This window comes from Prionailurus viverrinus, chromosome C1, assembly GCF_022837055.1.
Source record: "Prionailurus viverrinus isolate Anna chromosome C1, UM_Priviv_1.0, whole genome shotgun sequence".
NCBI classification, from domain to species: domain Eukaryota; kingdom Metazoa; phylum Chordata; class Mammalia; order Carnivora; family Felidae; genus Prionailurus; species Prionailurus viverrinus.
The window spans coordinates 158549001-158621089 of NC_062568.1; positions in this window are offsets into that span (position 1 = coordinate 158549001).

Below are 72089 nucleotides of genomic sequence, written 5' to 3' on the forward strand. Positions count from 1 at the left end.
TGATATTTAGGAAAAGAAACTGGCAGTTGTTAAACCAAGAGACTGGCTTAGGCCTATTAGTGAGAGACAGACTTTTCATCCAGATGCTGCTCCTTAGTTATGATTCATCTTCAAGCTCTCCCTCCCTCCAAGTAACAGAGCCCTGACGCTGGCTCAGACAGTGCCTGTCTGCACTTTGGCTCAGTGTTTCTGGTCTCTTCCACGCCTGTTACAACAAGCTACGGCCAGGGTGGCAGACAGCACCTCCACAGCGTCAGAGGTCAGGGCGAGTTGCTCAATCTAAGATAAAATTTCAGAGACAACTGACATTCTCACAGCCAGGCCTCTGGAATTAGCTCTGGGCCTTTATTCCCCCCTTTCGGGGACAGAGAACTTCAGCTTGTAGAAACTCTGGTAGGCCCTACTTCAGATCCCCAGCCCAGGGGCTACTGCCCTTGGCCAGCCCCGGGCATTGCAGACAGGCGGTTTGTCCACACACATACCAAGCATCGTCTGTGGGCTGAAGAAACATGTTTCTCACATGCATACACAACATTTTCTATGCTGATAGACAAATAAAATTCATTTTGCTTGTGTTGCCACCTTCACAGAAACTTGGTGTCCATATCTGAATCCATAGATCCTAAAGACGCAAATGCTATCCCTCAGGGTCACCATACTTAGAGGCTGGATATAATAAGCAGAGCTTATTATAAATTTCTGAGCTGGAAGAAAGTCCAGAGAGCACCAGGATCAGTGACTTTCAAATTCTGGGAGGCAACATCTTCTTTTTCTAACTAAAATGCAATTTTAAAAAGAGAGACAGTGATAAAACCCCAGAGGTCTCCTTACACAAGCATGCACACAGCGGCTGGCTCACCCCAAGCCTACCCTGGCAGGTCTGAGCTGATCTGCTTCTCAGTCACTTGTGTTCCACACACAGCTCCAAGCCCTGGACCTCTTCAGCCTGGGCCTCACCACCCCTCCCTCTGGAGGAGTCGTCTATTCATTCTGTTATCCAACAAACATTTACACTCACCTACTGTGTGCCAGGCCCTGAGAAGACATTGGTACGTGAGCCTGCAAGGTTGGTCACACAAGTGCACGGTGGTAGTGTGGCGGGGAAGGCCACACAACCAGAAGTGGAGCCTGTGCCCCTCAAGGGGGCTGGGGAAAGCTTTCTGCAGGAAATGATGTCTTGGGTGACCCCAGAAGGTAAGCGGGTAGAGAAAAGGGTGGGACCAGGGTCAGAAAAATGGTGAATTCCTGGCTAGGGAATCTCGCACAGAGGGAAAAATTACAACTAGCCCACGTGACAAAGATCTAAGTGCTTCTGCAGGTATACAGTTGTCTAAGGTAGGTGCTATCATTTGCCCTATCGTGCAGGTGAGAAAACTGAGGCACGGAGCAGTTAAATAACTTGCTCAAGGCCACAGATCTAGAAAGTGGTATAGCCAGGATTTGGGCCCAGATTGTCTACAACCAGAGTCTTTGTGCGTAACCACAGTGCTGTGCTGCCTGAGATATCAGAAAAGCAGAAAAACCCAACTTGACCAGGTTCCTTTTGATGTGGCTGGCTCAGAGGTATGGCTGGGGAGGTAGGAGATCTCCTTACACATGCCAACTTTGTTCATGGCGCTGAGGAGTCTGGGCTTGTTGAAGGGTTTTACACAGAGATGTAAAATGAACAGATTTCACTAAATTTTCTGCTACCAAGCCAGATTCTTATGAGATCACCCACACTACTCTCATAATTTCCCACCTCCTTGTTCACCTCAGTCACCTCCAGAAGGTCAAGGCCCACTCTTAAGTCACCCACTGTCACCCCAACCCTTAGCTCCATGGTGCTCTGCACATCTATTAACCTGACCAAGCGTCACCCTGCCCACATTTGCAGCAGCCTCCCAGCCCATATCTTTACCCCTTCTTAGAATGTTCCCCTGAACTCTTGCCCTGACTAGTGCCTGAATTTGTCCTAGAAGTTTTGCTTCCATTGCTGCTACTTGAAAGCAGGTTGGCGTTTTCCCCTTCACACCCTGCCCATGCCACACAACCAGGAGACGGGATGGGTGTGTACCTTGCTTCCCATGGCCACTTCCAAACGATTTTACTTCCTTTCCCTTCCACTCTCTTCCTTGGAAGTTCATTTCATCAGACCTCCCCCTCGCTTCTGGGTCGCTGCCCTCTCCTGTCCACCCTGTCTCACCCCTTCCACTGATGACCTATAGCATATTCTCATTCCCTTGCATCACCATCATGCTTGGTCACTTCATAACACAGAGGGCCATCCATCCGATACCCAGGCTGCTCAACCGTCACCCCTCTCACGCTAAAGGCACCTTCCTCCATCCTACCTAGCTCTCCTCCTCCTTGGTCATGTCAAGTTGTAAACTGCACTAAATGCACCGCCTCTGAAACTTCAACTTCAAATGTCCTAGCCTCTATGTTCCCAGCTCACTTTCTCTGGTCCAGTAAGTTTTCAACCTGTGGAGACCTCCAGTGATTCTTAATCCTACCACTTTGTCGTCAGGCCTCACAATCCCCACTCACCTTGGATTCACATGGACTCACAGTTCTTTCCTATAGTCTAGACTCCCTCCACCAAGCTCACCTGCCAAGCTCCAACTTTCCATCACTCGCCTGCACCTGAGCCTCTACCTGTTCTCACTGAAGCCGCTGATGATGAGGATGGGATTCCTTTTATATCTATGGTGCAAATCTCCAGTGGGCAATCTCCACCAACTGGCAAACACTTCTCTAGTATCTTCACTTCCCACCCTCTCCGGAACTATTGTTCACATCTCCTTTCTCCTCAAAATTCCTACACCACTCCTTCCCTCTCTCAGTGGATGGCCTTGACTTGTAGTTCACTGAGACGAAAGAGAAACGATCACATAGAGACTGCCACGTCTTCTCTCTGACAAAACTTCCAACTTAACCCAGCCTGTGCCCGCATTCCTCCTCTTTCTGTAGAGGGCATGTCCTGCTCAGGTCAGCCCCAGCCCCAGCCCCTCTTCATGCCCAGATGGAATCCCCTCTTGCCTTGTCTTGGACAGTGCTTCTCTAGGTGTCTGTCTTTCCTGCATCAATTTCTTCCTTTCCACTGGATCATTCCATTTGTCCTCCTTCCCCTTCCACAGAGGGTCAAAAATCAAGGCTCTCAAAAATGAAACCAAAACAAACTTCTTAGCCCCACGTTCCCCTCCAGCTATTGGTCTACAGGTCTACTCTCCGCCACTACAAAACATCTTAGAAGTGGTTATCTACTGCAGCTGTCTGCCCTTCCCTCTTCTCTTCCCCACCCACACCTTCTGAGCTTCTGCCTCCCCATTTTGTTAAGACGGCTCTTGGCAAAGTGGCTACTGACCTTCAGATGACGAACCCAATGGTCTCTTTGCTGTGCTTACTAGAACTGTGCAATAGCATTGCACGCAGCTAACCAGACTCTCCTTTCCGAAAGACTTTTTTTTTTCTTTCTTTCTTTTGGTTTCTGTGACACCAAACTCCCCTGGTTTTACCACTACCTCACTGGCAGCTCCTTCTTCATTTCCTTTGCTGGAGTCCTCCTCTTTGACTTCAAATATTAGAGGTCTTTTCTATATTCTTTCTCCCCCTTGGTGATCTAATTCAATCCCACAGCTCATGGACAAATTTAAGGCTATGTTTCTTGAATCTAAATCTCCAGCTGTGCACTTCTCGGCAGATTTAGAGACTTAACATCTCCAACCACTTCCTGACACCTTCATGAGGGGAACAAATAGACCTTTCGAATGTAATGTGGTCATAGCCCTGCTTTTCCTTTCCCTGTCACCCTGAACTTCATCGGGCTTCCCAAACCTGGTCAATGACACCGCCACCCACTTAGTTGTTCAAACAAAAAAAAAAACCCTAGGATTATCTTGATTTCCTCCTCTCCTTTGTCCCCATCAGCTATTGCTCTTTGCTTTCTCTTCCAAAATACTCCCGGTATTCATCCGCTTCTCGCCTCCTCTGCTATTGCCACCCCCAAGTCCCAGCATCTTTCAGCTTGACTCCTGCCAAAAAGCTCCTACTCAGACTCTCTGATTCCTCTCCTGCCCCTTCCCGATGATCCATTCTTCACACCCCTGCCAGAATGACCTTTTTGAAAAGTAAAGCATAATATGTCACTTAAATCGTCCAAAATGATCTCAGCTGACTTGGAATAAAATCCACACTTCTTGTCCCAGCTCACAGAGTCCTTCAGGACCTGTTCTCTGCCTACTCTCCCTCTTGTTAGCTCTGCACCACTCAGCGACCTTTTTGGTGCTTCGGATTCAAAAGGTTGTTCCAGACTTGGGACCCTAGCTCTGTCTCCACTCTGCCTAGAATGCTCTTTCTCTAGATGTTTGCATGCATGGATCCTTCTCAAGCATCAGCTGAAGCACAGCATCCTCAGAGAGGCCTTTCCTCATCATCCAACCTAAGGAATCACTCCACTACCATCACCACCACATACACATGTGATCACACTCTCTTGTTATATTTTCTTCAAAATTGGTGAAGAAAAAATACCACCTGGCATTTTCATATTTATTTGTTTGCTTATTTAGTGTCTGTCTACCTCCCTCCCCTATACCTTTGCAACCCACACACATACACTCTAGACTGTAATCTATGCTTTTTCCTGTTCGCCAGCCTAGAAGAGTAACTGATACTCAAAAACATACTGGATGAATTAGAAACTATGGATTCTACATTCCAAAGTCTAGAATCTGTCCCTATAGCTAGATGTATTGTGAGAGCAAGCATGAGCAATCAAGAGAAAGATTTTCAGATGAAATATAAAAAGGCCTTTCAAATAATTAGAACTATAAATGGATTGAGCTCTTCTAAATTTTTTAATGTTTATTTATTTTTGAGAGAGAGAGACAGAGTGTGAGCAGGGGAGGGGCAGAGAAAGAGGGAGCCACAGAATAAAAAAAAATTTTTTTTAATGTTTGGATTGAGCTCTTCTAGAAAGAGGGAAAGGCTCAAGGAACTATTATGCAGTACCTTTATTATTTAGTACCTATTTAGTCTCATTCTCACAACAACCCTGCAAGGAAGGTATGTATCATTATGTACCCCATTTACTTATGGAGAAACAGGTTCAAAGGTGTTAAGTAACTGGCCCAGGGTCACACAGTAGGAAGCAGGATCTGAACTAGGGATGTTTATTCCAGATCCCATGCTTTTAACCGCCACACTAACCTGGCCCCCCTACTTTGCTCCTCAAGCCTCAGGGTCCTCAACTGCAAAATGATGGCAAGGACATGCTTCAGAGGCTGTCACGAGAATTGCAGGAGATAATGCACTTAGGAGAGCTTAGCCAGTGCCTTGCACACAAAGTGTACTTATTACCTGTCCATTACTAGTAGTATCAGTATTGCCCAGTATCACAGTTAGTGAATGGGAGAGCTAAGACATGAAAACAGGCCTGGCCAACTCCAGAGCCTATGATTTTCCCATGAAGTTGGGTGGGAACTAGGCAGATGTGCTATAGAAGGAAAGGTACTCAAGGACAGATGATCCTCACAGTCCCTCCTGACTGAGAGGGTATAGTCCCTGCCTTTATCTTTATGGGCCAACAGTAATTAGAGTTAGGCTGGATAGGGAAGGTGGTCCTTCATCCCGCTCTATTTCTGAGTGGCCACGGCATGATGGAAGCCCAGGCAAGGTCACTTAGCATGATGCTCATTAGTCAAACCAAGATGAGTGTGCATACCTCCCCATACTGCCTAGGGTGAACAGGCAAGTCCCTTCATATCCTGAGGCTGTGGTTCCTTCATCTACAAAATGGAGATAATAATGGGACTTACCCTCAAACATGGTACGGATTAAAAGTGTTAATACACATATACTACCTATTACTGTGTCTACAGAGCCTTGCAAAGGCTAAGAGGGCCTTCTCTAAGTAGCGGTTATGGTAATTATTCTTACCTGGGAATCCAGGGTGAGCAGTGCATTGTTTAAAGACCCAGGGAAGCCATGTTTGTGTAGAATTCACTTCCTATTGTTGGACCTGTTGGATTTGTAATCAGCAGATTAGAATGTGCTCACCTCGTATGAGGGCCAGGATGTGAGAGGGGACTGATCCCTGTGCAGAACACATAATGAGGCAAACAAGTTATACTGTTCCTGTTTTTGAGCTGCAGGGAAAGACCAAGGGCTATTTTTAGTCATGGAAGGTTTGGGTTCTGGGGAGGGCACCAGGCCGTGTTTGTTACATTACGTTTTAACATAACACAGAGTAAGCTGGCTGAAGGGAACTGTTTCAGGTTGTTTTTATTAATCAAAGAGTGTTGTTTTTATTCCAAGTTGAGATGTTCAGACTTAACAGGCAGCAAGCAAACACTACCCGATACACACAGATTTATCCTAATAAAAATAAATCCTTTGTTCTGTCAAGTTTCCATGAGCTATCCTAAAAACAGGAAAGAAATGTCATAAATATAGCATTGCCTTCACTTGAGTAAGTTGCTCTTTCAGAGCAAAAATATTTTGTGATTATATTATTGTATATCTCACACAAGTGAACTGTGGAAGAACGTTTTCTGATTCAAAAACAAAATGCAAGCAAAACCTACACAGAGCATTTTTTTTTTTTTAGCTCTTTCAGGTGCAGACAAGACACTTAAATTTCTCCTGAGATGGCAGCAAGCACAAAATGTCAACGATGGGGAATAACAGCAGGTACAGATCATCTGGGTTTAGGAAATTAGAAGCAAAATGCGTATTGCTGGGATGTAATAAATACTGTCCTCCAAAATCAGACCCAACGAAATCACTTAAGACATAATAGCTGAGTGCCTAGGATGGCCCTGACACTGGAGATGCAAAAGGGAACAAGATAGACTCCCTTGCCCCAAGGGGGCTTGCAGATCAGAAGGGAAAACAGATAAGAAAACAGTGTGACAGGTGCTCTGACAGAGCAAATACCCTACTAGACCAACTCAACAAGACCCAAGTTGCTTAATATACCTGAACTTCAATTGCTTCATCTCAGAAATGAGGCTAAGAATTTCTATTAAAGATGGCACATGAAACATGAGCACATACGGTCATAACCAAAATCTCCCATGGTCTCTTTCTCACACTCCAAGCTAAAAGAATAATCTAAAAAAGAGGAAGGCATGGCGCCCACAAATGAAGAGTTCCAACCTCAGAGAGAGGCACAAGGCAGGCCCAGGCCGATGGCGAAGGGATCTTGGGACAACAGTGCTAGCCCAGGCATGGAGGCCGCCTGTCCAGATCAGAGCAAGGCAGAAAGCCCCCAGGGAGATTGCTTCAAAAAGATGAAATTGATAGAACATCAAGTGTTTTTGAAAACGTTTAGAAAAGCTTTATGCAACTGTGGACAGTTTTGAGGCTGAATTGGAGGTAAGTACACAGAAAATGAAGCAAGCTTAAAATACAAGAAAATGATTACCAGGGAAATAAAAAATTGTGGAGGAAAAGTGAGAAATCAAGTGTGCTAGATGACACAGCTATGAAAATGCTGACCTGGCTAAAAGGAAGGCGGGAGAACAGGGAGAAAGTATGTGTGTACGTTGTACGTGGGACAGGGGTAGATGTCAGAGCCAAATCCTCATCTTCTAGTGGTAGGGAATCAAGAGATTGTGCCTAAACCCGAGAAATCAGAGTAGCAATATAGGTACGTTGGTGAGAGAGGTGGAGTAAAGAGAGTAAATAAAGTGCTGAAATGGTTGTTGCTGGACCATGGGAGGCTGCACTATGGACATTTGGGGAAACAATGGGAAACAGGAAGATAGTTACCGTCTTTCATATCAAAGCATCTTCTGATTGTTTAACTACATGCACATATAACTTTGATAAACATAGACCTAACTTGAAATAATAGCTACACAAGAACAGAAAGTGCTGGAATTTCTCGCTGTGTTTGTTAACAAATATAAAAGTCATGGGCACATCACATGAAACCTTTTCTGAGAAGGAGCTGCCATCACATGCTGTGCCAGGCTGGCTGGCTCTTCATATTATTTCTCAGACTTTCAAAGTTGGCTTGTTGATAAAACATCCTTTGCTTAAAAATGAGAGGGAGGATAATAACAGCATTTACCCCCATAACGCGGTTGAGACAGTCAAATGAGAAAAGGCATTTACTTAGCATGGTGCTCTGTAAACACTGGCAAGTTGTGTTGTCTGTTCTCTTCCTCTGTTGTAATCATGCAATTACCCCCAGGTGACCCCCTTAGGATGCCAGAGAGAAGGGGCCCGCTCTCTTCTTCTAGCACTGTCTTAGCTGTGGCTGCTGTAAGAGAATACCATGGACTGCATGGCTTAAGCAACAAATCTCTATTTCTCACAATTCTGGAGGCTAGAAGTAAGAGATCAAGGTGCCAGCATGCCTGGGCTCTCAGTGAAGGCTGTCTTTTGGGTTTACAGACTGCTGGCCATTGTATCCTTACATGCTGTGGTGAGAGAGGGAAGGAGGGAGTCAGGGAGGGGTGGTGCTCCTGTGTTTCTTCTTATGAGGGCACTAATCCCATCATGAGGGGTCTTACTCTCATGATCTAATTACCTCCCCCAAGCCCCATCTCCAGATACCATCACACTGGGGATTAGGATTTCAACATATGAATTGTGGGGGGCACAAACATTCAGCCCATGGCAACCACCATACTGGCTGGATAGCTGGGATATCAAATACGGTGCTGAGCCATCTGGAGCCATGCCAGCAAGGGCCGTCCTTCAGGTTAGTGGAACAATAAGATCGAAGGACACATGACCTGCTGCCTCACCCCCTGATCTCGTCTCTTAGAGGAGAAAGGAATATACTTTGATCTTGTCTGCGCCGCAGGCAGTGTCTTATATTCTAACCAATACTCCTCTTAGTTTCATTAATACTACTACTACTAGTGGTAGTTGTAGTAGCAGCAGCAATTAGTAACAGCAGTCATTTATGGTGTGTTGAAGAGCAGCACCTATCTCAGACCTGGGGACCTGAAGTCCTGACACACACACAGGATTGAAGGAGTGATTAGGCATTCAGCCAAGGTAAAGGGCAAGAATATTCTGGGCAGAGAAAACAGCACAGACACCAGCACTGAAGGGAATACACACGCAGAGTTTGGGGAACAGAAAGAGTCGGGGATAGAGGAGGGAAGGAAGTTGCAAGAAGTGAGGCTGGTGACGTAAGCAATGTCAAGGCCTTAGAGGTCATGTTAAGGGGTTTTGACTTTCATTCAGGGGCAATGGAGAACCAGTGAAGGGAAGATGCTGTGACTTGATTTTTAACTGAGAGTGTTTGTGGGATGGTGAATGGACTGGAGATGGGAGAATGGAACCAAAGAGGCCGATAAGGAAGCTGTCTCAGTAATCAAAGCAAGATATCAAAGAGGCCTGCACTATGGTAGGGGTTGTGGGGATGGACACAAGAAGACAGATTTGGACAGATTCAAATAACCGGGGGTAGAATCAATTGATTCAACATGAAGGTAGAGGGAGAAGTGGGCGTTGCGGAGTAGGCCCAGATTTCTGGCTATTACCCTGGAAGGATGACTGAGCCATTCTTGGAGGCAGAGAACAGAGGAGGAGGAGTGGGTTTGAGGAGGAACATGGAAGATGCTGATCTCAGTTCAGACACACTCAGTTGGTGGAACCTGCAAAAAACATCCAAATGTTCAAGTTCAGGGGTCAACTAGATATTATTCATGCGAGTGTCTGGGAATACGTATGGATTTGTACTCAACCCAGAATGAGTCTTTTCAAAGCATTTCGAAAAAGTGAATTAGGCACACTTCTGAATAGCCACATTAGGTTAGTGATAAGGGAATAGCCACTTATAGCAGAGGAAATGGAGCCCAGAAAGATCCAAAACCTACAATCAGGGAAGTTAGAGGGTTAGTCTCTTAGGTGTGCTAAAAATTAAATTCAATTAATAGCTAGACCATACAGCTAAACACAACATAAAACCCTGGATCTTTGCAAAACCGCTAACCTATACAGTTAATCCTCTAAGTCAATCATTTTCTCACCAAACCATAACCGAGAACCGAGAGGTGCTTTGTGTAGTCCCGGGAGTTGCAAACATATGAGGCTAACAAGGCAAATTCTCACCTGAATGATTTCTTATATTGAAGAGGTTATTTTAATTGGGCAAGACAGAAAGTCAACAAATAACAACAACCTAGAAAATGTCAGGTAGTGAAGGATAAATACTATGGCCAGGTGGGAAGGACTGAGAGTGACAGGGGAGATACTTTAAATTGGATAATCAAGAAAGACCTCTCTGAGGATGTGTTGTGAATATCAAGAAGATCCAGCCATGCAAAAAGGAAAGAAAAAAAAAATCTGGGAGAAGATCATTCCAGGAGGGACCTGTCAGAGCAGACATCCTAAGGTAAGACTGAGTTTCACGTGGAAATGCAGTGGGAGGCCTGTGTGGTCAGGTGGGGTGAGCCAGGAGGAAGAGCCACAGAAGATGGGGTCTGAGAGGTGGGTGAGGGCCCAGAGCAGGCGGTCTTACAGGTCAGAGCTGGGATTTTATTCCAAGTGTGATGGGGACCCATTGGAGGCTTTTAGTAGGAGAGTAGCCTTTGGGCATATTCACACGCCCAATCCCTCTGGCTGTGGCCTGGAGGGTGGACTGGGCCCCGGGGAGCAGGGATGAGGACCCACATCCCCCTCCTGCTCAGGCTCACTTCTGTGCTCCCATCACCTCATCACAGCCTCTTCCTCAAAACAGCCAGGAGAGGTGGGGGTTATCACGCCCAGTGTTCACGGAGGATCCTATTATCATTTTCTACAAAGACAAGCGCAGTTGGGGGCATGTCGCTGTCCCTTTAATAATGTTTGATGTTTGATTAATAAGTTAAACAACCCATTGATTCCATGTATTCAAAGACTCAGACAAACCAATTAAAAGGCCTAAAAACAAAGCCCAGACATAGCAGCTGTTTGCCAGCCCGGGTCAGTTGCTTGACCGAGAAAGCTTGTCAAGCTCAATCAACAGGGTGAAGCTAAGACTTCACAATGACACAAGAGTTCCCCAAGTCTGCCATTGTTCTCTCTTACTAACGTTAATCTGCATCTCTGCACCTCCAGGAATCTGGAAGAAAACAAAACATTTTTTGTCAAACCTGGTGTTTTCAAGTCTTTAGTCATTCATCATCATCCAGCCTCACTAGGAGCACCCCCAGGCTTGGGTGTGGATCAGCAGGGCGCACTGGGCAGAGGCTGCTCCTTCTTTATCTGCTTCCTCCCAGCTTCAAGACTTAATGCAGGACCTTTGGGCTTTCCTCACAAACAGGGACTGAATCACTACAGAAGCCCGGGAAAGGCCTCGTCATACTTCCTCTCCCAGCTATCCAGTTCCTGGGCCTGGCTGAGGCATCGAAGCCAAACACTGGATCACTGTCATCTTCAGACAAAGTCACGGGGTACCCACCCAGCCCCTCCTGGGGGAATCCCCACCCAGCCCTTGTGGAGAGAGTGTAAGATTCCATGACCCATGGTTCAGCAGTGAACCCTGACCCAAAAAGGTTTTCTACAGAGTGACCTTTACCTTGCAGCATGGCATGAAAAGATAAGTGATCAAATTACTCTCCCAGGATTTGGAACCCAAAAGCAGAGGCATGGTAGTCAGTTGTAAGTGGGCCCTGGGCTGGGAGGTGAAACAGTAAAGGTAGATCCAATGGCTGGGGCTGACCACGTGGGGGGAGGAGTGGGATTCAGAGGAAGCTGGGTGGGGTGCACATGTGTGCATGAGAGAGAGAAGCAAAGTTTAGAACTATGCTGTCCAGTTTGGTAGCTGCATGGGGCTATTTAATTCTATTCAAATAATAATTTTATTTGATTGGTTTAGTTTGTTTAAAGTTAAATTAATTTATTTAAATAACATTAGAAATTTAAAATTTAGTTCCTCAGTTGCACTGCATAGATCTAGAACATTTCCATCATTACAGATAGTTCTATTGGATGGCACTGGTCTAAGAGACGCACTAGGATAGAGAATACGAAGTCTTAGTTCTTGGTTTGCATTCCTAATTCCAATTCACCTATTGGAATCCTCTTGCCCATGTTCCATAAGATTACTTGTATCCTTATAATTTTCACCTGCCACTCTACCTCTCCCACACTATCTTTTTCTTGACATAGATTTCAGTCCTCGTTTTACTTTTTATATTCAAAAGAATCTTAACTAATTACATTGACTGGTATTAATAATAAAAAAGAACTATTACAATGTATTGAGGGCTTATGTGCATGAACACTATGCCTTAGCATTTTGTATTCACGCTTTTATTTAATCTTCATAGGAACCTTACAATATAGATCTTTTATCTCCATTTGACAGCTGAAGGAACCAAGGCATAAAGAGGTTAAGCGAGTTGTCCAAGGTCACAGAGCTGGGAGGTTGATAAAGTAGGAATGGAATTAATCTTCCATTTCCAGTGATTGATGCACAGGAAGCTGGCCTGACTTCTAACCATGGAAGCAGACTGTGAAAAGTGGCAGATATTCTACCCTGGGACATGGTGAGTAGGAACTACAAGTATGAAACTTCTTTAGATATCTCTGGATTCTTGGACACCTTCTTAGGGCCACTGGTCTGGTTCCAATCATTTCTCTGCCTAGCTTTTTTTTTTTTCCACTAAAGAACAGGAAGTTTGAGAAGTGACAGGGAATGGGCACAGGCTGACTGTGCTGGGAAGAAATAGCCCATCAGGAGCAAACCGTATGTCCTGTGAACCCAGGGATCTGCCAGCAAAATTCCCTGATGCTAGAACTCTGGTTAGAGAACGTAAGTCGTGTGCTGATTGCTGTCGGAAGCCAAGTTTGGTGAGGGGGAGGGGAGTCAGCACATACTTCTCTGCTGAACTCCATTTCCCATTTGGTTTGGCAGCTTGTTTTTCATGAAATGAGGCCAATCCAAGAATTCCATGTCAACATCGCTCCTTTTACTGGAACCACAAATGCAGCCCCTTGGGACCTGGCTGTATCTCTGGGCAGACTTCAAAAACAACTCCTTTTTACTTTGAAATCATAACAGTCTTCTAAGAGCTACCCACTTCCTTACCTTTTTGTTTCCTCTCCGAGGAAGAAAGTAAGGGCCAGGGTTTGTGGGCTGCAGCACCCCAGGATTTACTGTTGGCATAGAAGGCCTCTGGGCTGGCCAGACCAAGGGGGTTCTCCTGGACTCTGCTGTCGTTTTTCCTTTCTTGTGCTTCCAAGGCCTCGTGGTTCCTTCCTGCCTGTTTGTCTCTCTTCCAGGACCAGCTTGATGAGTAGGCATGGCCTTCCCCAACCCCCTCTTCATCCTCATCATGAGCTGCCCTCATCCTGTGACTGCAGGGGGCTTGCAAAAGATGCTGTCACATCTGAAATCCTCTTGCCATCAGTGACTAAAGCCCTTCCCCAAAGGAAAGGAGTCCCTTTTTAGCTGCTCCAACACTTGACAGCCCAGCTGGGGGTAGGGATGGGCAGAAGGGTAGGAGGAAAGCAGGCATGTTTAGTGAAGGGGAGTAATAGGGGTTAGTGATTAGTGAACAGTAAAAAATGGACTTATTGGTGAGTGCTACATACTGATAGGTCAACAATGAGGCTTGCTGCACACAAGGTTTTTTCCAGAAAAGAAGAGGAAGAGACTTTTTTACAGCCTGTCCCCTGGGGCATAGGATGACCTAACCCCAGGTCGCCTTTCTCTAGCAAGGCTTCTGCAACTCCTGACCCATTCAAGCATGGATATGTGTCCTCTTCCGTGTCTTCATAACATCCTGTTCTTCTCTCCTTCATGGCTTTAAGTACCCAGTTATTGCCTGTTCGATTTCCTGCCTTCCTGACAAAATTGTCTTCCTGTTTTTCCTGTGCACCCAGTACTCTTATGTGTACACAGTGAGGCTAACAAACACCTCCCTTTGTTGAGTGAATGAATGAATACTTGCTGTTCCTTGAAGTGCTTGGGGAGGAGCACATGAGGGAGCGGTACAGTTGTTACTGTGTGCACTAACCAAAATTGAGGCTCTATTCAATTTTTGTGGTTACTGGTTATGTAGTGTGCTTGGGGTGTGAATCTGGGCTCCATCACTTACTAGGTATGTGCTTGGTCAAGCTGTTTAATGTTGGTGCCATTTCTTCATTTATTAAATAGGGATGATGATCTATGTATCTATCTAATGTTCTTTTGTGAGAAATAAATAAGTTAATATATCTAAAGTCTTTAAAACAAAGTCTGATATATAATAAGCTCTTAATAAATGTCAGCTTAAGACATTTTTCAAAGCCCTAGAAGAGAATCAGCTCTTTAAGCTGTCATCATTTGTTGCTGACTTCCTGTATTCCCTCCTCATGGACCTCCTCCTATTGCTCTAAGGTACTGGTCGATTCTTGACTCAGAGCTTTTGCATCTCTCTTCTTCTTACCTGGCATGCTCTTCCCCAGATAGTCATGTGACTTCCTCCCTTACTTCATGTAGGTCTTTGCTAAAGTATTATTTCTTCAGAAGCCTTCCCTTTAGACCCTATCTAAAAGAACACTTTGGGTTTTATCTCATGTGTATAGTATATAGTATTATAGTGCCAGACACAGTATTTGTATATTACTTTGAGTTTTGTTTGTATCCACACTAAAATGTCAGCTCCAAGAAGGTAGGGACTTTGCCTTACTCACTCTATCATTCCTAGTGCCCTATAGAATGTTTGCCAATAGCAAGTGCTTAGAAATAGTTGCTGAATGGATGGGCAGATGGATAGATGGATGCATGGATGAATGGGTGATTGGGTAGGTGGGTGGGTGGATGGATGAGTAGGTAGGTGGGTGGGTGGATGGTAGATGGATAGGTGAGTGGATGGATGGGTGGATGGTGGATGGATGAATGGGTAGGTAGGTGGGTGGGTGGATGGTGGATAGGTAGGTGGATGGTAGATGGTCGGATGGATGGTGGATGGATGGATGGGTGGATGAGTGAATGGTAGATGGATGGTTGGATGGTGAATGGGTAGGTGCACGGTTAGACGAGTGGATGGTGGATGGATGAGTAAGTGGGTAGGTGGATGGATGGGTAGATCCATGAACATTTTGGGAAGCTTCTGTGTCCATTTCTACCAGGCTTCCCCTCCCTTTCCCTAGACTCCTGCTGCAGACTTGTTCTCTTGCTCCTTTCCCCTCAGTTGGCCTAGTTTGCCAAAGCCATGAACTGTCTCAGAGGTGGGGTTCCTACACAAGCAATTTGGTATTGTTGACTAATTCAGAAAAATCAGATGCCCATTGTCAGCTGTTAAGGGGACACAGTGAAGGAGACAGACAGTACAGTGGGAGAGACAGATAAGGGAGATGATTATATCTACATTGGATCTGGGTCAGAGAGAAGCCCAGGAGTGGGGCCACAGAGGAGGGGCCCATAACCCATACCTTGGGCAGGAGTTCCCCTTAGATCTAAAGCTAGGCTCCATCATAGAGCCTCATCTTAAATAAAGTGCATATAGATGACACATAGCTAGACTGTCAGATTTATCCTGAGCTGAAAAAATACCTGAAGAACCAAACTCTTGTGAAATCAAAACATTTTATCAGTCACAGGAGCTCAGATTTGATATCATCAGAGAAATATTTTCAAGCCCATGGGGAATGGCTGGCAGTATAATTTGCAGGAAGTAGAGCACCTCCAGCTTTCAAGGGAGAAGAGAGCTTGGGCTCCAGATGCTATGGGGCCAGAATCAGGGGGTGGGGGGTGACCCTCAAATTCCTGGCTGGGAAGGGAATATTTGACCAGCCTTGGTCTTGTGCAAATCACATACTCAAAGACCATTGTGGTTTTTTTTTTTTAAATTTTTATACTCCCAGAAGACTCCTAATCAGAGTTCTTTGACATGATTTTAAAAATAATTTTCAAAAGAAGAATGTTATGGATTGAATTGTGTCTCCCCATCCCCAAATTCATAGTGGGCATATGTTAAAGTCCTAACTCTCAGTACCTCAAAATGTGACCTTACTTAGAGATAGGAACTTTGCAGATGTAATCAAGTAAAATGAGGTCATTAAGATGGGCCCTAATCCAATAGGTCTAGTGTCCTTTTAAGCAAAGGAAATTTGGACAAGACATAGAGGGAAGACAATGTGAAGAAACATAGAGAGAAGACAGCCATCTACAAGCCAGGGAGAGAGGCCTGGAACACATCCTTCCTTAACGGAAGCAATCCCATGACACCTTTATTTTGAAATTCTAGCTTCCAGGACTGAAGCAACAAATTTCTGTTGTTTAAGCCCCCCGTCTATGGTACTTTGTTACAGTAGGTACAGGAAACTAATACAGAAAATTAATAACAACTCTTCTTTAGATCAAGAAAAAAGGACTCCATCCATTTTCTAATCATTGGTAAATTCAAGTATTTCACAGGGCAGTTTATTTCCTCTATGATAGTGTATATGTTGTACGCAGATTATACATATGATGTGGTACAAGACAGAGCATAACCATGCCTTTAAAGTTCTTGAGGGGATTGTGGTGTGTTAAGCATGGGTTCAGCTTAATTTCACAAATATCTATTGATCCTACCATGCGCCAGGCGCTGGCCTAGAAACTAAGAAAATAGAGTTCCTGCTTTCAAGGAACTCACAATCTGATGGAAAAAGCACAAGGGTATAACCAATTATATCTGAGAGTGATTGTGCAGTGATCAAAATGTGTACAGACTGAAAGTTAACAGGGAAAAAGTGACTAACTCAAGGGAAGGGGGCTGGTCAGAGATCGCTTGTCTGGGAGAGTTGGGGTTGGGGAAGCGATTGTAGCCAAGTTAAACCTGCAATCTTCTCCTTGAGTTTACAAATCACAGACACCTACAAACCTATAAATCAGTGAAATAGGTTGATATATGCCAACAGTCTGAATATGTTTTCAGAAGCTGAAAAATAATTTGTGGATCACTGCAATTTTGTTTAGAATAGCTAAAAAAAAAAAAAAAAAAAAAAAAAAAAAGAAAGCATCCCAAATCTTTTTTTAAATTTTTTTTAACATTTATTTTATTTTGACAGAGAGAGAGAGAGACAGTGAAGTGAAGTGGGGCGGAGTGAAGTGGGGGCAGAGAGCAAGGGAGACACAGAATCTTGGAGCTCTAGGCTGTCCAAGCTGTCATCACAGAGCTCAATACGGGGCTGAAACTCATGAACTGCAAGATCATGACCTGAGCCGAAGTTGGACGTTTAACTAACTGAGCCACCCAGGGCCCCTCCATCCTTTTTTTAATGTTTATTTATTTTTGAGAGAGAGAGTGCACAAGAGGATGGGGGTGTGGGCAGAGAGAGATGGAGACAGAGGATCTGAGGCAAGCTCTGTGCTGATAGCGGGGCTCAAACTCAAGAACTGTGAGATCATGATCTGAGCCGAAAGCGAGTGCTTAACAGACTGAGACACCCAGCTGCCCTGGAAGAATCCCAAATCTTTAATAGACAGTGTTAAGTGAATTATAATATATTCATATAATGGTCACACCATGGAAAATTATGAAACTGTTAAAAATGAGGTAGATTCATATATACCATCATGGAAGGATCTCCAAGAGGTATTTTTAAGTGAACAAATTAAATGTTAGAACGATGCACATAGTATGATACCATTTATGTTATAAATATGAGGATATATGCATAGTTACTTATGTTTGTGAATGCATAGAAAGAACTCTGGCAGGATGTATAAAAATTGGTAGCATTAGTAGCCTGGCAAGATGGGGGAGGAGAGACAGGGATACTAGATACAGATGCATATATTCATTTAATCTTTTACAACAAAAGAGTTTTTAAGGCAAAACAAATTTTTAAAACATCCCTTGTATGAATGGCTAGTCCACCCATAGGCTTGAGGCCCTGGGGCCCTGGGAATCTGCTCTGTGTGTCTGAGCTGACTAGCAGGGAACTCACCTCCCACCCTTGTTCCTCGTGCTCTGTCCACCTGGCCGACATGTCCATTTACACAGTGGCTTGCCCCAGCTCCCCACAGTCATGTGCATGCTGTTTACTTTGCTACACTTGTACCTAAGAGATTTGGGTTCAATGCAAGCAGACCTGGCTTCAGGTCCCAAATTTTTCACTCACTATCTGTGTGGCCTCGAAAAAACTACCCTTACCCTCTGAGCCTCAGTTCTCCCACCACAGGATGATCATGAGAAGTAAATAAGGCAATTCCCAGTAAGGGCTGAATAAATCACAGCTTTGAAAAGATAAATAACAGAAATCAGCTGTTGACTGTGTTCAACTCATCCCCACTAAAATCAAACAAGCCCCAGGTTACCCTTACCTGGGGACTGTCTACCTCAATATAACTGACTGTACTTCACCCCTTTAGTGAAAAAATTAAATCAAACCAAAAGGAAATGAACAGTGGAATTTAAATATTTGATCAAGAGTGTTCATTTTCAGTACATCAGAGTCCACCTTCTTCCTGTGCATTCTTTGTCGTCACCTCCCACAACACACACACGCCTTAAAACCAAGAGGTTGTGCAGACCTGTTCCCATGGGAAGAAAACCCAATATGACACTATCCAAATGTGCAAATTTGCTGTATATTTTATCAGAGCATTCATCAAGAAGTTTCTTTAAAATGTATGTCCTATAGCATCAAGCATATAGTTATAGAATAAATGCAAATACTAAATATTTATTCAGTCATCACATTATTAAAAATAATAGCATCATTTTCAGCTACCCAGAATCTGAGTAGGCTTCCTATTTCAGGGAATGCTCTCATTCTGTGAGTTTGGGGAAGAAGCAGGAAACTTCCTCCCCCTACAGAAAGCGGAAAAAAAGCAGGCATTTTCCATCCCATTCCCTGGCAGCCAGGGCTCTGATCTGTATGTTGGGCTCAGCCATTCAGATGCCTCCATCTGGAACTTTAAATCGGGAGCAAGTGGCACAAAGACAGGGGGATGGCCGAGATGGTCACAGTCACACAGTCTGGGTGTCTGGCAGCAGCAATACCAGCCACAGGTCACAACCAGAGAGTTCCAGAGGCAAGGCTGGACTATGTTCTCAACTGCCCAGTCTACCTTGGTTCCTGCCCATTTTCCACGCCTAGTTCTCTAGCCTTCCTGTTGATTCTGTAAGCCATCCAATATCTCTTCAGTAACTTCCTATTTTCCTTAAGTTAACCAGAGTCGGTAACTATTTAGTTGTAACCAAGAACCTTGGCTGGAACTAATCACTGCAAATTAGTGAGCAGCTATGAGCTAGGAATTATTCTAAGCTCTTCATGTGGAGTATCTTACTTAAACTTCATAAGAACCCAATGAGAATGGACCCTGTTATTCCCATTTGACAAACGGGAAGACTGAGGCTTGCTAGGGGTAAGTACCTTATTCAAGGTCAACACGTAGAAAAGAGGCAGAGAGTCAGGATTCAGATCCATCCGAGAAACTCTTCCTTCTACTCAGCTCCCAAGGATTTGTGGATCAGTTTACTAGTTACTCAAAGTGTCTTATAGATTGTTTCATGTAATCCTCACAAGTCTTTGGGGTTGGAATTTTTAATTCCTATTTTGCAAATGAGGAAACTGAGATGCAGAAGGATTAAAAGTGACTGGCCCAAATATTTATCATAAGCCTTAACACTGCACATACCCTTTGATCCAACAATTCCAGGTCTGAGCATTTATCCCAAGGAAAGAATCACATGTATGATCAAAGATTGCTCACTGGGCTTTAATTTATTACTAGAAAAAATTAAACACCATCCTTAAGGTCTAACAGTCAGGAAACAGCCAAACAAATTAGGGCATCCCATATGATGGAGCACTGAATGGTCGTTGAAAATCAGGCTGTAGAAACAGATGAGGGGTTGCCTAAACCCAGGAGTATCATGAGGGCTGACTTCAAAATGGTGTTCAGGAACTTTGGGGAATGATAGAAATGTTTTAAATCTTGACTGTGGTAATGGTTACACAGTTGTCAAAATTCATCAAACCATACTCTTAAAATGGGGGCACTTATTGTACATAAATTATACCTCAATAATTTTTTTTAAAAATCTTCCATAGAAAAGATTTTTATCAAAGGCAATATTCACAAAATATTAAGTGAAGACATTTACAAAACAATATTTAGAGAGTATTTATTTCCGTGTTTGCTATACGCATAGAGAAAAGAAGGAAATATACCAAAAGAACAATAGCGGTTATCGCTGAATGGTAGAAATTATGGATAATTTAGACCTTCTTTACACTCTTCTGTATTCTTTAGTCAGAAGAAACAAACACTAAAAAAAATTAATGACTTGGCATATGTCACATAAGTATTAAATAGCGGAAAAGAGGCTAGAAATGAGGACTTTGCAGCCAAGTTAATTGTACCTTCTACTGTGCCTCAGAGTTTCTGCTCTGTACCAGGAATTGCTATAATGCACACTTTGGGAAATTGCCTATAAAACATGTTCTAGCCTGTGAGGAACTTGAACTCTGCACAGAAGGGTAAGGAGGGAGTGATTGCATCTGGTTAGGGAATCAAGAGAGGCTTCGCGGAGGTGGATTCTATGATGAGCCAAAAAGGATGAGTGGGGCTGTAACAGGCAGAGACGAGGGAGGGAGGGCGAGACAGCGACATGCTTGTGGGAACACAGAGGCTTCAGTCTAGACTGAGAAAGTCGTATGGAGGGTGGTGCTGGGTGATGAGGATAGAGCGAAAACTGGAGGTACACTGGGAGGGGCCCTGGAATAAGGCCTGAAATTCGGTCCAACAAACTGCTTTACAGATGACAGGTCAGAGGTACCCACAGGTCAGCAGTGCTTAATCTCTGTTCCCAACAGAGAACCTCTGAGTTATAATGTGAATCCATGAGAAAATAAAACAGTTAAGTACTGAGAAATCCAATGTAGGGCTACTTTGGGGGACACATATGATGAATGTGCCTGTCCCAAAGCTGGTACAGACATTCAGGACACCTAGAATCGCTTGTGGTTACTCGGCTACCTCTCCCTCACTGCACCATGGGGATGCCAAGGGCGAAATCAGGAGCTTATTGGGCTTTGTAGCTCTGGGGCCCATCACAATGTGTACCTGTGACTGGTACAGAGTAGGCCAGCAGATGGCTATGGAATAAATGAGCAGACATTTACATCTCTTTTTTTAAATTTTTATTTATTTTGAGAGAGAGAATGCGAGCAGTAGGGCAAGAGCAGATTGAGAAAGAGAGAATGAGAATCCCAAGCAGGCTCCATGCTCAATGTGGAGCCCAACACAGGGCTCAGTCTCATGACTAGGAGATCATGACCTGAGCCAAAATCAAGAGTCAGAAGCTCAAACGACTGAGCCACACAGGTGACCCATAATTCATTTACATCTTAAAAAGATATCTAGGAGAGGAGGTACAGTGTAATGATTAGAGCATAGACTCTGGAAGCAGATAGCTTGGCTTTGAATCCAGGCTTTGCTACTTACTGACTATATAGCCTTGGGAACGTTATTTAACCCCTCTATGCTTTGGTTTCCTATTTCTATAAAACGAGATCACAAGAGTGGCTGCCTCCTAGGGTTGTTGTGGGGATTAAATGATTTAGTAGATAGAAATCACTTGGAAGCATACCTAGCACAGAGTAAACTCTATATAAAGTGTTAGATATTATAAGAGATCTTGCTAGTCCAACCTCCTTTAGAGGTAAGGAAACTGAAATCCAAAGAAAGGGTAGTGACTTGTCCAAGGTCGTAAAAGGAGTTGAAAGTGGAACTGAGTGTTCTCTGCCTCTGTGAATCAATAACTGTCTGAGATAAAAGGACTTATTGGTTGGCTTCTTCTCATGTGCCTGGCACTGTCCTAGATCCTGTCTGGGGAACATGCTTCCAGCCTTTGGGTTGGGGTGAAAAGATGCATACACAAGAAACAACTTTAGACCAGTGCAATGCAATAGGGTGCATTCCTAACCAGGCAGCTGGAGAAAACTGGGGCCTCCTGGAAGAAGTGGGATTTCAACCTGGGATTTGTAAGGTGAAGAAATAATTAGAACAGTGGCTTTCTGGTTTTTTTGGCTGAAGGTTGATTAGGAAACATTAGATACTCCTTCTCCACAGACTCTCCCTCCACATTACAGTGAAAAGAACAAGCCCTTTGGAATAAGACAATCTAGATTGAAAGCCTGGCCCCCATGCTTCTCAGCTAAGTGATTTTGGAACAGTCACTTGCTATCTCTGAGCTTTAGCGCCTTAATCAATAAAATGGAGGTAAAAATGACCTGTTCACAGGGTTATTGTGGGGCCAAAGGAGCTAGTATATGAGAGACACAAGATGATCAAATAAAATCAATTGCTCCCCCCACTTATGTTTTTTGGCCCTCTTCCCTGGCCTACCAGATTGAGGAGTATTTTACTACCTCTGGAATGAGGGACAGGCTGGAAGCTGCCATCAGAGAACAAATCAAATTAAATCATTGGAAGAGTTTAAATTATCTTCCCCTAAGTCCTGAGACAAGGGCTTTTTTCTTTTTTGGGGGGGGTGGGGGGAGGACAATGGGAAGAAAGTGTTGAGGATGAGGGTGAAGGGAACATAAGGTGCTAGAAAAGGCTGTGGTGAGGACTACAGAGGAAAAGCCCAGAAAGGGGGAGGTAGGTGCTGAAGACATTAGGTATGGCCAGCCGCAAGCAGGATGTCAGCTTTCCTTTGGTGGAAAGGGAGGATACCAACATGTGCTGAGCATGACTAAGTGCCAGTTATTGGGCTGGATGCCGGGGAGACAGCCTTGAACTACGCATGAGTCCTGCCCTAAGAAGCTCCAGGCTCTTGGTAAACATTAGTATGAAAATAAAGTATTAGAATCCAAATAATTTAAATGAGAACAAGAGAGATAACACAGAAGACAGCATGATTGATGTTATGAGGTCATATGGAAGGTGGGTCTTGAAGGATGAATAGATCAATTCAGGGAGGCAATCTATGGAAGGGAGAATGATGCAAGGTTCACCACTGCTGGAGTTAAAAGGGTTTGAGAGATGAGGCCGGGAGGGAGGGAGCGTCTAGATGATGATGGCTCACGTTAGCCTTCTTCCTGGAGTGATGGGGGCCAAGGAAGGGTTCTAAATGAATGGAGAACTCTGTCCAATTTTTCAGTTAGAAAGACCCTTCTGGCAGCAGAATGTGAGGTGCATTGGGATGGGTGAAAACCTGGAGGCAGGATGCCAGTGAAGACACAGTTTCTATGGTCCAGGAGATAGAGCAAGAGTCTGAACCAGGAAACCGAGTGACCGTCTTCTCCCAAACTCCTCGCAACCATATGCAATCTTGTCCTCTTTGAAACCACAGCATGCATATCCCTCACTCATGACCCTGTGACCCTGCCTGTGTTGGGACTATCTGTCTATTTGTCATCCCGCCACTTCCAGGTTGGGAGCACTTTTCCCTCTCAGCAACACTGGGCCCAAGAGCTCATTCACAGTTGGCACTGATGAGTTCTGAGGGTCATGGGGTTTGAAAAGAAGGGCATGAGGTGAATGCAGCATGTGGTCCAGTTCATGAGCCAAACAAGACCTCCAGGCCGTCTGCTCACTTCCCCTTCTCTATTTGTCCCTAATCAAACTGTGCAAAGAAATGTTTTAACTGACTTCTGTATTGTTTTGTGAATCAACAAGAGTCTTGCAATGTTTACCAACCAGAGCTTTAAGGAAATAACGTATAATCAGGGGAGGAAAGACCAGCTGGTGGTAGTTGGAGTTTGCCTGCATGGTTGTTTGTTTCTCCTCCAACAGAAAAGTCAATCGTGGTTTGTAGCCTAGGGCATTTGCCAGAGGTGAATTTGCTCATACACAAACACACTTGTAGGCAGTATTTTCTCCCTCCCTCTTCCATGACTTTCCCTTTGCTGCCTCTGTTACATCTGCGTGGGCACAGATAAGGTGGTTGCAGGTTAACTAGGGCCGAAAAGTTGTTATCACCTGACATTTGTGCCAACAGCTTATGTAAAACAAGCTGATTCCAGCAAGCACATGTCCCAGGCAGGAGCCGGCCCACTGCTGGCATCTTCCAGGCGCCATTGAGCTGCATGCTTCCAAGGGCCAAGAATGAGGCAGTGCTGAGGGCTGGGGCCGTGTGGGGCATTGGAAGGAGCTGCCTCTGACAAGGGCTGGAATATGTGGGCAGAGGAGTCCGGCAAGAAAGGCTTGCAAATCCCGAGCAGCACCTGTTCCCAGGGAGTAAATAATACTTGGCCCTTGTGTCATAACGCCTGCCTGTCGCCCAGCAGGCATCCCGTTCATGCTTCATTGTGGGCCGCCAGTCTCACACCATGCTGCTGGTTTAAAATGTGCTTTGGAAAAGACAGCAAAAGTCCTGATGGCTTCTGCTCAGCTGAGGGTCCCTCCCCAACTCTCATTTCACAGCTGCTGTCCAACTGCAGGGCTCACAGGGTGGGCCAGCCAAATATTTGGATCTGGTGCCCCCAGCTCTGGAGAGAGGCTAGGGGACGGGGGCAGAGAGCCTGAGACAGCACTCGGCTGTGGTCCCGGGAGGACAGGTGCTGGTGGCTAAGTCTCATCCTATTCCCCCCACCCTTCCTCTCCTCCTCCCTCTTGCCTCTCTGTTTACAGTCTATTCACGGGACGATATTTGAAGTATTCAAAATATGGACATCACAGCCCAGGACTGAATGCCAGGCCCCTTGTGCGGAAGGAGAGTTAGTCTGTTTAGAGACAAGAAAGACTCATCAGTCTGTTTGGGAATGAATCAGAACCCAGCGATGACTCTGTTTTGAAAGGACATCGTTTATGGGTTGAAGTAATAGAGTAGTGGTTAAGAACTTGGGTGCTGAGGGCAAATAGGCCTGGATTAAAATTCCAGCTCAGCCAGATTGAGCATCAAAACTATGTCTGGGTAAATTTCTATGTCCCTGTTTGTTGGGTGACCAACTCATTCAGGTTTGCCCAGGATTTTCCAAGTGCTGGGAGCCCCCTCTGCTTAGATACATGCAGAAGATAATGATCATGCTTAGCTTCTCCACTGTGAAGATGACCCTGCTGGGGTTATCACAGTGCCTGGCACACAGTGAGTGCTCTGCTAAGTAAGCTAGTATGATGCCTTTCTGAGGACCCAAAAGTGTTGGGGTATTCGAGTCACCCCATCCCAAGTCACCTGGGACCCTGCTGGAGTGCAGAAGACACAGCCGCAAACATACCTGTCTCTGAGCAGGCATGGCAGCATTTATGCGTGGAGCTAACCCTGTTAAGTAGCTAGTGTTATCTCTCTCTACATCTCTGAGGGGTAGGACCTGCCAAATGTGAATTGCTAGAAAGGGAAGGACAATAATCTTGAAGCCAGCTCCCCTCCATCAAGCCCTGAGTTCTGTCCTAGACCATTCCGCTTCCCTTGAGATAATTCCTTCTACATCTTGAGTACTGCAATAAGCCTTTGCTCAAACTGTCCCCTCTTCCAGAATGCCCTTTCCTCACTGCCATGGCCTTTCAGCCCTCCATCTCTTCACCTGGCAAGTTTCTACTCTCCTTGGGTACCTAACTCAGGCATCACCTCCAGAAATCTGTACTGACCCTTCTTATATGCTTCTATTCTCTTAACACCCCTTATGTATTTCTGCTGCTACATCTCCCTCATACTATTATAATAATTTACTAATGGACTCTCTCTGTGAGCTCCTTGAAAGGACTGTTTCTCTCTTTCCACCTCCCCCAGAGCCAAACAGTCCCGACACATACCAGGTGCTCCAAGAATGTTGTCGAACTGAAAGTATAACATGATTATTTTGACTTGATAATAGATATGATTACTTGAGTGCTTGTGATGTGTCAGGCACTATGCTGAGCATATATATTATCTCATTTAATCCACACAACAAACTCATGAAGTCTAAGGACAGATAGGAAAACAAGGCTCAGAGAGGCTAAATATCCTGTCCAAGGTCACACAGCCAGTAAGCAGTAGATCCAAATTTTGAGTCCAGATCTGCCTATCATGCTATTAACCACTGGGCTCCTCTATGACCACCAGTGCCTAACTCAGTTCTCTGCTCATATTAAGCACTTGGTATCAGATGACAAGTTGAATGGATGGTATGGGGTAGGGACCAGCAAGTTTTCCACAGGAAGTACAGCAGTGGACAGAGGTCCATTGCCTTTGGGTCCTCACAGGCCAGCTGTGGTGTGTTTTCAGGAGCTGCCAGCTCTCTGGGCTGGCACTCAAAGCTCTTCCTAATTCCAGGGCTTATTTTCACCCTCATACCTTCCCGGCCTTTCTCATCCTCCCAGGGCAAGGTGAGGTCTGAGAAAGCTGAGGAATGCAGCTGAATTGTCTTCAACAAATTCTTTTGTTGATAAGACATGGGGGAGTTTCCAGACACTTTCCTATGACTGTTCCAGCTAAGAACATTGAGCTAAGCTACAATGACTCAGCCCATGGAAAACCAGGGCCGCTAAAGTTTCCCAGGAAGTCAGGTTGCTGTATGTGTCTTTGTCCAGCCAGGGCAGGAAATCACAGGCAGCCCAGCGTCCTTGGAGCCTCCCTGTGGAGGAGATGGGCAGGAGGGTCTGAAGAATGAGCACTGTCACTCAGGGAAGAGAGGCTAGGTCTGGAAGTGTGTGTCTCTCCTTCCCTCCATGACTTCTCATCTACAAGAAACCTCAGGGACGGGCTTAGACGACGGGTCCTGGGTTAGAGGGTTAGAGTCCTGGCAGTGAGACAACAGCCAGTGACGCAGCCTGTCTGGGCTTCGGAGTCCTCTCTGCAGAATGGGGAAGAGAAAGGTACCTACTTTATAGGGCTCCTGTGAGGTTAAAAGAATTAAGCTCTACACGGTGCTGAGCAATTAGCACACCTAGTAGACGCTTGAGAATAGTGGCTGGTGTTGTGTGAGTGAAGGAAAGGAAAACCGTTGAGGGGAGACCCCAACACCAGGGTGGCCAGGATTCTGGCTGATCCCTCATTGCTCAAGGACCGAGCAAGTCTACTTGCTGTGCCATTGTGACTACTCCCGGGCCGAGCAGCACGTACGGTGTTCCTCTGACCAGCAGCTCCCAAAGTGTGTTTTCTGCAGGCTGGTATCTGCAGGAAGGACTGGTTCAGCCTGAGCCCATTGTGTTTACAGCACATGTGTTTTGCCTTGGCAAGCTGGAAGTGCATGACCCCACAACATTATCTCCAGGGGCCCTTTTCTCCAGAGGTCAGGCAGAGTCTGCTTTCTTACCCAAAGAGGGCCTTGACTTGGAGAAATTTCTTCTGGACACGTTACATGAGGGCTCATGAACTCCATAGTCTTGGCTGTGTCCCCTTCCCCTCTTACCTCCTCTCCCCCCCTTCTTTGGCAGAATCTGACGTAAATGAAAATTTATGCTCCAGGGGAAAAAAGATGTGTAATGTCTTAGATAATATCTTTTCTTCTCTGACTTTGAAGTGTGTCAAAGAAAAGCCAAATGGCCTAAAATTGATAATAAGTAGTCTTTTAGTGTGGTTTTATCTTCTTGTCAAGTCAACAAGTATCTATTAAGTTGTAAGTGGTGGAAGACTGGGGCTATGAAGCCTGGTCAGAAAGTCCTGTGGAACTGATTTAACAGTCAAGAAATGAAAGTCTCAGAGAAGAAGAGACATTCTGAAGATTATTAGCCAGCTTCGGCAGGGGCTGGGGTAGGAGTAGGATTTAAATCCAAGACTCTGATCTTTGGCTTAACTCTCTCTCTTCCTTCTCCTCCTCCTAATGGCCACCCTGTGGTGTCACTGGTATGGTTCTGGGCAAGTAAGAGCACCAAGAATTAAGGGTAACACCTTCTGCCTTTAAGGGGCTTTCAGTCTAGTAGAGAAATGAGCAGATTAAACGATGAGCAGATGATCCTTAATAACATGCTTGAGAGAAAGAACAAAGGCTTTCATGCAAAACTGACCACATCCTGGCTTTGTATCCTACTAAAGCCCCACCCTTCATCCTCTGTGGGGCCTGGGACATGTCACCTAACCTCCTAAAGCCCCAATTTCCTCATCTATAAGACCACCTCTTAGGGTCACTATGAAAGCATTTAGAATAGAGCCTAGCACATACTAGGTGCTTAATAAGTGGAAGCAAAAAATAAATCCAACCTTACGAAACGCTACCCCTTCCTCTTAGACTTCTCTGTGGCTACCCTGTCATTTGCAACATGGACTTACATCTGTTTTCCCCTTCAAGACTCATAAGAGCTTTCAAAAATAACTAGGGAAGACTCTGAATAAATATTCATTGAATAAATGGCTACATGGGTAGGTCAACAATAAAAACTAACAAACACAGAACACTTACGATGTGCCCAGGATTGTTCTAAGTACTTTACCTGTTCTATTTAGCTTATATGTTATGTGCATTATATTTGCACAACAACTCTATGAACTGGGTATTATTAACATCCCCATGATGTTTCCTAAGGAAACAGACTCCAGAAGATATTAAATATCTTGCCTAATGTCATAGGTAGTATGTAACTTAGCTGAGATGAAGCCAGTTAAGCTGGCTCCAGAGTTTGGACTCCTACCCGGAACACTGCACTCACTGACTGACTTTGACTGACTGAACGAATAATGAATGAATGACTATAGAGACCAGGTACCCCTCTTTTCCACAGGTACTGAAGCTGAGGCTGACTGAGTATAAATGACTGGCTCGAGGTCACACAGTCAACTTAACAGCTAAGATGATCATGACATGGCAGGATTCCACTTCCCTTCCCCCTTTGAAGTTGATGTAGCCATGTGACTCACTTTATCCAATCAAATGTGGGTAGAAATTGCATCTAGCACTTCTGGATGGAAGCTTTAAGAACTTGCCACATTTCTTAGAAGCACACGTTGAAATGAGGCCTCTATCTGCCTAAGTCACTGAGTGACTAAAATGAGCATAGTCCACCTGCCTACCAGTGATAGTATTAAGGGAGAAATAAGTTTTTATTATGTTAAGCCACTGGGATTTGGGAAGGTTTTGTTATCACAGCAGAGCCTGGGTTCTCCTGACTGAGACAGGTAGAACTAAGAATGGGAGCCCAAGTGATCGAATGCCTCATACAACTTCTGTTGCATTACCTTGTCCCAGTCAACAATAGACACTCACGAGTCTTACCTACCAATGACTTGTCCCCCTCACCCACTGGACTATTCTTGGATTGAATGAAGTGGATTATTTATGGCATGAAGGGAAGACAGCTGCAGAATTCCAGCCCCTGACAGGTTTTAGACAGACATTGACAGCTTGGCTCTGCTTATTTGATATACCAGATACCTACCCCCTTCCTAAAAGTGTGCCTTGTATTAATTTGTCTTAGTGAATAGAATATTTTAGAGAGAGTGAGCTTTTCATAAAGCTTTTCATAAAGTATTGAGATTAGCAGCCATATCTCCTAAAGATGCAGAGTCAGGTGTAATTGGCAAGATATGTATTTGACTGATTTTTTAAAGGTTGTAATGAGTTTTAAGGATAATTAGTTACATAACCTAACAGGCTTATTACTTTCTCTTTGGCAAAGGCAGTAACAGTAAAACAATTTATATTGGCATCAAAAATGCTCAACTGATTTTTCAAAAACATTTTTGATTGGTTAAATGAATCTAACTAGAGTTTTAAAAAAGTAGTTTCTATAGGTAGAGAGTATCATTTATATTTATGTTATTTAACCAATGAAAGAAGATTATACAAAAGAAGAGGATCTAGATTTTAAATACGGCTTTTTTGATTTTAGGATAAATCAATACATGTAAATTTTTGTTGACACACACCACAAAGTTAATAGTGTGTAGGTCTAGGTCAACTTTACATTCATCCTTACATTTTTTTGCATCCTCTAAATTTTATGTATAGACTCTATATGTTTAATATCACCTGGATTTTCCCATAGACTATCCTTACAATCAAAGAGTCTGATTAAGTGTGTTCTAAGTTATGGTAAAGTTAGGTTTCCTTCTCTGAGATTGGCTGGCTCTCTTTGGGGTCACTGTAGGCCAGCTTGAAAGTTAATCTGAGCCCAGCTGTGTTGTCTGATGAGGGCAGACCCAGAACGTGACCACACGGGGCTGGATGAGACCCTGGACCACACTGGGTATAGCCTCTCCATTTCAATGAGAAGGGAACTGAGGCCCACAGAAGGGATGTGCCCACAGCCACAGAGCTAGTGAGTGAAGGAGAACTAGAACCCAGGTCTGTCTGATGCCAAAGTTCATATACTTTCCAGCACCCTCCAATTTTGAGGGGGTTGTAAGCCCCTGGTTTGCATTATTGTACTAGATGCTCTTTTGAAATGTAGGTAGACATCATGAGATTCCCCATATTCTGGTACCATTTGCCAATTGCAGTGCACTTTACCATTAAAGCATTTAAAAATGCATTATTTGGGGTGCCTGGGTGGCTCAGTCAGTTAAGTATCTGACTCTTGGTTTCCGCTCAGGTCATGATCTCACAGTTTGTGAGTCTGAGCCCTGCATCAGGCTCTGCTTTGGCAGTGTGTGGAGCCTGCTTGGGTTTTCAGCGTGAAAAACCATGTGGTACCACCATATCTTGGTGCCTCTGTTCCTCTACTATGTGCTTTAGGGCAAGTGCTTGAACGCCCTGAACTTGAGTTCCCTCCTGTGTAAAATGAGCATAATAATCTAAGTTTCCAGATGATCAAAGGAAATCACACAGGTAGGATGCAGGGCCAGGTTCATTTCCATGCTGCAGTTCACCAGGTCGTCCCACCCACCGATGCATTCAACTGATGGTTTCATGGCATGCCCCTTCTATTCCCTTCTATAGCATCTTCTCTATGTCATAGGCTGGTGCCCTCTGCCTCACCAAACCCTGCCCCTCCAACACAGTGTCACCTCCTCTGAGAAGGATGCCCTGACTCCTTTAACCAAACCAAGCGCTCCCACTTTTGAATCCCTATTGAAATTATGGTTCTTGCTACACTTTCTTATACTTTTGGCTTTATCACTAACTAGGTGACTGCCTTCTCTATATACTGTGCCATGTTGGTCAAGGATCTTTTATAACAGACAAAGCTGGATCTTTAACTCAGGCTTTCAAACATTTTTGGTATCTATATATCTACCTATCTATCCATCCTTACACACACATATATATGTGTATATATGTATACCACATACACACATGTGTGCATGTGTGTGTGTGTGTGTGTGTGTGTATGCATACATATATATTTTTGATAACTCAGCTCTTGTTTTTGCTCCATTAGAATAGATCAAGGCCTGGAAGATTCTGTTTTTCTTCCCTAGCTTTGAAAAGCAAAGATAAATGTGAACACTAAACAGGGACAGAGGGAAGTATGCTTGGGAATGGAGAAGGGGACAAGAATGGCTAAATACATTATCTCATTTAACCCTCAGAACAACCCTGTTGTGAGGTCCACTTTACAGATGAGGAAAGTGAGGCCTGGAACGGTTAAGTGCTACATCCAAGGTTGCAGATGCAGATTAGATAGACCCCTAACTATGCCTCGTTCTGAAGTTGATGGGTTGTTTTGGGTTTTTTGTTTGTTTGTTTTTTGTTTGTTTTTTTGTTTTTTGGGTTTTTTTTTTTTTTCAAAACCAGGCTGTGTCCCTTTTGCCAGCTGTGGGGTAGTGGTTGGGTGCTGAGCTGGACTCCTCTTGTTTAATTCTGGTCCTGCCACTTTCTTGCTACATGACCTTGGGTGAGTTACCTAATTCTAGGCCTTGGTTCTGTCATCAATAAAATGGGAGTGATACAAAAAGAATGATTACTTCAGGAAAAGGTTGTGAAGCACTTGGAAGTGCTTTAGGTTTAGGTTTATAGCACTTTCAGCAAGGGAAGCACTTGGAAAAGTTCTTGGAGCAGAGATAGGGCTCTGTCGGCATGAGCGATGGTCATGGGGTGTCCCCATGAAGGGAGCAATGGCCCCGGCAGCACCCAGCAGGTCCAGGAGGACCCCACTTCCTCTGCACCTAACGTCTCCTTTGTGCCCCTTCCCCAAGCCCAGGACCCAGGCATGGCCCCAGCTGCTCACGTCATCACAGCATCCATTCCCATTCTTTCTGCAGGTGGTTTCAGCTAAGGCACAGGTGGAGTTTTGATGACTGGAAATACACCTTGTGGAAAACCAGTGAGAGCAAAACTCTTCAATATGCTCCATTTTATCAATTTCTTCTCTTGGGTTTGCAGTTCACACAGCAGCAGCTTCAGTTTCTTCTTCATTTTCATATCTCCCTTAGTCTTCAACATGGTTAGGAAAATGCCCAGGGTCACACAGCTACTAAATGAAGGAGCTGGGATCTGAACCCAAGCCACCTGACTCCAGACCATGCCTGCTTAACTACTACCCCACAGGACCTCCCCCTGTCGTTATGGAATATGCCTTGAGGACAGGCATCGCCTCCCACCAGACTTCCCGCCGTGGCTGGCACCTAGCAGCTTGCTCATAATAAATCATCAGTACCCACTGACAGACTTGCCTGACAACATTATATGTTGTAATCTCTTCTCTTCAGAGCTGCTTATGCCAGGGTTGAACTGGAGAAAAGTTAAAATATTCATTCATTCATTCATTCATTCACTCACTTATTCATCAAATGTGTACTGAATGACTAATCAGGGCCAGACTCCAAGCTCGGCGGCGTTAGAGGAATAAGAACATGTAAGACAAGATCCCTGCACTCTAGCTCCATGGGCAGTGGGGGTGGGGGCAGTGCGGGGATTCTCAACCCTGCAGAGACATTTTCATCTGCTGAGGAGATTTAAAAAAAAAATACTAATGCCTGGGCCTCACCGCCTGTATTTCTGATTTAGTTGATCTGAGGTGGGATCCCAGGCTTTGTGTGTTGTTGTTGTTTTTTAATAATAAACTTTTTATTTTAGGACAGGTTTAGGTTTATAGAATCATTATGAGGGTTGTAGAGAGAGTTCCTGTCTACACCATTCCTAATTTCCCCTACAATTAACATCTTACATCAGTACAGTACATTTGCCAAAATTAATGTACCAGTATTGATGTATTGTTATCAACTGAAGCTAATACTTTATTTAAATTTCCACACTTTTTCTCTAATGTCCTTCTCCTGTCCCAAGATCCTATCCAGTGTACCACATTACATTTAGTTATCTTGTCTCCTTGGGCTTCCCTTGTCTCTGACAGTTTCTTGGCTTTGGTTTTTTGGTCTCTTTAAAAGTTCTTCAGATTCAAATACACAGGGTTTAGGACCTCTGGTCTGGGGTCAAAAGCATGGAAATTTTAGAGATTAGGCTGTTTGGGCTCAAACTCTGGCTGGGCTACTTAATAGCTATGTGAACTTGGTACAGTAAGTAAGCCTGTGGGGCCTCCATTTTCTCACATATAAAATGGGGATATCAGTGTGTATCCCATTAATTTGTGAAGGTCTAATGAGGCTAATATTTCTCACTTTTTTACATCATAGCACCCAGAGAAATGGAAGAAACTACTCACAGCCAAGAATTAGAGAACCAAAGATTTGAGCCACCTGTAGCTCTGGTAATGCCACTTTAGGAAGTTCTGGGTTAACATCTGTTGAGGCACATGAGAATGTGCATGGTCTCTGTGGCAGACTCTGGGTGACCAGCGACGGACAAACCCCAAGGCACCTCGTAATACCGTGAGTTACAAGAGCAGCCAGGCTGCTGACACATGAAGAATGCAGAGCGCCTGGCAAATTAAGCGCGGGCATTAGGAAACCGAAGGCTCAAGATCTCGTCAGGAGCCTCCAAGGCGAATCCCTCCAGCAACTACTGCCTCTCTGGCGCCACCATCTGGTATCCTCTGGGTGGTTTGCTGCCACCAGAACTTGTCAAAACTGGAAAAAAAATTTTTTTTTCAATAGATTTTTACTTTATTGAGAAATTGAAGACTTGGATACATTAAATGAAATCCACTTCTAGGGGAGAAAAATTTAAAAATCACAACAGAAAAAATGCTAACACCCTCCAGGCCATAGCAGAACCCAGAGAATACATTCATCCAATCGAAAAATTCTAGGCACTTCATAATTGACCTTTTGATACAAAATGATCTATTAAATTTGCAATTCGTGGTTCTGGGTGTTGAGGTTTATAGGACAAGCTTCAAACCTTGAGCTGATTCCATGAGGAGTTGTCTTTTGAATCAGGTTTTCCTTGCTTAAGAGGGCACAGCAGCACCAGCACCCACCTTCTGGCCGCTTCTTTCTTGGCCTGGTGAGCCTGCACCCCTGGAGCCGGCAACCACCGCAGGTGCAGCAGCTTGCATTTGCCAATCTCCAGCAACATTCCCTGAATCTTTCCAGCTAGCTTTGAATATGATGTTTGGGTAAGTGGGAGCAAACTTTCTCCCAGCATCTGCTTCTGGTTTCTGCAGCCAGCATGGAGGTGTTGGGGGCGGGTCCTGCCCCCACGCGTGCACCACGGTCTGCGGTGCCGCAGACTCCGGAGGATGATGGCGGTGGCCACTGCAGGCACGTTTGCATGGTGCAAAGACACTGACCATTTCCAGCCAAACTTTGTTTCCTCAAAGCTGATCTGGGGATCAAGTTCCAGATTCCAGTGTTCAGTACATCTTCAGTAACAGGAAATCTTCTGTCCCCCCTACTTGCTAGGTATGTATTTCTTGAGGTGGAAGAAATTAGAGATGTCAACAATTGTTAACTCATGATGGTTTTCTTTACAATTTGCCCACAGATGTGTCAGTGCCATCCCTACCGGCCAGTCCTTGCACATTTGAGACCAAGAGAGATTCATGGATGATTTAGAAATAATAATAAATGCTGATGTGCAGAAAAGTCTTCTCACTGTTATAAAGCATTTCTGTGTTCCTCATCTTATAGTGAAATGTATAAATGGCAAGAGTTTTATGGGTGACAGATCAGGGTTCAAATTTTAGCCTTACTATGTAACCATGGGTAAATTACTTAATTTCCGTGGGCTTCCATCCCCTCATCTATAAAGTCAGAATAAAAATGCCATCCTCAAAGGCTGCTGGAGGGGTTGTGGGAGAGGAGATGGGCTAAATGGGTAAGGGGCATTAAGGAATATACTCCTGAAATCATTGTTTCACTGTAGCTAACTAATTTGGATGTAAATTTTAAAAAATAAAAAATAAAAATAAAAATAAATAAATAAATAAACATTAAAAAAAAATGCCATCCTCAAAGTGTTGCATTGCGAGGATTAAGAAGAACAGTAAGTGCTAAGCTTAACACCCGGCACATGGCAAAACTCAGTCAAGGAGAGCTAGGACTATGATGATTCCCACCACAACTTTGTAAGGCAGGGCAGGCCTCCCTAATAGATCAAGAAATTAGAGCCCCAGAGACAGGAATGACTGATCCATGTGAGTGGCAGAGCCTCTTGGGGCTCAAACTCTGATTCTCTAGGCACTCGGTCTGGGGCCCTTTCCTCACACCATATATATGGTGCCTGTTCTCCCAGCCAAGTCTGCAGACACTCAGCTGAGATGGAGAGCTCAGGGCTGGAGAAACAGCCACATCAGAGGGAGCCAAATAGGGAGTGGGGGGCCCACCAGATAAGCATGAGTGGGTGCACAGAGCTCAGGAGCCTCAGAGCTTGAGTCTGTGGCAGGGAGGGCCAGAGGGGTGTGGGAGGCCAAGGTCCTTGGCATGAAAGGACAGATGGCCTAACAAGCAGCCAATGAAGCCTGACTCAGGGTGTGCCACCGTGACATGAGAAGCCAGAGGCTGGAGACTAGGAGACATGAAGAACGCAGAAATAGAGGGAGGGAAACCTCATCAAGAGGCCCCAAGGTAGTATTAACTGAAGACGGCATCTGCCTTTTGGACATGGCAAGTGAAAACAGTCTATGGTAAAGTCAGTTAAGGTAGTCCTTTAGGATTCCTTCCAATGACCAAAAAAAAAAAAAAAAAAAAAGTATCTTTCCTTAGCAAACCAAGCAACATTCCCTTCATCTCCAAATTCAAGTCAAATTCTTCCAAGTCTAACAGTTAAGTGAAATTATCTGGGACAAATAGACTTAATCAGATTGATCTGGGCTGCTCTGATGCCCATGTGATTTGTCTGTGTGATGTCCATGTAATCAGAATCTCTTTAAGCTTGTCTTTAGAGAACAAGGAATCAAGGAATCTTAGAACGAAAGGTCATGCAACTCAAATTTCCCTCCAGGGCATGAAGGTAGATGCTTGAACTGAGGACGAGGAGCTTGCTCCCCACCAGGGCAGCCCCTTACGTATATGGACAGCTCTGAATTTTAGAAAATGTTTCCTTGTTTGCCTGTCAGGATTCCTTCAACTACCAGCGACAGAAAAGCCCAGCTGAAACTCATCACCAAAAAATAAAAAATTAAGGAATACATCGTGTGGTGGACTCTTGATGTGCCAACCAGAAGGACATTTAGCACCAGCTGCTGGAGAGCTGGCTGCCAATAGCCTTTAACCCTCAATTCCTTCAGGGATTGCTTTGCTGCCTCAGCCTTTCTTGGGGTGACTTACTTATTGAGTAATCAATGCTGGAGCATAGATGTCTGGGTAGTCTCCACCCAACTCCTATAATTCTGGAAGGACATCCTAGCTCAGAGCTCCTCCTGGGCATGGCTGAAGCTGTTGTAAGGCCTGTGTTTGGCTTGAGTCCTTCCTCTGCAACTTCTGCTCCCTTCCCTTCCTCAAGTGTTCATCCCCAGGACACTTCTCAATAAAATCCTGCACCCCAGACTCCATTTCAGAGTCCACTTCCCAGGGAACAAAATTGTGGCATATGGGCTCACCTAACTGAGAGATCTATAGGATATCAGGCACAGCTGGTTCCAGTTCCAGGGGCTCAGAATGAAAGAGTTGGGGCACAGTGCTATCCCCTCTCTTAGCTGTGTGCTCCTTTGTGTTGATTTCACCTTCAGATATATGCACTTGTCAATCCAGAGCAGGAGAAGGTTTTTACAAGCATCTTCATAGACATTCAAAATATACTTCTCATTGAACTGATCTAAGTCACAAGCTGATTCTTAGACAATCATTGTGGTTAGAAAGGATAGGGTATGCTGATTATCTTAGACCAGAGCCATAAGACCACCTAGACGAAGGGAAAGACTCACCCCACCAAAATGACCGTGCTGGCCAAGAGTAAAACGAGGCTGTTCCCTGAACAAGATGTGGGTTATGTGACAAGAAAAGCAGACGCCATGCAGGCAAACCCCACAAAGTTCTACCCCAGTGTTTCTACATGGGACTCAGTCCCCATGCTGTTCCCATCCATGGGGCCACATGAGGCCAAAGTCTAAGTTCTCTCCACCAGATTGCCCTTCACGTACCTGAAGAGCTCCATTCCACCCCCACCTCCAGTCTGCTCCCCCCTCCCCCCGGTTTCTGACCTTCCATATTCTCCTATGGCTTGGTCCTGAGCCCTCTTCCCCTCTCAGGGCATTTTCTTCTAAAAACAATCTATCATTTGTCTTTAGTTTCCAAGTGTGCTACCCAGGGTGAAATACAAGGCCCTTAGGAAAGTACAAAATAATCACTTCTCTCCTTCATACTCTACTTCTCTTGGTGGGGTCCAGAAATAAAAATAATAGGCTTATCTTGGTGGACAAAGCATGGACTTGTGACAAGGTCAGCTCTCTACTTGCAAAAACACCCTATTTGCTGCATGCACTTATTTCTAAGTGGCTTTCCCAAGTGCCAGGGCTATCTGTCGCCTATTGCCTCATTCCACAGCCGTGCAGTTAGGGTTTAGAACAATGTTCTGTATAACAAATTGCAATCCTATATGTAGTGATGGGATTTCAGAGCTCATGCTACCTTGATTCTGTGTGTAAGTGTATAAAAATCACATGAGTGAGAAAAAGGACTAGATCCAAATCTTGGTTTTGAAGCCTGAGCTCCATCCTCTCGAGAGGTAGGACCTTTGCAGTCACTTAATTGCTCAATCTCCATTTCATCACATCTAAAATGAGTTAAAAATAGTTACCTTATGTGAGGTGCACATATCAAAGTCACATATATATGCTTTGAAAAGTATGTGAATGGGTATATACACACAGTATAAAACACTTTATAAACTGTTTTTCTTACCATATACAAATGTTACAGTATAAAATGTTTTTCTTACTGCAGGTCACAGTTTAAAAATCTGAAAAAAGAAAAAATACCACTACTCCACACCATGTGCTCCAAAGTGCCCAGGCCTATGTCTTATTCACTTTTGTGCACACAGATACACAAACACACACACGTGCACACACACACACACACACACACACACACACACACACTGAAACAAAACTGACTCATTACATATGAACAGGTAAAAAGTAAAGTAGCAAATGTGATTTTATTACTATTCAAATACGATATAGAAAAAAATCCCCCAAATAAAGATTACAAAATCTAAGTGTACTGGTCATGACCCATTACACTGATTTCACAGTCCATCAGTGATTGCAACTCAGTCTCAAAAACATGGGTCTGGTACAAGAGGCAGATGAGCAGATAACGATTCCAACAGAGTACAAACGCTGCCCTGAGGAAACTACCCCTACCATGTGGAAGCCCAAAGGGGGATGCCAGAGGAGATCCAGGAGGTTGGAGGGCTCCCTAGAGAAAGTTGCATTTAAGCTGAAGTTGAAGGATGAATAGGAGTTGCAGAGGTTGGGGGTGAGAGAGGCCTGGACAAGCTTGGAGAGCTACTAGCAGAAGGAAATGTCTGTGCAGAGAGAAAACAAACCCCTGGCCTCTTGCCACGCAATACAAGGGAAGGCAAAACCAGTATTTCCTACCTAAAATATCACGGTGAGAAGAGGTCGTTGAATTGAATGGTTACAGATAAAAACATAAAAGCATCTTTACAAAAATGTATGTATTCTTTACAAAAATATTAAGTATGCAAAAAATATTAAGTCTATAAAAATATAGGTGTATACCTAAGAAAACAAAAAAATACTTCAAAACTCTTAAGATACAAAGAAGGTAATTATGACCAAGATATTTGATAGGTGGGATGAAGTTCAAGGTTATTCTCTCACACTTCCTTAGGGAGTACTAAATCAGACATAATTTACCTAATTGCTCACGCTCACTTTTAATCTCGGTGGAAATGAGACTGCTTAAATTGCAAAGGTGATAAAGCTTTGAAAAACGTAGACAGGTGTGGTTCCTGGCTCCAGAGAGTTCCCCTTTTCCTTGTGCCTGCCATTCTCAGCATTACTCACACCTGCAGACAGAGGCAGGGCCTCCGGCTGCAGCTCCCAAGTGGAGCCAGGGCAGGGCTGGCTCCTTATAAAGAGCAGCTCAACCACAGACCAATCACCTTCCAGCTCACTCTGCCCCCACACTCAGCTTTCCAGCACTCCAATAATCGGGCCTCTGATTGACCTGTTTCCTGGTTCTGGTCCATCTCCCTCATGCCAGGACCTGGCTCCTGCACCTCACCCCCCTTTGGCGTGGCATTTAGGCAAAGGTTTTTCTTTCTCCACTTGGCTCCAGCCTCTGCCTCCACCATTTCCTCTCTGTATAATCCTTCTGCACACCTGCAACCAAGTTATTGCCCCAAAGGTGCTAAGAAACCAGATAGATGATCTGAGAAGGGGCACATTGTCATTCATTTTTTGGATTCATTAAAGAAGTCCAAGGGGATCCAAAGGGTGCAGAATAGATTAATTCTGGGGGGCAAAGGAAAGGGAGTTATGGTCAGGAAAGCAGCAGGTCTGCACAGAGAGAGAGAGAGAGAGAGAGAGAAAGAGGGACAAAGAATGAGAAGGCTCAGGCATCTGCCAGGCAACATGAAGACAGAGGATTCTGAGTGAGCGGCTGAGGTGAAGAATGGAAGAAGCCTGTGAAACGAAGCTCTTTCCTACATTGAAGTTTTGCTGCATTAGGCTCCAGCTATCTTGGCCTTTTGGTTGCTCCAACACAACTCCTTCCTATGATGTGTAGTCCCCTTGGCCTCAGCAGGCTGTCCCCCTACCTGGCTCCTCCCAACTCATCCTACAAAATCACCTTATGGGTCCCCTGTTTGGGGAGGCCTCCCCAGGCCAAGTCCCCTATTATAAACTCTCACCCCACCTTCTTTTCCTTGGTAACTCCCATCTGACCATGATTAACATATTGGATATGCCATTATTTAAGATCTCTCTTCTCATTATACTGTAAGGTCAGAGATCATATTTAGCTTAACTTTCTGCTATGCTTGATAGCCCCTAGACCTTTCACTTTGAGACAATATGTCACAGCTTCATTCTCTGGAAAGTGGACTCCAACATGGAGTTTGGGGGGAAGGATATTTATTAAAGAGCATCCTAGAGATGAACACTTGAACAAAGGATGGGAAAGGAGCAGAAAATGCAGAAGGACTCAAGCCAAATGGAGGCCTGATGATGACAGCTTCAGACTGTCAGACTCTGGCACTAGAATAGCCTTCAGAGTTATTGGAGCTGGGCAGAGTTGACAGGCATATACTCAGGCATTGATGACTCCTTAACTGTGGGTCACCTTAGGAAGGGGTAGGACCTTGGGCAAGGTGACTGAACAGCAAAGCCATCCCTGAAGGAGTTGACAGTTAAAGGTTGTCTGCTGACTGTGGTGGAATTGAATTAGAAATTAAGACTTTCAGAGGGGATTCAAGATGGCTGTGTAGGAAGACCCTAAACTCACCTCCTCCCATGGACACAGCCAACTTACAGCTACATATGGAACAATTTTCTCCTGAAAAGAACCTGAGAACTAGATGAATAGCATCTCCACAACAAAAGATTAGAGAGGTGTGTTGAGAAGAGTAGGAGAGGCAGAGACATGGCCTTGCCCAGAACCCTACCACAGATTCAGTGACCCCACAATCAGGAGGGATCCCCAAAATATGGAACTCTCCCTTGAGGAGTGGGGAGAGTTTGCATACAAACCCACTTACCCTGAGACCCCAGCACAAAAGCAACAAATTGGAAAGCACTAAAATATAAACAAGGGGGACCCACTTACTAACTTTAAAGCTGCTACTGTAAAGGCAGAAAACCATAGAGACTTTATCCAGGGATGGGAGTGCTAGAAGATACCATTTTTACAATCTCATCCTGACTTGCTGGTGGGAGCAAACAGGTACCATTTTTTGTGCCCTCCCTCTAAACTGCTAGCTCCAGAGGCCATACTCTGTCCACCCTGTGCCATATCCTGAATGGACAAGTGCCCCAAGCCACACCCTACTGGAGCAGATGGGCCAGATGGGCCAAAAAAATGCTCAGAGCCCTGTCCACCCCAGCAACCTAGCTGAAACCAGTCCAGATGAGTGCCATGAGCCCCACCTTCTCTGCACAACAAGCACAGCCCAATCACACTTGCAGACACACATAGCCCATATGAGGGATGCCCAGAAAGTGCTTTGCTCTGTTGGCCAGGGGAGATTGCACTTCTGGGCCACATAGAACAGCTCCTGCACAAGACCACTCTTTTAAGACCAAGAGAGGTAGCCATTTTGCCAAATACATATAGACAAACTCCGAGAGATAGGCAAAATGAAGAGGCATAGGAATATGTTCCAAACCAAAGAACAAGCAAATCCCTAGAAAAAGATTTTAATGGATATAAGTAACCTACCTGGTAAAAAAAACTCAAAGTAATAGCAATAAAGATGCTTACCCATTTCAGGAGAAGAATGGATGAACACAGAAAGAACTTTAACAAAGAGAAAATATTAAAAAGTTCCAAATGGAAGTTATAACTGAAGTGAAAAAAATACACTAGAGGGGTTCAAGAGCAGAATGGATAAAATAAAAGCACAAATCAGCAAGATGGATGATAATGTAGTGGAAAACCAAGATAGAGCAGCAAAATGAAAAAAAAATTGAAGAAGTGAGGATACCTTAAGGAACCTCTAGGAATCAAATGGAATAACATTTGCATTATAGGGGTCCCATAAAGAGAAGAGATCAAAGAAAGAAATAGAAAAGTTATTGGACGAAGTAAGAGCCAAAAATGTCCCTAATCTGGGGAAGGAAATGGACACCTAGATCCAGGGAACCTAGAGAATTCCAAATAAGACGAACCCAAAGAGAAACACACCGAGACACATTATAATTAAAATGGTAAAAGTTAAGCAAAAAAAAGAGAATCTTAAAAGCAGCAAGAGAAAAGCAATGTATTATGTACAAAGGGAAACCCCATAAGGATATCAGATTTTTCTTAGAAACTTCTTCTTAGAAACTTTGAAAGCCAAAAGGGAGTGGCTGGACATATTCAAAGTATTGAAGGAGAAAAACTGCCAATCAAGAATTCTCTACCCAACAAACTTATCATTCAGAATCGGAGGAGAGATTAAGAGTTTCCCAGCCACGTAAAAGCTAAAGAAATTAATCATCACTAAACCGGCCTTACAAGAACTGTTAACGGACTTCTCTAAGCTAAAAATAAAAGGCACTGATTAATAATAAGAAAGCATGTAAAAGTAAAATCTTACTGGAAAAGGTAAAAATAATAAAGGTAGTGGATCAACCACTTATAAAGCAAGTATGAAGAGTAAAAGACAAAGTAGTAGAATTCATTAAAACTTTGTGATTAGTTAAGGGATACATAAAATAAGGGATACATCAAAAATATAAAATGTGTGTGTAAGGATACAAATATAAAGTTTTGGCACGTGTTCGAAGTTAAGTTACTGGTTAACTTAAAAAACACTATTATATATAAAAGATGTTGTATGTGAATATCACAGTAGTCACAAAGAAAAAATTTATAATAAATACACAAAAGAAAGGAATCTAAGTGTAACACTAAAGACAACAAACTACAAGAGTGAAAAAAAAGGAACTGAGAGGAACTACAAACACAGCCAGAAAATAGTTAAGAAAATAGAAATAAGTACACACTTATTGATAATTACTTTTAAATGTAAATGGACTACATGCTCCAATCAAAAGACATAGGGTAGCTGAATGGATTAAAACACTAAGACCCATCTATGTGCTGCTGATAGGAGTCACTTCAAACCTAAAGGTGTCTGCAGAATGAAAGTAAGAGTATGGAAAAAACATATGCCATACAAAGGAAATAAAGATAAAGATGGAAGAGCAATGCTATATCAGACAAAATTGACTTTAAAACAGATGGCAACAAGAGACAAAGAAAAGCATCACATAACAGTAAAGGACTCAATCCAACAAGCAGACATAACATTTTCAGACATTTATTCACCCAACATAGAAGCACCTATATATAAAGCAAATATTAACAGGAATAAAGGGAGAAATAAACAGCAATACAACAATAGGGGACTTTATTGCCCCCTTACATCAATGAATAGATTATCCAGACATAAAATCAATAAGAAAACATTGGCTTTAGGGGCGCCTGGGTGGCGCAGTCGGTTAAGCGTCCAACTTCAGCTAGGTCACGATCTCACGGTCCGTGAGTTCGAGCCCCGCATCAGGCTCTGGGCTGATGGCTCAGAGCCTGGAGCCTGTTTCCGATTCTGTGTCTCCCTCTCTCTCTGCCCCTCCCCCGTTCATGCTCTGTCTCTCTCTGTCCCAAAAATAAATAAACGTTGAAAAAAAATTTTTTTTTTTAATAAAAATAAAGAAAAAAAAAGAAAACATTGGCTTTAAACAGCACATTAGCCCAAACGCACTTAATAGATATATACAGAACACTTCATCCCAAAGCAGCAGAATATACCTTATTTTCAAGTGTGCATAAACATTATCCAGGATAGATTGCATGTTAGGACACAAAACTAATCTCAATGAGTTTAAAAAGATTGAAATCATATCAAGCATCTTTTCTGACCATGACAGTATAAAACTAGAAATCAATTATAAGACGAAAACTGAGAAAAAACACAAATACATAGAGACTAAACAACATGCTATTAAACAACCAATAGGTCAATAAAGAAATCAAAGAGAAAAACAAAACTAGCTTGAGAAAAATGAAAAATGGAAACAAAATCTTTGAGAAACAGTAAAAGCAGTTCTAAAGGGAAGTTAATAGAAATACAGGTCTATCTCCAGAAACAAGAAAAATCTCAAATAATATAACTTTACCTTTAAAGAAATTTGAAAAAGGAGAACAAAGATTTTGTTAGTAGATGGAAGAAAATAGAGATCAGAGCATAAATGAAATAGAGACCAAATAAGCTCAATGGAACGAAGATCTGGTTCTTGGAAAAGATAAACAAAAATTGACAGATCTTTAGTTAGACCCATCCAGAACAAAAGAAAGAGCCCAATAAAGTCAAAGAGGAGAAATTAGGATGGATACCACAGAAATACAAAGGATCATAAGAGAATACTATGAATAACTATACACCAACAAATTAGGTGACTTAGAAGAAATGGATAAATTCCTAGAAACATGTAGTCTTTCAAGACTAAATCATGAAAAATAAAAAATGTGAAGAGACCCATTACTAATAACGAAAGTGAATAAGTGAACAAAAACTCCCAACAAACAAAAGTCTAGGTTCAGATGAGTTTACAGAAAAATTCTACCAAACATTTAAAGACTTAATACCTGTACTTCTCAAATTATTCCAATAAATTGAAGAGGAAGTAACAATTCCAACTTCATTTTACACAGTCAGCATCATCCTGATACCAAAACCAGACAAAGACACTATAAGAAACCAGACACTATAAGAAAAGAAAATTGCAGGCCAATAGCCCTGATGAATGTAGGTGGAAAAATCCTCAGTGAAAGATTGGCAAGCCAAATTCAACGATACATTGAAAGGATCATACACTATAACCAAATGGGATTCATTCCAGAGATGCAAGAATAGTTTAACATCTGTAAGTCAATCAACATTATAGACCACATTAATGAAATAAAGGATAAATATCATATGACAATCTCAATAAATACGGAAAAAGCATTTGATAAAACTTAACATCCATTTATAATCAAAAGTCTCAATAAGGTGGTGGTATAGAAGAAACATGTCTCAACCTATTAAAGGCCGTATGTGACAAACCACAATTGAGTATGATGTTAGCTGTGTGGAAGAACTGAAAGCTTTTCCTCTAAGACCAAGAACAAGACAAGAATACTCACTCTCCACTTTTATTCAACATAGTACTAAATGTTCTAACCACAGCAATCAGACAAGGAAAAAGAAATAAAAGTCATCCAAATTGGTAAGGAAAAAGTGAAACTGCCACTATTTGCTGATGACATGATACTATATATAGAAAACCTTAAAGACTCCACCAAAAAAACCTATTAGAATAAATAAATTCAGTAAAGTTGCAGGATACAACATTAACATACAGAAATTTGTTGCATTTCTATACATTAATGAACTATTAGAGAAATTAAAAATGTAGCTAGAGGGGCGCCTGGGTGGCTCAGTCAGTTAAGCGTCCAACTTCATTCAACTCAGTTCATGATCTTACAGTTTGAGCTCTGGGTCAGGCTCTGTGCTGACAGCTCAGAGCCTGGAGCCTGTTCAGATTCTGTGTCTACCTCTCTCTCTGCCCCTCCCCTTCTCTCTCTCTCTCTCTTTCAAAAATAAATGAACATTAAAAAAATTTTTAAAAAGGATGTAGCTAGAATGTATTATGCTAAGTGAAATAAATCAATCAGAGAAAGACAAATACCATATGATTTCACTCATATGTGGACGTTAAGAAATAAAACAGAGGAACATATGGGAAGAGGGGGAAAGAGAAGACAGGGAAACAAACCACAAGAGAATCTTAATGACAGAGAACAAACTGAGAGTTGATGGAGGGAGGTGTAGGAGATAGGCTAGATGGGTGATGGGTATTAAGGAGAGCACTTGTGATGAGCACTGAGTGTTGTATTTAAGTGACGAATCACTGGATTCTACTCCTGAAACCAATATTGCACTGTATGTTAAATAAAATTTAAATTAAAAAAAGAAAAGAGAAATTAACGATCCCATTTACAATTCCATCAAAAAGAATAAAATACCAGGGCACCTGGTTGGTTCAGTCGGTTAAGCATCTGATTCTTGATGTGGGCTCAGGTCATGATCTCATTGTTCATGGGTTTGAGCCCCCTGTCGGGGGGCATACTGCTGACAGTATGACACCTGCTTGGGATTCTTTCTCCCACTCTCTCTGCTCCTCCTTGACTAGTGAGCATGCTCTCTCTCCCTCATTCTCTTGCTCTCAAAATAAATAAATAAACTTAAAAGAAAAGAATAAAATACCTAAGAATTTAACCAAGGAGGTGAAAATCCTATACTTTGAAAATTTGAGACTTAGTGAAAGAAACTGAAAATGACACAGATAACTGGAAAAATATTGTGTGATCATGGACTGGAAGAATTAATATTGTTAAAATGTCCATAATATCCAAAGCAAAACAAATTCAATGCAATCTCTATCAAAATACCAATAATATTTTTCATAGAACTAGAACAAATAATCCTAAAATTTTTATGGAACCACAAAAGACCCCAAATAGCCAAAGCAGTCTTGAGAAAGAAGAACAAAAGTGGGCATATCACACTCCTAGATTTCAAACTATACCACAAAGCTGTAGTAATCACAAAAATAGTATGGTACTGGCACAAAAATAGGCATAGAGATCAATGGAACATAATAGAGAACGCAAAAATAAACCTTTGCTTATATGGTCAATTAATCTATGACAAAGGAGGCAAGAATATACAATGGGGAAAAGACAAAAGACAGCTCTTCGATACACAGTGTTGGGAAAACTGGATAGCTACATGCAAAAGAATGAACTGGACCACCTCCTTACATCATATACAAAAATAAAGTGATTGAAGACCTAAATGTTACACCTAAAAGAAAAAACATAAAAATCCTAAAACAACAACAACAACAACAACAACAACAACAACAACAAACCCATAGGTAGTAAACTCTTGGACATTGGTCTTAGCAATATTTTTATGCATCTGTCTCCTCAGTGAAGGGCAACAAAAGCAAAAAATAAATAACTGGGACTATATCAAACTAAAAACCTTGGACTGTGAAGGAAACCATCAACAAAATTAAAAGACAACTTACTGAATGGGATAAAATATTTTCAAAGAATATATCTGATAAGAAGGTAATATGAAAAATATATTTAAAAACTTATACAACTCAACACCAAATAAAGCAATCTAATTAACAAATGGGCAGGTAACCTGGATATTTTTCCAAAGCAGACACACAGATGGCCAACAGGCACATGAAAAAATGCTCAATGTCACTAATCCTCAGGGAGGTATATATCAAAACCAAAATGAGAGATCAACTGACACCTGTCAGAATGGCTAAAATCAAAAAGACAAAAAAAAATAAGTGTTAGCAAGGATATGGAGAAGAGGGAACACTTGTGCACTGTTGGTGGGAATGCAACTTGGTGCAGCCACTGGAGAAAACAGTACAAAGTTTCCTCAAAAATTAAAAATAAAAATATCATACAATTCAGCAATTCCACTTCTGGATATTTATCTGAGGGAAAAAAAACACTAAGTTGAAAATATGTATTGCACCCTTATATTCATTGAAACATTATTTACTATAGCTAAGATATGGAAACCACCTAAGTGTCTGTCAATGGATGGATGGATAAAGATAACCATAAAAAAATAATGGAATCTGGATATTTGCAACAAGGATAGACCTAGAGAGCAATATGCTAAGTGAAATAAGTCCTACATGAAAAAACAAAAACCTTGTGATTTCACATATATGTAGAATTTTGGGAAAGAAAACAAGTGAACAAAACAAACCAGGAACAGACTCATAAATACAGAGAACAGACCAGTGGTTGCAGGAGGGCAGGGGAGTGGGCAAAATGATTCAAGGGGATTAAGAGGTACAAACTTGCAGTTAATGGATAAACAAGTCCCAGAGATGTAAAGTACAACATAGGGAATATAGTCGTTAATATTGTAGTACTATGTATAGTCACAGATGGTAACTAGACTTATCATGGTGATCGTTTTGTGATGTATACAAATATTGAATTACTATGTTGTACACCTGAAACTAATATTGTATGTCAGCTATAACTCAATAAAAAATAATGAGTAGCAACCATAGGGAGGTACTTCCCATACATTGTTTTATCTGCCCAATGAGTGATGGACATAAAACTGTCTCACTTACTACTGAAACTCATCATTGAGTTTCAGAAAATTGATGAAACTTGCTTAGAATCATGGAGCTCCAGCAGTGCCAGATGCAAATCCAGCTCTGCCTGAATGTGGGCTTATTGCTCAACCTTTTGCCTGAAGACCTTGGCTCAGCCCTTGCTGAGAAGTTATAAACCTGGACACTGCAACTGCAAAGGGACCTTGTGGTGGCCAAGGAGATGCTGCCAGGGCCAGCCAGGTATTTGACAAAGTGAGTCTGAGCACCCATAGTTCTCTGCGGCTGTACCCTTGTGGGTGAACCCCAACCTCCTAACCTTACCTGGCCTGACTCCGGATTGCTCTCTTTGCAGAATGAGTCAACCCTCCTGACCTTGGGCTGTACTCTGACTGTAATTAACCTGGCCACAGCCATAGTGGCTCATCCAAGAGAACCTATAACCCTTTCTCTGGCGCCCTGCCTGCTCTTAGATGAATGATTTCACTGAATATAACAGGTGTAGGTGTTCTTGCTTCTATGAAAATCCCCAAACCTTTCATTGTGTCCTCCCATGGAAAATATAAACTTGAACTATCCCCTGCTAATTGGTAAACTCCTTCTGGGCAGGATCAAAGTCTAATTCAATTTTGATTCTGGGTACCCAGTGCATTATCTGGATACAGCAACTACTTAGGGTTCATTCAACGAAAGGTAAAACCAACCCACACACAAACAATGATTAAAGCTAGTTATTCAAAACTAGAAGGACACTAACAAAAATTACTAATGTGTTCCACTATATCAGAAAGATCTAGACTTAGAACATTTTTTATTCATTTAGTAAATATTTAATTGAACACTTGCTAAATATCAAGCATTGTGGCAGGTGTTAGAAAGACATTTACTTGGGAAAAAAGAACATACAATTCCGAACTTCATGAAGCTTACATACTAAAAAATTGACATTAAACAAATCATTGTTCAGATAACAGCCATTATGATCAGAAGCACAGAGAGGTGTTGTGCAAAGAAGCATAATCAGGAGTTAATCTGGTCCCAGGGGCTATAGAAGATATTTAAATTGGAACCTAAAAGATGAATGGGAATTAGCCAAAGAGGAAAGAATAGAAGGATCTCTGTCCATCCATGACATCTAAGGACTTAGAGTAGGCTTGTGTGGCAAGAGCACCAAGAGGATAGAAAAAGGGAGATAGGGACAGTGAGTGACATTGATAAGGAGGGTGTAGCCAGGTCATGCATGGCACTGTGAGCTGTGGCAAAGGATTTGAATTTTTCAATAAAATAAATGGGAAACCACTGACACTATTTAATTTTAAATTTTTTTTCAATGTTTTTTTATTTATTTTTGGGACAGAGAGAGACAGAGCATGAACGGGGGAGGGGCAGAGAGAGAGGGAGACACAGAATCGGAAACAGGCTCCAGGCTCTGAGCCATCAGCCCAGAGCCTGACGCGGGGCTCGAACTCACGGACCGCGAGATCGTGACCTGGTTGAAGTCGGACGCTTAACCGACTGCGCCACCCAGGCACCCCCACTGACAGTATTTAAATAGGGGAGTAATATAACTGGATTTTTTATTTTTTAGTTAAAAATTTTTTTAAGTTTTTAGAATTTATTTTGAGAGAGAGACAGTAAGAGTGGACGAGGGGCAGGAGAGGGAGAAGAAGACTCCTAAGCAGGCTCCATGCTGCCAGCTCAGAGCTGGACACGGGGCTCAAACTCAGAAAACCAGGGGATCATGACCTGAGCTGAAATCAAGAATCCAATGCTTAACCGACTGAGCCACCTAGGCATCCCGGTTAGGTTGTTGTTGTTGTTCTTGTTTTTTCTAAGTCTCCCAGGCTCCTATGTGGGAGCTAGATTAGACAATGCAAGGATGGATGTTGGGGAACTGGTTAGAAGTCTTTTGTAGTAGTCCAGGTAAGACACTCTGGTACCTGGGAGCAGGGAGCTGGCAGGAGAAATGCAGAGCCATGGAGAGAGTTGGGAACTGCTCAGGAGATTACAGGATTGGCAGGGCTTGATGATTATCCAATCAAATAGTTGGGTGCAGGGGAGGTGAAAGGGAGAGGTGGTGTCAATGAGGACACATCCCAGATTTCATCCTTGGGTATCTAGATGGGAGGTGGTGTCATCCTCTGGATAGGAAACCAAAGAGGAGGAATGAGTTTAGGGAACAGCTGCCAAATTCACTTTAAACCTGTATCGAGTCTGTGGCGCCAGGCAGATATGCAGATAGTGATGACAAATAGGTGGCTGGACACGTGGGACAGAGCTCAGAAGACAGATCTGAAAGGGCAAGTATAAATGTGGGAGTGGTCACTATACAGGTGGCATTAAAGACCATAGGAATGGATGAGATCACTCAGGGAGAGGCCAGAGTGAAAAGAGAAAGTTAAAACAGACAGGAGTCAGTCTGGAATAAAGTCCTCATGATACTTGCATCATCAACAGTAAAGACTTGGGCCAGAAGATGATCATGTGTGGCCAACACTGATTCTTTCGTGTAGGGCTTGGAGCTTATGGGATCAGCAATGAATGAAGGTCAGCCAAGCAATTTGGCAAGGCAGCCTTGGCTGGGAGGTGGGAGGGAAGGAAGTACACTCTTACAACCTGATAACCCTGAAAGAAGTCAGTTCCCGAGAGGGGTACTACTGAAACTCTAAACTTCTCTTGGTAAAGTCTCCATGTCAACCTCCTTCCTGTGCTCCTCCTTACTATTTCTGCAGTATTGAAATGCTGGACTCCTACAGGGTTAATTCTAAAAGCTAAGGAAATTCAATTTCTCAGGGAGGCTGGTCCCTGAATGTCATTGCTTGCACAGAATAGGTAACTCAGGAGAGCTAGTTGGTGAAATATGAATTTACCCATAATCAGCATACTATCCTGCTGTCAAGTCTCACAGTGCCCAAACTGGGTTATGCAAGCTCAGTGGATTTATTAAGAGCTATTTGTCAATTTAATAGCATAAAACCAAGGAGGAGCCAGATTCTCGAATGAGGTGGTCAGGTTTATGCAGTGTATGACTCAGGTGCCTTTTCCCTGCAAGCTCCCTAATACAATGCCATGGTTGACTGAAACCTATAAATGCTGTAAGAAGATTAGCTTTTACCTTAGAAGTAGCAGCCTCCAGAAAATAAATTGCAAGAATCTTGATATGCACTGCATATATATATATATATATATACACACACACATACATGCCTACGTATGAGCACATAATGCACACATGCATATCTGTTCTATGGACATACCTACGTGGATATGTAGATGTATGCAAGTACTTTATGGAAATGAGAAAAGCATTTGTGGGAGTGAAGTCCTAAGTCTGTCCTGTAACTAACCCTCCTTTGCACAATTTACCATCATGTATGTGTGTTTGTGTGTGCACACACATGCACATTCAAAGCAACAAAGTATGCTTTAGCAGTGACAAGTTGTGGTAAATGATATTTTTCCCCACAATGAGAAAAGCAGTTGGCTTAGTGCCGAGGACAATTGTTGGAGAGGAACAAGGCTTTCTGAAGGAAGTTAGCACCTGAGCTAGATCTAGAAGTTGGCCTGAGGTTCCAGTAGCTGGGGGGTTTGTGCGGATGGCGTTCTAAGTGGAAGGGAACAGTTTGAGCAGGGATGGGAAAGGACAGTGAGGACCTTGGGAAACACCAAGCTAAAAGCTGAGGATATTCAATTTCTCAGGGAGTCTGGTCCCTGAATGCCATTGCTGGCACAGAACAGGTAACCCAGAAAAGCTGTGAACTCCAGCGTTCACTAGAGCATTGGGTCCATTTAGGTAGGAAAGAAATGGAAAATAAAAATGGGCAAGTAGCTTGGGGGCAGGGTCATGTCATGGAGGGTCTCCAATTTGGGGTGAAATAATTTAGATTACATCTGTAGGAAATGAGGAGTGGGAAGCATTTGAAAGGGTTTCAACAGGAAAGTGACAGGACTAGGATGATGTTTCAGGAGGAATAATCTGCCCCCAGGGTGAGGGGAAGTCAGAAATGGAAAGTTAGGGAGTTTGTAACACCAGGCCAGGCCAAAATTTAAAATAGTGATGTTGATGAATATCTACTGACACAGAAAGTTGTTGAATATAAATTTCTAAGCTTAAGTCAGTTGCAAATTGATATTATGTAAAATCTCACTTTTTGGTAAATATAAATACACACACATGTACCAGGTATATCTGCAGAGAAAAAAGTCTCTGCAAGAAATATGCCCAAATGCAACACTGGTTGTTTTCAGTAGGTGGGATTATGGAAGACTTTTATTTTTCATTTGACTTTGTGTATGTTATTTCTTACAATGAACAATATCACGTGTTTAAAAAAAGGGGCATCTATCAACCAAAAAGTCCATCAAAGTATTTTTCTAAACAATAGACTCATCTACCTTGGAGCTAGATTGTACCTCTCCCTTTATGTAATAGCCCCAAGTAAAGGTCTTAATGACCTGAGCAAGGAAGGAAGTCACCAGAATGGGAAGGACAGAGATTTTCCTTCTGAGGTTTCTAAGCACTGGAGAGCCATACAATCTGGTTTAGGTGAGGAATGCCAACAGTCATGAATCTAGACTTGGAACTGGACAGGTCACGGTGCCACTCACTCGCTGAGAACACCTTATTACCACAAGAGCTCTTAAGATCACCAAGACCAACCCATACCACTGAATAGCAGTGAAAAATCAGGCTGCAAACGTTACAGCTCAAGAGCATTCTTGCAAACGCTAAAGCACTTTTTAGTGCAGGGCTCATTCACCCAGGTTGTGCTAGAATCACCACACGCACCCAACTCCACCCTCCTCACTGATTCCAATTCATCCACAGCAAATAATGTAGTAAGCTCTTACCATGAATCAGGCACTGCTATATGTGGGGGAAGTGTAGCAATGATCAAAACAGATTCGGTGAGTCAGACCTTTTACATTTCATGTCCTTGAAGACGCCCACCATGCTTTTTCCTTCTTTGGTACTTTTTCCTCGGCTCGTTCTGGCTTCTTAAATGTGAGCGTTTCAATAGCTGGGGTTTTTATCGGTTCTCTGCCACATACCCAGGACCTAGAACACCAGCCTGGCCCATAGCAAAGTCTCAACGAATAATTGATGAGTGAATGGCCTTCATATGTGTTATGCACTCCACAGGGATCATGCTTCCCCTAAAGTTTTGCCTAGCTTATTCCTGTAATTCCCTTTTTGCTCAGCTCAAACACCACTCTCTTTGAGAAGCTTTCTGGAATTAGCCAGAGTCCTCTGTTAATTATTCTCTTGGTATCCTGTGTTTCTCCTTTTAGCACTTACCTTCATCATAACTACATAATTACTTAATCTGTCTCTCCTGCTAGTATAGAAACTCCATGAAACCTGGGACCCAGCTGGTCTTGTTTACCACCATATCCCCAGTTCCTACCACAGAACCCAGTCTGTGGGAGTCACTCAGTGAATGGTTGTCCAGTGACTGACTGCCTGAAAGCATACTTACAATTTGATGACCACTGAAACCTAGTTGAAAACGGGATTATTGTTGTTGCTGTGGTTATTGATGATGACTGTGGACAGCTGGTGGCCAAGCAGATCACAGCAACCAGGCTAAGCCCCAGGGCATTTTCTGCCACCTGGTGCTGTTTCTGAGAGCCGATTCAGAAAAGTGGTGGATGCACTACAATCACTAATTCATTCAATAATTGTTTAGGTGAAGCTAAGTGGGGTACAAAGGTGACTAAAGAAGTCTCTGTTTTTAAGGGGCTTATAGCTTAATGGGGGTAATAAGTCCTAGAAAGATAAAGGCAGTGATATGTTGGGTGGGTTTTGTAGGGGTATTCTAACAAAGTACCACAAACTGGCTTAGATATTTATTGTTTCACAGTTCTAGAGGCTAGAAGTCCAGGATTGAGGTGTCAACAGGGCTCTGCTCCCTCTAGAGGCACTAGGGGAGGATGTGTCCCAGGTCTCTCTCCTAGCGTCTGATGGTTTCTTCACTCATGGCGGTGGAACTCCAGTCTTCACATGGCGTTCTCTCTGTGTGCCTGTTTCTGTTTCCAAATTTCATTTTTTTAAAAGAATATCACTCATACTGGACTAGGCCCCACCATAATGACTTCATTTTAACTTGATTACCTCTGTAAAGACCCTATTTCCAAATAAGGTCACATTCTGAGGTACTGAGGGTTAGGACTTCAATATAACTTTTTTTTGGGGGGGACACAATTTAGCCCAGATCAGAGGTGCTCTGAGAGAAGTCTGCACAGGATTCAGTGGGGCAGTGAAAGAAATAATCTACTCCAGTGGAGGTGGGGGTGGGGAAAGGGTACAGAAAAGGGTTCTCAGAGCAGGTAAACCTTGGACTGAGTCTTGACAGGTTAATGGGCATTTTTCCGAGGAATATGGGGTGCATGTGGGATGGGGTGGGGTATAGGATGCAGAGAGGGAATGATAAGATAGGCAGGAACCAGACCGTGAAAGACTTAGTGTAACCAAAGTGTTGGTCCTGAGTGACCCCCACGTCCACCAGTCTTCTAGAAACATCCTTTTGTTCAATATTCAAATAGAAATAGCCGAAGCAGCAATGCCATGAACAGTGGGAAGCCTGATATCTCCAAGTCTTCATGGGGTTCTGGTGGAGGTGAGACTTTCCTGGGCCACTTGGCACCTTGGCTGCCCACTCCCCTGTCACTGGGTACTCATCATGGCTCTAAGTCTCCACTGCCATAGTCCATCTTGTGCATCCCCTTGATCGTTTCTGGGCACCAACTCATTTTCCACAACTGCAGGCATGGCAAACTTCTGCTACAGGCATGAGAGAGCAAAAGGAAACAGCTTCTTATTAAACACTAGCCATGGTGGTCCCGACTTGCCTTGACCACCTCCAGCAAAGGAATGTTCTTACCAGCCAACTTTACCTTCATAGGCTCCTGTGACCACCCCTTCTCTGTCCCAACACTTAGAAGCTTTTAAAAAGACCAATGCCCCAGGGGTGCCTCGATGGCTCAGTCAGTGTCTGACTCTTGATTTGGGCTCAGGTCATGATCTACCGGTTCATGAGTTGGAGCCCCACATAGAGGGCCCTGACAGTGTGGAGCCTGCTTGGGATTCTCTCTCTCCCTCTCTCATTCTCTGTTTCTCTCTCTCTCCCTCTCTTTGTCTCTGCCCCTCCCCCACTAACGCTCTGTGTGCTCTCTCTCTCTCTCAAAATAAATAAATAAGCATTTAAAAAAATACCAATGCCCTGGACCACCTCAAACCATTTACATCAGAATCTTTGGGAGTGGGACTGGGCAGGTATATACCCTAAAGCTTCCAGGTGAGTCTAGGGGGCCTCCAGTGCTGGGGATACTGCTCTGTATCTAGACCTTGCTCAGATCCTCCCTTCCCCCATTGTCCTAGTTAACTAAGGAAAGCTCTGGTTCCCATTACCTCATTATACAGAGCAATCCCTCTTGCTGTCTGTTTCTCCCTCTCTCTGACTCGCTCTTACTTATCCAGGCCTAGACCATCAGGGCAGCTCTTCTCAAAATAAACAAATAAATGATGCTCCTACACAACAGAATCCTTTTCCTCTAAAATGAATTGTGTCTCTCCCTTTAGAGGGAAAAACAACTCCCAGATTTTGTTTTAAATACCATATTTCAGTGAAATGTTTTCCATATTTTAACCTCTCTGAAATTGGATGTGTCTTATCCCCAGTGAGGTATCACAGCTTATTTGGCGATTTTTTTTAGTACTTCAAATAATAATACACCTTACAATTATAAGAGGATTTCATTTGGTGAAATAGGGTGGTAATAACCTTTTTATTTCTTCTTCCACACGGGCTAGTTTTGCCAAGGAGTTTGTACTTTATGCTGTAAGTGGTAGGGAAGCTTTGGACCGAAGGAGTAATACCGCAAAGTTTTGCTTCCCTGAACCACTTTGTCTCATGTCCATGAGAGTAAAGGCAGGGACACTCCTCAACTGAACTGGCATTACCAGGCCTACTTAGGGGTAAGGGGATCCAAACTCGGTTCCTTGAGGGCAGGAAGGAGTTCCCTGTATTAAGGCCCAGGTGTCACTGTGGCCCAGAAGCTATCCTCGGGAAAGGGCAGCTAGCTCTCTCCCATGAGACCCCAGGACATTGCATTCACTGCCTTGATGGATTCTCCCCCTACAGAGCCTGCTCTCTTGCCAGCCTGGAGACCCGACTTTGTTGGCACTGCCCAGCCAGGGCCTTTTTACCCAGGCATCCAGGCACTAACCAGACACACTCAAGAAGCTGATATCTAAACTACAGAATTCCCATTCGTTATTTTACAAAGAGAAATACAGCTGGCAGACAGACAGCACACGCTGGTAGGGAGATCTAACCATTCCCTCCCCGAAGGCAAATAGCTGCAAAAGCTAAGTTACAATGAGAAAGCCAATGTATTTGCTTATAATGAGAAAATCAACTTTCAAGAGTACTGGAAGTTCACACTGGTCAGAACGGCTTGTTCTTTCCTGGTTGAAAAATGAATCCTGTAGATGCCAAATTAGCCAGAAGACTGTGAGCAAGGAACGGGGGCAGGGTGATGGTTGAGCATTAGACTTATATCTCTTAGATGAACTGCCTGTGGCACTCTCACCCACCTACGGGGGTGGCTGTGCCCAGTCAACCTCATTGCTCAGGTCGGCTTGCCAACCTTGCTTCTTGCTTGGATGCAGAATGGACGGACACTACCACCATTTGCCCTTGAGACTTGCCATTAAGCTTCCACGACTGGCTGGTCCCCATCTCTTACTATGTGGTCGTCCTGCCCCCTAAGTAACTGGGGCTTTATTGACTCCCTCTCAGTCACAACCAAATCCAGCCTCATCTGTTCAAAAACACATTTAAACGTAATCTCCTGGATTTTTCCCACAAATGGCTTATCTCAACTCTATATGTCTATTTCAGTGTTTAACCCTTTACAAATTTATTTACAAGTCCTTCAGGACTCCTGGCTGTCACTTCCTGGGGACTAGCACCAGGAGGAAATGGCCTTCTTTTTGATAAGGAACTTAATTCCCCCTTTTTCATCCTGGGCATGGAAGCCCTTCCTCCTCCTATGGTTGGAGTAGCCTGTAGGGTTTGTTTCTAGGACCCTGTGAAGTAAGCTGGATTTTACATGAAAAAGAAAGGAAGATAACAGCCAGTAGCCTAGGAAATTCTCATTAGTAGCCTCAGACCAGGGATGGGTTTTGTTGGGTCTTCATTGCAGGTGTCATCATGTCATAGGATTACCAACACAGCCCCTGGAGCCACATAGAGCCGGCTTCCAATCCCAGCTTTGCCTTAGATACAGCGCTCTATCTCTTTCAGTCTTATCCTCAAATGGGATAATAACACCTATACCTCCTGGGTGCCTTGGTGGCTCAGTTGGTTAAGCATCTGACTCTTGATTTCAGCTCAAGTCATGATCTTACAGTTCATGGGATTGAGCCCCACACTGGGCTCTGCGCTAACAGCACGGAACCTGCTTGGGATTCTCTCTTTCCCTCTTTCTCTGCCCCTCCCCTGCTTGCACACATGCTCTCTCAAAAACAAATAATTAAACATTTAATTTTAAAAAGCACAACTGTATCTCCTAGGTGGATGAATAAAATTATAATGCACAGTGCTTGGCACACAGTAAGCACTATGCCTTCCTCTTTCCCTTTCCAATTGTTTTCATTGTTGGAAATTGTCTCACAAAAGCCTTAGACCTTCACAAAAAGCTCCTCCTTCCCGCTGCCTACCCCTGCCCATCCAGGCATTTCTAAGACAGTGAGAGAGACCTAGAAGTTACATTTTTCTTGTTTCTTTACTTACAATGACTTATAGACACCCAAATATGCACCTCTATGTATTTATGTCTAAGATTTACTTTAATCTAATGAGATGAGAAAGTAGCCAAATGGAGAATACAGAGAACAGATTTTTGGCCATGAGTTGATAGTTGCTGAAGCTGGATAATGGGTACATGGGAAGTCATTCTACTGTTCTCCGTATTTCTGTATGTATTTAAAAATATTTTAAAAGACAAAAAATCTTACTGATAAGTTTCTACATGCTAGACACTGGTCAAGGAGAAAGAGCTTAAAAGAAGAATAAGTTTAGTCCCTGTCCCTGAGGAATTCACAAGTCAGTGGAAGAGACAGATGTGTTAGTAGTCATTTTAAGCAGAGTGATGTGAGTAAACAGTCCAAGTAAGGGCCCAGTGGGGCACCCTGCCCAGCCTGGGAGAAGGGGAGGGACTCCACAGCTTCTGTTATCCTCCAAGACCACATCACTGGCTTGTACAAATCCACGTGACAGACAGCAGGCTATGCAGAGAAGGACACGCCCAAATGGAAATCATTTCCATCACTGTAGGATTCAGGACTATGTATCATCTCCTTTGAGAGCCACTTCACTCTCTCCACCTTCCAAGCTGAGCTAGGTGACTTCCTCTGAGCTCTGTCTGTCTCCATTAGCCTTCATCACGCTGAATCGAGTGGCTGTATTTGGTGGGCTGGAGGAGGAGGCAGAAGAGGTCCTTGACAACCTTGTATAATGCAAAACTCCCGTAATTCAGCACCAACCCTGATGGGATGGCACGTGTGTCTATCTACCAGTAATGGTGGTGCCCCGTGTGGCAAAAGTGTGGACGTCATCTGCAAATCACCAGGTTTGCCTGCATTAAACTTAAGCAACTCAACCGATTTATAATTTGAGAAGCTTCTCATTTCCTCAATATTGGCACATAAATTGGACTCAATTACTATATTTCTACCACACTGCTTCAAATCTGCAGTGTAATTAAAAACTGCACACAACTTGACTTCTGAACTGTAATGATCTGTTTACTTCTCTCACAGGGTCCTCCTCTTCCTCACCTCTTCTTTCCCAGAAGAGTAGGAGGAAGGAGGGAGAAAAGAAGGGAGGGTAAGATTAGACAGGAAGACTGTCTCCTCTTCCTTTTCTCCCTCTCCTACCCCCTCAATTTACAAGGTATGTTATATGAGAATTTGATGTTAACGGTCATCTTTTCTGTGCTGAGCAGTCACTGACACATAAGTGATTTTAAACTCTGCTGTTAACTAGCTTCCCCACCTTGGGCTTGTCATTTCACTTTCCAAAACGTTCATTCCGCGCCCACCCCCCCACCCCCCCCATCTACACTACAGGAATAGGAATGTTAACCTGACCTCCCAAGGGTCATGAAAGGGTCATACTAGATAATGCAGGAGGAAGCCCTTTGAACACTATAAAACCCTAGACTCACGTTAGGGGTGTTATGACCGGCTGACACAGGGCATCTACAGCCTGGCACTTCTGAGTGACTCACGGGCCTCTTATTATAAGTCCATCTCACTAGGAGGCCCTGTGGGTCACTGAGCTACTGTTAGCAAACCACTTAGAAGAGGAGAAGGGCTTTAAAACTAGATCACTTCCGGTTAGATGACCTACAAGAGTACAAAGAGCACTTATGAACTTTTCTCTTCCTTTTAATTTTCTTTTAAAAAGGGAGAGAACTCACTCCATCATTAATGCACATCACAGTGTTTGAATTAGCCAAGTGCAGAAGAGTTTTCTGGGGACAGGGTTATTAAAAACATTCTTATTGTTCTTTATTAAAATGGGAAAATCAATGAGTGCTTGTTAAAAAAATGTAAATGGTATGAAAGTATAGAAAATAAAAGGGAAAGCCCCATTTTCCCAAATACCACCTCCACGCATTCCCAGAGGTAGCCACTATTCAGATACTTGTATGGAGCTTTCCTGTGAAGACTGTCCTGTAATTTTCTGTTTTCGCTTAACCATAAACAGTTGTGTTTTTTTTTTTAATGTGGAAAGTTGTATTATTTATTTTTTTTTAATTTTTTTTCAACGTTTTTTATTTATTTTTGGGACAGAGAGAGACAGAGCATGAACGGGGGAGGGGCAGAGAGAGAGGGAGACACAGAATCGGAAACAGGCTCCAGGCTCTGAGCCATCAGCCCAGAGCCCGACGCAGGGCTCGAACTCACGGACCGCGAGATCGTGACCTGGCTGAAGTCGGACGCTTAACCGACTGCACCACCCAGGCGCCCCTATTTATTTATTTTTAAATATTTTAGTTTTGAAAGAGTGCAGGGGGTGGGGCAGAAAGAGAAGGAGGGGGACAGAAGATCCAAAGCAGGCTCTGTGCTGACAGGCTGACAGCAGCAAGCCCGATGTGGGCCTCGAACTCATGAACTACAAGATCATGACCCGAGCTGAAGTTGGATGCTCAACCCACTGAGCCACCAGGTGACCCAAAGGGTGGAAGTTTTTAAAGCAATTAAGAAGGAAATATAAATATTCGATAGTCTGTTCATTCAAACATGTTCTTAAGCCAAAATACAGAGTTGGGATGTTATCCTAGCATCTAGGAGAAAATCATGTCCTGTGCACGCCTTTGTCACATGTTTGTCCTCCCAAACTAGAATGTGAGCTTATCGCAACGGCGTTTCCAGGCCGTAACACAATGCCTGGCACAAATAAATGTTTGCCAAGTGAGTAACTGAACGAGCAGATCGACCATGACCTGCGATTCCCGCAGAATTAATCTCTGCTGGGCCCCTGCTGGGCTGTGTAGCATGCTGCTTTCCCAGCATTTACACACATTAGGTCATTTTGTCCTCATAGCACCCTCTAATGTATATTACCCTTTGTATTTCACTTTATTGTTATTTTTACAGATGCAGAAACTGAGTCCTGTTGAGGTCACAGAGCTGAACCTATAACCCCAATTTTTTTTGTTGCCCCCAATGCCAGTCTTGCTTACAATGTCAAAGGCAAACAGAATCAGTTTAATTTCAACACAACCGAAAGCTCATTTTGAGGCAGTGAGGGTTAATTCCCTTTCAGCTTGTGACCACTTTAGGTTAGCCAGGCTTTGCTAGGGAGTAAACCATATCCAAGTCCTCTCCTTTGCAAATCCATCTTCTGCCATCTGCTGGGTGAAAGCAGCATTTCCTCATGGCCACTCACCAGCCATTATTATAATTTCTATCGATTATAGTGCTATGCAATTTATATGCATCATTCCTTTTCCTCCTCCAAGCAACCCTATAAAGTAGGTCTGAGTCTTATCCCCATTTTCAGATGAGGTAACTGAGGTTAGGTAACTCACCTTATGTGAACTAGTTCCCTACGGTCACTGTGCCAAATGATCACAAACCTGGTGGCTTAAAACAATAGGAATTTATTCTTCCACAGTTATAAAGGACACAAATCCTAAATCAAGGTGTTGGCTGGACTGTATTCCTTCCAAAAGCTCTTGGGAAGAATTCTTCCTTGCCTCTTCCAGCTTCTGGTGGCTCCAGACATCCCCGGGTTCACAGCCACATCCCTCCAGTCTCTGACTCTGCCTTCATACAGCTTCATCCTTCTCCCTGTGGGTCCTCTGTGCTTCTTTTATAAGGATAGTATCATTGAATCTAGGGTCCACCAGGATAATCTAGGGCCATCTCACCCCAAGATCGTTAACTTAATTACATCTACAAAGACCCTTTTTCCAAATAAGCTCACACTCGCAGGTTTCTGGGATTAGAAGATAGACTTCTCTTTTTCAGGGGGAAAGGAGAAGGCACCATTCAACTCAATGTCCTATGTTCCACAGTTGATAAATTACAGAGCTTATGCTCTAAATCATTGCTGGGGTGTCAAGTTTGTTGCTAGTGACCCTCACCTCTGTGTTTCTTCTACCCCTCAATCTTTACCATTTTAGGCAGGACAGGCACACACATACACACACACAAAAGCTTTGCACCCTGAGACTCCTGCTGATGCTCATTGCATAAGGTGACCACATGATTTATTACCCAAATGAGGATACATTTGAGAATAAAAGAGAAAAAGTGGGACTTAACAATTACCCTGTGATAACAGGCAAACCAGAACTGTGCTGGGCACACCTAGATATAGGAGCCCCTGCCACTGCCTCCCCAGGGCTGGCCTCTCCTGCTGGCGCTCCCAGGAGTGCGCACCTTGTCTTCTCTGACACCTGACGTCAGCTCCCTCCCTCAGTACACCTTTGCCAGAAAGAGAGGTGATCTGGAGACCATGAGGCCCAGCAGATGCCCACTAAATGAGTGCTGAACTCATTTTTTAAATGTTTAAATTTTAATTTTTTAAATGCTGCTCATGGACTTTGTGCTGTGAGTCACTAACACTGAACCCCTACCCTCAAGGGGTCTACAGACTAGCAGGCAAGTGGGCAAATAGTCAGAAGTGCCAGAAGTGCAATAAACCTGACCAGCCAGCCTCTGAGCTGCTACCTGAAGGAGGAAGTTGCACCTGACTGAGAGAAAGGGGAATGGAAATAGCATGACCTAGGGTGTTCAAGGTGTTCTACAAATATTGTTTCATGTGGTCTTCACAATCCTATGACGAAGACATGGGTCCACAGCCCATTATCAAAACTCCCTGGGGCCAATGTGTTTTGGAATTCAGACATTTCTGGAATTTAGAGAAATAATATGTTGCAAGAATTTATTATTTCTTTTGTTAAAATATATTTATTTGAGCCAATTGATAATACCATTTATCAACTCAGGAAATTATTTATTGGGCTCTACTCTAATGGTATTTATTGAAATTTAGTATATTTTTATCATCATAATAGACAGCATTAAGGTTTTTTTGGCTTTTTAAGTTTCTATTTTAATTCCAGTTGATTAACATTTAGTGTTATATTAGTTTCAGGTGTACAATACAGTGATTCAACAATTCCATACAATACCTGGTGCTCATCATGAGAAGTGCACCAAACATTTAATGTTATGTACCCAATGGTCTGGGGCTATACCCCATAACTAATACATTCATAATTCTGTAGCCAAACATGTATAGTCACATTAAGTAAAATAAACAGACTATAACAAGGCTTATGTGAGTTCAGGGAAGGGTTTTATGGCCAAATTAATTCAGATCAATTAGATTTCACTGCCAAATGAGTTAAGAAAAGGATGCCAGTTGTTATAGCGCTTGGATTTGGGGATTGTAGATAAGACATTGTGGGGCTATATTATTTGCTGTGGTTTGCAGACAAAGAAACTGAGGCTCGAAAACTTGCCCATGGGGCACCTGGGGGGCTCATTAAGTTAAGTGTCTGACTTCGGCTCATGTCATGATCTCACAGTTTGTGGGTTTGAGCCCCACATCGGGATCTGTACTGACAGCTTGGAGCCTGGAGCCTGCTTTGGATTCTGCCTCTCCCTTTCTCTCTCTGCCCCTCCCAAGATCAACCTCTGTCTCTCAAAAATAAATAAAAATGTTTTAAAAATTGAAAGAAAGAAAGAAAGAAAAAAAAAAAAGAAAAAGAAAGAAAACTTGCCCAGGACACACAGTAAGTGGTGCAGGTAGAATTGGAATGTTTGTCAATCTGCCTGACTCACCCTTAGCATCATTCTGTTTCAATTTTGACTTCAGGTAAGCAACCTGAGTCCTACTAAGCCCCAAGCTATATCATGATTTCCAAAATAATATTGATGGCTCCAGTCCATTCATCTCTGTAGAGACACTTGAACGAAAGCTTTAAGTCATATGAACATGCATAATCTTTCTGTCTACTCATGTTTGTGACATGCCATTCTTGGGACATCTGGTAGTGTGAATAATTCTGTGGTTTCAGGCAGGGGGTGAAGTTCTAACTTGTGAACTTGGAAGGGGCTTTAATTAAAAAGTCATGCTGATGACAATACAGGCAGAGTTGCTTAGACAGCAAAACCAGACAACTCCTTTTTGTTGACCTACTTCAAACACATATGATTACTTCAGTTTATAAAAATAAAGTAAGGTCCCCAGGAGAGCAATAATTATTACTAACAGCACCTTTAAAGAAATGGCCCAACTAACAGAAAAAATCCAGTCCAAGAATAATTTAAAATGCTTGCCTCCTCATTGATAACGCAAGATCAGGTTCCCTGACTTCTACTCCCAATGCACATGGACATACCCACACACAGCCCACATGCATCATACCACACACACACCTCACACATACCACGCACACCACAAATATACCACACATGCATCATACACCACACACACCACACACACATTCACCCCCACACCCATCTACACACAAACACCCCCCACACCCACATATCACACATACCACACATCTACACTCACATCCAAACCACATAACTCCCACACAACATACACGTACTAGACACATGCACACACGCATACACACACCACATATCAGACACACATACCACACACCACACCTCCCGCACGTACCACACTTGCATTACACAACTCACACACGCGCAACACACAATCTGCATCCTGTGGACGGTGAAACTTGGTTGAAATCGGTTCTTCCTTTCACCTCCTCCAGGCGGAGCAGGGCTGAAGTCCACCGCACAGGCCAGCCCCAGTTAGACTCAGCAGGCCAACAATTCAGTCTTTTCAGTTTAACTACATGGCTTAGCACCACTTTTTGGCTGTCTGGAGAGAGAATTCACCACAGGCCAACAAAGATGTCATGTTTCCTTCTACTGTTAAGTCTTGCAGCTTCTCCTCCCAACTAGGTTTTCACCATTGTTTCGTCTCTTGACATAACGGATGTCATGCTCAGAAAATCCCCCGAACAAATCAGTTTTATGTTCCTCACACTTAGCAACGAGTAATGAAATACCAGCTTCCCTGAAATAATCCGGATTTTTCCATTCAAATCACACCAGGGACAATCACGATGATTGCTAACTTTATTCATTGAGAGGTTGCTGTGTGCCAGGCAACTCTTAGCATGTTGTGGGATGTATCTCGGGAGAATAAAAGGGATCAAATCACAGCTTTCAGAAGTATACTGTAGTGTATGCAAATAACAATAAATGCTTACATAGTATTTTCATGTGCCAGGCACTGTTCTCCGTGCAGAATATATAATCTTGTTTTTAACTCACACAACAACCCCAGAAGGTAGATACCTATGTTATACCATTTTACAGATGGGGAGTCTAAGATCTGGAAAGGCTAAGTTACTTGTCAAGGTCACACAGCTGGTAAGGAGTGTAGCTAGAATTATAACTGTGACGACCTTCAGGCTCTAAAGTCCATTCTTTCCTGCTGCTGTGGAAATAGTCTCTCCAGGCATGAGGTCTATGTCTTATTCATCCCTGCATCTGAGCTCCCAGCACTGTACCTGGCAGAGATAGATGCTTCCTAGAAGTTCAAAGAGGAAAGAAGAGAGACATAAGAGAGAAAGGAGAGACACCAGTTTCAGGGACATATCTCCTGGAAATGAAGACCAGGGCCCGTTTAGTCACCAGTTATATTTCTGAGCGAGAAAAGCTGATGGATGGATCTGTGGGGCTTGCTTTTGTGAGCTGTCAGACCTCCTGCTGTAACCCCACAAAGGGAGAACCCCTTGCGACTTCACCAGCAGCCCAAGAACAGATCCTGTCAGAATCTACTCATGATTCCAATAGCAGGATAAAAAGGCCCTGCACTGATCAGGGGTGCGATCTGGGGGCACGGGAGCGTAGTCGTTGTGCTGGGTCCATTCTCCGATGGTACAGTATTTCCTAATATTTGTAAGGAAATAGTTAGACTTAAAGATTGTGAAGACGGTGCTGATGTGGTGCACAAGCCAGACCGTGAGGTGTGCAGAGGCGCTAAGGGAAACAACAGTTGGCCCACTACTTCCTCGGGGCTCCAGAAAATGTCAGACTTCATTAATGTAGGAATCATGTTTTCTAGGAGTTACTTGTTTGTGTCTAGCTCTTCGGCCAGCCCAGGTGCTCCTGAGGTGCAAGGACCTCGTTACTCATCCTGAGGGTGGTATAAGCGGTTAACCACATGGCCTGGGGAGTCAGATTATCTAAGATAAGATGAAGGCTTCATTGCTGTGTGATGTTTGGCTAGTTACTTCAACTCTCTGAGCCTCTGAGTCTCAGTGGAAATAATGATAATGTTTTCCCTAAGGGAGCTTCCCCAGCCATTGAGCAAAGACTTCTAGCTGCTGCCTCAAGGAGGAAGTTGTACTTGAGGAGAGGCTAACTCAGGAAAAGGAAAGGGAATGGCCTTGAAGTGGGGCTCTGCACGTACTGTTTCATAAACACCTGACGATTGAGAGGTTTATGTAAATTGTTTAGCACAGTCCCTGCCTCTCATTGCCTGTGACGAAGACTGCTGTTTCCTAGTGCCTACCGTCCGCTTCTTTTCCTAGCAATAATGGCAACCAAAGTTTTAGTGGGGTGAATGCCTGGTTTTAGAAAGAAGGCTCTGGAGAACTCTGGAGAAATGGTGGGGTGCACGTGGCCAGGGGTAAGTGTCCACTTGGGCCGCTGTCGAGGTCATGATGAAGGAGATACTGAACATTCTGTGGGTGGTGCAGAGAATGGGGAGCACTACAGTGTTTCTGGGGCGGAGTCAGCCAGATTTTACGAATGACAGGGCGACAGAAGGAGGCAGGTGGGAGGGAGGGGAAGAGGCTAGAGGATGCCCCGAGCCTCAGTATGGTGACTCAGTAATGGTGACTTAGTAATTAACATTCACTGAAGGAGAGAACAGAGGAGAAGAAACAGCTTTGGGAGGCAGGAGATGAGTGTAGTTGAGGACCCCCTGGGGCGGAGGGGCCTGGGGACGCCCCATACAGATGTCCAGCCGAGTTCTTTTTGTTCACTGCCTCTGTGGAATGGTTTCATCATCAATATGAGCCCTGAAAAAGGGTTTTGCAAAGAGCACGCGAATGTTCTGTGCCTGGAAGATCAAAACAACCCGCAGAGGCAGCAACTTTCACACACGCACAGCCCGCTGCCAGCCCTCGGGCGGCTCTCCCTGCCCTTCCGGTTTGCTTTCCAAGCCCGCAGCTCAGCCTGGCCTCGCCCCACACCAGGCTTCCTGGGCGGGAGACAAAAGGTGTGTATCCACAGCACAGAATGACCACATCCACCCTGTCAGCAGTGGTTTCTATGGAACGTTTGGTCACAGTGTGCAAGGCTTCTTTCTACTGAAAATCATTCAGTGAAAATAGCTAACGTGGTTATGTTGCATACACAGCTAATGATGGATTATTTCTTCACTGCAAGTCTGCTCTCTGCAGACATTTCCCTATAATTCTGTTTTGCACCAACTCCGTGGGGGCTCTTCCAAGCCTTGTAAAGCTGAAAAGTGCCTAAAGCAAGTGTTCTATCCAATTCAAACTGCAAAAATGGGTGGTTTTCTATCTCTGCAGGGAGCTCACAATCCCCGGTGACCTAACCCAGCACTTAATGCTTGCTAGTGCCTATTATTACACCAAATCCTTTCTATGTATTATTTCATGTAATCCTTTGAAGTAAACAATAAGGCAGGTTAAATGAGGCTCAGAGAGGTTGAGGAACTTGCCTAATGTCACGCAGCTAATAAAAAGTACCCATAGGATTCCAGTCCAACCTGTCTCACTGCAGTTCCCAATGCTTAACCAGTAGGCTGCACTGTGTCTCCACCATCAGTGCAGGATGTCACCTCCCTGCTGATCGGACCACAGTTAACACCACTGTCATCTATTTCCAGGTTCTCTAGCCTATTTTCCACCGGCTGGAAAAACAGCAAGAGCTATTTTACCAAAAGGGATCAGGCTCTCCGTTTTACCAAAAGGGACGTGTGTGGTTTCATACCATCCACCCAGTATTAGAAAAGGAAAAGTCTTGGCCATGAAGAAACTCAGAAGTGGTGTCTCTGACTCTACTTGCTCTCCTTAGCATGATCAGTGGGGTAGTCAGTGGCAACCAGTGTCAGGATGGCTTTCAGAAACTGGCCGCTTGGTGGAGTTGTTTGTGCAGGTGACCTTCACACCCGGCTGGTGGCACAATGGTCTTAAAAATGGAAAAGCTACCTATTTGGTTCTACATCAATGTATTGTTTATAAAGCAAACCTTGGATATGAGTATCCTGAGTTGCAAAGTGAAACAAAGGGAAAGGATGGGAATGTGTAGAAGAGATTTTGATCTGTTCTCAGTTTTAAGAGTCTCTTATGCTTTGGCTCTCTCCCTCTCTAACCTTTTTTTTTTTCCTTCCCCTCCCTCATGGTCTTCTGTTAAGTTTCTCAGGATCCACATAAGAGTGAAAACATATGGTATCTGTCCTTCTCTGTATGACTTATTTCACTTAGCATCACACTCTCCAGTTCCATCCATGTTGCTACAAAGGGCCATATTTCATTCTTTCTCATTGCCACGTAGTACTCCATTGTGTATATAAACCACAATATCTTTATCCATTCATCAGTTGATGGACATTTAGGCTCTTTCCATAATTTGGCTATTGTTGAAAGGGCTGCTATAAACATTGGGGTACAAGTGCCCCTATGCATCAGTACTCCTGTAGCCCTTGGGTCAATTCCTAGCAGTGCTATTGCTGGGTCATAGGGTAGGTCTATTTTTAATTTTTTGAGGAACCTCCACACTGTTTTCCAGAGTGGCTACACCAGTTTGCATTCCCACCAAGAGTGCAAGAGGATTCCCGTTTCTCCACATCCTCACCAGCATCTATAATCTCCTGATTTGTTCATTTTGGCCACTCTGACTGGTGTGAGGTGATATCTGAGTGTGGATTTGATTTGTAATTCCCTGATGAGGAGCGACATTAAGTGTCTTCATGTGCCTGTTGGCCATCTGGATGTCTTCTTTAGAGAAGTGTCTATTCACGTTTTCTGCCCATTTCTTCACTGGGTTATTTGTTTTTCAGGTGTGGAGTTTGGTGAGCTCTTTATAGATTTTGGATACTAACCCTTTGTCCGATATGTCATTTGCAAATATCTTTTCCCATTCCGTTGGTTGCCTTTTAGTTTTGTTGACTGTTTCCTTTGCTGTGCAGAAGCTTTTTGTCTTCATGAGGTCCCAATAGTTCATTTTTGCTTTTAATTCCCTTGCCTTTGGGGATGTGTCAAGTAAGAAATTGCTGCAGCTGAGGTCAGAGAGGTTTTCTCCTGCTTTCTCCTCTAGGGTTTTGATAGTTTCCTGTCTCACATTCAGGTCCTTTATCCATTTTGAGTTTGTTTTTGTGAATAGTGTAAGAAAGTGGTCTAGTTTCATCCTTCTGCATGTTGCTGTCCAGTTCTCCCAGCACCATTTGTTAAAGAGACTTTTTTCCATTGGATGTTCTTTCCTGCTTTGTCAAAGATTAGTTGGCCATACTTTTGTGGGTCTAGTTCTGGGGTTTCTATTCTATTCCATTGGTCTATGGGTCTGTTTTTGTGCCAATACCATGCTGTCCTGATGATTACAGCTTTGTAGTAGAGGCTAAAGTCTGGGATTGTGATGCTGATTCCAATTTTAAACTGATCTTTGAATATGTAGGCAGTGAGCACACTGCTGTGAACAGGACAAGAACTTGGGAAGCAGTACCTCTTGGAGTCTTTTCTGAGGAATCAGAAGAAACTTCTGGCAACCAAGTGGCTGAAGAGACAGCTATGCTGAAGTAATTTGGCTAACAAAGAAAGATGAATGAGGGGATTAAAAAATATTATCATTTTGCAACCCCTAATGAATTAATAGATCTATTCAATGACCATCTCTGGCTGCTAACATCATAAAAAGAGAGACAAGGATAAATTGCATGCCCCAGGATGGAAGTACCCAATTCAATTTATAAAGTAGCCTTGAGAAAGGGTGAAACTAATCATGGCTCTAGATCTAGCTACCATGTTGCAGGCAATACAGGGAAATGTTACAATCACAAAGACACAATCAGCAAAGTCCAATGTAAAGAAAAAACCCTATAGGGCAACACAATTTCTTATATTTTTTTCAGTCAAATAATAAATGGGAGAATTTAGGGATTAGAGAATAATCAGGACACATATGAATCAAGTTGTAAACTGACTTTGATCCCAGTTCATGCTAATTGTAGGGGGAAAAATTATAGAAAAATCAAGGAAACATGAACATTGAATACTTGATGATAAGGAATTACTTTTTCAGGTTGATACTGATATTGTGGTTATATTTTAAATGAGCAGTCTGTGTCTTTCAGAGATTCATAATGAAATAATTACAGACAGAATGATATGAGGGCTGGGATTTAGTTCAACTGATATGGGGTCAGGGTTGGGAGAGCTGATGAGGGCCAAGAGGAATCAAGCTTGGCTAGGAGTTGATCATTGTTGAGGCTGGGCAATGAGTATGGGTACATTCATTACGCTAGTCTCTCTACTCTGTTTATGTTTAAAATATTCCATAATAAGGTGTTTTTGAAGAGAGAAAGTGCATACGTGATTGGCAGAGAGAAAGTAAGGAAATAAAAATTGAATTATAACTTTGGGGTGTGGCTATTTTTGACTTTGAGCTTCACCATAAAGTGATCTGCCTCAGCCATTTGATAGGAACTCTGAATGTCCATATCTTTAGGTCTTTTAGCTGGGGCTGGTCATATTTCCCAGAATAGATGCTACCCATAATCTGACATAGATGGTAAAGGCCTGGTGGCCGGCTTTCAGGGAGCTGGGTGAAAAATGCCGGGTAAGGGCCTTGAAATTCCCTTCCATCCTCACCTGTGCCTCTCCCCTGCCAGAGACCCTGTGTTTTGCCTTCTCTAGAATAAAAACCTCTAACCTTCTATGTGGAGAAGGAAGTTTCAGTCATCCAGCAGTCCTGGGCACCAGAGGGAATCTAGGGGCCTAATTACGTCTTAAATAGCTGCCAAAAAATCCTCCTTATTTTAACACTTATTTAACAATATTTCTGGTGATTCCAGGTACCACAAGTTCCTGAAACTTTTCAAGATTTTGCAGTGAAAATAAAGTTGGTTCTTAGCTTTTTTCAAGACCAGTTTAGGCTTTTGTTTCACGGAGTCTGTTGAGCCATTCTTTACTCATTCATTTGTTTTCTCCTCTCCGCTTTCCTGGCCTTAAGAGTCTACACAACACACACACACACACACACACACACACACCACACACACACACCCCATTTTTAGCTGGGCTCTGGGAGAGAGCAAAAAATAAAATGGGTATGCTCTATATATCATCTTTACTGATCTAACCCCATTCCACCCTTTACACTTTAATTCTTTACACACATAACATAAATGCAGAAAAGTACATAAAGTATATGTACTATATATATGGGTTATATATATATATGGGTTATATATATATATATATATGGGTTAATGAATATATATATATATATATATATATATATATATATATAGGTTAATGAATAATTGTAAAACAAAGGTCCATGTGATTATTATCCAGGTCAAAAAAGAGAACACTGCCAGCACTCAAGGAACCTCAGTGAGCCCCACTAAGATCCTAATTCTGTAGAAATCCAGGGTAACTACCATCCTGGCTTTTGTGAAAATCCTTCACTTACTTCCCATTTATTTTTCACTTTTCTCTATAGCAGTCATCCCTTATACCATAAAGTTTAGCTTTGCCTGTTTTTAAACATTTTTGATTATTATATTCCTATCTATCTTGCCTTTTGCCTTCAACATTACATTTGTGAGATGTATCCATACTGTGTGTAACTGTGAGGTCTTCATTTTCTTTGCTGTCTGGCCTTCCATTATGAATGCACAGCAATTTATTTTATTTTATTTTTGACATTGGACTGTTTACACTCCGACTGTTTGGGTCTATTATATGCATATTCCAATATTCACACATTTTGGATTTTATCCTGGTGTACATATAAACAAATATCTCTAGCCATATACTTAATAGTGAAACTGCTGTGTGATAAGGTATGTGAACCTTCAGTGTTGCTAAAAATTTCCTAGTAGTTCTCCAAAGGATGGCTTCTCATTGCAGAATTGGAGGGAGCATCATGACCCCTTGTGTTCTATACAAATGGTACCATCTCAAATGTAAGGTAAATTGGCAACCTGTGTCTCTGCCAATTTATTCTCCCAACAGCAGTTTTGAGAATTAATTCTATTTTTCCACATTTTGCCAACCCTTAGAACTTTCGGACTTTTAAATTTTTGTGAATCTGGTGGATATATAATTATGTTTGGCTGTGTTTTTCAACTGAATTTCCATGGTTACCACAGACATTGAGCACATCTTCACGTTTATTGGCCTTTTGGATTCCTGCTCCCCATCCCACCATTTTAAACATTGTTTTGATCATATGCATAGGTTTCTATTACCTAAACTATGCAGGCAAGACCTTAAATGTGTTACCCTGTAAGGACTGGAGAAAAATTTACTGTTTCTATGTCAATATATGTTAAATTCTGAATAATGCCAACTCAACACAGTGAAGGTGGACTCTTTCCCCCAAAGT